The sequence below is a fragment of the Tamandua tetradactyla genome, chromosome 4 (assembly GCF_023851605.1).
Source record: "Tamandua tetradactyla isolate mTamTet1 chromosome 4, mTamTet1.pri, whole genome shotgun sequence".
NCBI lineage: Eukaryota > Metazoa > Chordata > Mammalia > Pilosa > Myrmecophagidae > Tamandua > Tamandua tetradactyla.
The window spans coordinates 90736453-90808541 of record NC_135330.1 but is presented as its reverse complement, the minus strand read 5'-3'; the positions used below and the strand labels follow the sequence as shown (position 1 = coordinate 90808541).

The window sequence follows — 72089 nt, the reverse complement described above, 5'->3', positions numbered from 1 at the left end:
GACAACACAAGATGGCTGAAAAGAAAAGACAGGAGAGAGAGGTCTGGAGGAGGATGCAGAATTATAGGATGTAAAGGGAGAGAAAAGTACATCTGACAAATAAAATCCAAAAGATAAGATCATTGAATTAAGAACTATCTTAACAGTAATAACTTTGAATGTTAATGGATTAAACTCCCAAATCAAAGGCATGGATTGACAGAATGGTTTTAAAAGTATGATCCATGTATTTGCTGTTTACAAGAGTTTCATCTTAGATACAAATATACAAATAGACTGAAAATGAAAGGTTGGAAACAGGTGTTTGACTCAAGTAATAAGCAAAACAAAAAAAGTGCAGTAGCTATACTAATATCAGAAAAATAGATTTTAACTGCAAAATGTCATGAGAGATAAAGGACACAATATATTAATAAAATGTACAATTAAACTAGGAGAAATAAAAATAAAAAATATTTATGCCCCTAAATAAGAATCTTCAAAATACATGAGACAGATCCTGGAAAAACTAAAGGGGTTAAAATAAATAACTCTACCATAATGGTAGGAGATTTCAACACACCTTTTTCTCCAATAGATAAAATATCTAAACAAAGGATCAATAAAGAAACAGACAACTTTAATAATATGATAAATGAACTAGAGCTGACAGGCATATATAGAATATTATAATCCAAAACAGCAGGATATGCATTCTTATAAAGTGCTCATGGAACATTCTCCAAGATAGATCATATTCTGTGGCACAAAACATGGCTTAATAAATTTAAAAGATGAAATTGTAATAAGCACATTCTCTGGCTATAATGCAATGAAGCTGAAAATCAATTAAAAAATGGAGAACCAGAAAAGACACAAATATATGAAGGTTGAACAACATACTCTTAAATAACCTTTTAGTCAAGGAAGAAATTTCAAGAGAAATAAGTAAATTATTGAGAAAAATGAAAATGAGAATATGATATACCAAAACTTATGCTGTGTAATGGAGGCAATTGTGAGAGGGAAATTTACAGCCCTAAATACCTACATTAATAAGGAATAAATATTTAAAACCAATGACCTCACTGAATAAGTGAAGACACTGAAGAAAGAACAGCAGAGTAATCCAAAAGCAAGAAGGAAAGAGATAACACAGGTTAGAGCAGAAATTAATCATATGAAGAATGAAAAACACATACACACAATAGAGAGACCCAATCAAACCAAAAGCTGCTTCTATGAGAAGATTAATAAAATTGACAAAAACTTAAGTAGACTGAAAAAGATGAAAAGAGAGAAGCTGCAAATAAATAAAATCAGAAACTAGGGCAGATGGGGGTTAACAGTAAAACAGGCTCCAAAGAAATAAAAAGTATATACACACAGAGTAGACACTATAGATGAAATGGACAACTTCCTAAAACACATAGAAACCTACATTGACTTGAGAAGAAACAGAAGACCTCAACAAACCAACCACAAGTTGAGTTTGAAACCATCATCAAAAATCTACCAACAGAGTAGTTCATGGTGGCCCAGTAAGCAGAGTTCTCACCTGCCATGCTGGAGACCCAGGTTTAATTCACAATGCCTCCTCATGCAAAAACAAAACAAAACAAAACAAAATCCACCACCAAAGAAAAACACAGGACTGTATGGCTTCGCAGGCAAATTTTACCAAGTGTCCCAAATAGGACTAACATTCTTCCTGCTCAAACTCCTCTGAAGAATTGAAGAAGAGGGAACACTACCTGATTCATTCTATGAAGCCAAAATTATCCTAATACTAAAACCACATAAAGATATTACAAGAAAATAAAACTTTAGACCAATTTCTGTAATGAATATACATGTAAAAATCATGGAGAAAGTATTTGCAAATCAAATTCAATAGCATATGAAAATAATTAAACACCATGATGAAGTGGATTTTATTCCAGGTGTGCAATGGTGGTTGAACACAAGAAAATCAATTAATGTAATATACCACATTAACAATCAAAATGGAAAAACTACATGATCATCTCAATTGACACAGAAAAGACATTTGACTAAACTTGGCATCTGTTCTAGTTTTCTAGCTACAAGAATACAATATACCAGAAATGGAATGGCTTTTAAAATGGGGGAATTTAATAAGCTGCAAGTAAACAGTTTTTAGGCCATGGAAATGTCCCAATTAAAGCAACTCTATTGAAATGTCCAATCTAAGGCATCCAGGGAAAGATACCTTGACTCAAGAAGGCCAATGAAGTTCAGGGTTTCTCTCTCAAGTGGAAAGGTGTATATGAACATGGTCAGGGTTTTTCTCTTGGCTGGAAGGGCACATTGTGGACACGGTGTCATCTGCTATCTTCCTCTCCCACTCCCTGGGAGGTGTTTTCTTTCTTTAACTCCAAACTTTGGTGGCCAGTTGAACTCTCTGCTTCATGGTTCTGTGGCATTCTGTCATCCTTCTCTGCACTCTCTGAATCTCCTGCTTTCTCCAAAATGTTTCCTCTTTTATAGGATTCCAATAAAGTAATCAAGACCCACCTAGAATGGGTGGAGACATGTTTCTACCTAATCCAGTCTAATGCTCACTCTTGAGTAAGTCACATCTTCATGGAGATAATCTGATTAAAGTTTCCAACATACAGTGCTGATTAGGGATTAGAAAAAACTGTTGTTTTTACATATGGGATTAAGATTATAACATGTTTTTTCTAGGGTACATACATCCTTTCAAATCAACAACATATTTACATGATTAAAAAAAAACTTCAAAGTGTAGGGATTGAAGGAAAATTCCTCAACAAGATAAAGGGATTATATGAAAATTACACTGCTAAAGTTATACTCCATGGTGAGAGACTGAAAGCTTTCCCTCTAAGATAGATAAGAAGATGGCAATGTCCACTGTCACCACTGTTATTCAACATTCTGCTACAAGTTCTATCTAGGACAATTAGGCAAGAAAAATAAGTAAAAATCAAGAAAATTGGAAAGGAAATGGGAAACTATCACTATTTACAGATGACATGATCCTATATTTGGAAAAACCAGAAAAAATAACAATAAAGCTACTTGTGCTAAAATCACAAGTTCAGCAAAGTGAAAGGATACTAGATCAATGAGCAAAAATCAATGGTGTCTCTCCAGACTAGTAATGAACTATCTAAGCAGGAAACCAAGAAAAATTACATTTACAACAGAAACTAAAAGAATCAACTTAGCCAAGGATGTACAGGACTTATAAATAGAAAACTACAAAATATTGCTAAAAAATGAAGAAAAACTGAATAAATTGACAGTGATTCCATATTCATGGAATGGAAGTCTAAATATCCATGATGTCAATTCTACTCAAATTGATCTACAAATTCAATGCAATCTGAATCAAAATTCCAACAGACTATTCTGTAAAAATGGGAAAGTCAATTGTCAATTTTATTTGAGAGGGTAAGTGATATAGAATATCTAAAAATATCTTGAAAAAGAAAGATGAAGTGAATTTAAAGCAGTATAAAGCCTCAGTGGCCAAAAACAGCATAGTCTGGCATAAATGTAGACATTCTGATCAGTGGAATTGAATGGAGGGTTCACAAATAGAGCCTCAGATCTATGGTCAATTTAGTTTTGACAGGGCTCCCAAGCCCACTCAATTGTGAAAGAATAATATCTTCAATAAATGGTGTTGAGAGGACTGTATATTCATAACTAAAAGAACAACTTAGGACCCCTATCTCACACAGTACACAAAACCTAACTCAAAATGGGTCAGGGTCAGCATCCTCAGGAAGCTAAGCATGGAGCTGCCTTAAGACTTAGCCATCTTGCTACTTGGTTACACCTGGTAGAATTGAAAGTGGCAATGTGAACAGACATCTGCCTACCAATGTTCATAGCAGTATTATTCAGTTGCAAAAAGACAGAAACAACCCAGGTGTCCATAACAGATCAATGGAAAAGCAAAATGTGGTATAATACTTTCTATGGAATATTATTAAGTGGTAAGAGGGAGTAAAGTCCTGAAGTATGCAACAGCATGGATGAAACTGGAGGACATTATGTTAAGTGAAATGTCAGACACAAAAATACAAATGTTGTTTGCTCCCACTGATATGAACTAAATGTAATATGTAAACTCAAAAATGTAAAATATAGAATATTGGTTACCAGGACATAGAATGAGGCTAAAGAATGGGGAGTAATGCTTAATATATTCATAAAATTTAATTAGGTTGTATTTAAATATTGGAAATGGGAAGAGGTGACATCAGCATGTTATTGTGAGAATAATTAACAGTGCTGAATGTAGTGTGAATGGGGTGGAAAAGGGAAGTTCAAGTCATATATTTCACCAGAAGGAAAGTTGGAGGTTAAAACATAGGAATGCATAACATAGTGAATCTTGTGGTAGACAATGTCCATGATTAAGTATAAAAATATAAGAAAATTATTTTAATGAACTAGAACAAATATATGGCAGTAATAGAAGAAGTAAATAATGGAATGATTATGAGAAAAAAATGTAACTATTGCAAAATATGGATTATATTTAACAGTAATATTTTAATGCACTTTATCCACAGTGATAAATATACTATACCAATATTATAGGTCAATAATAAGGAGGGATAAACAGAGTGGGAAAATTTGGGCTTTCTTTTTTTATTTTCAATTATTTTCTAGAGTAACTAAAACATTCTGAAATTCTGATTATAGGGTTGTATCCTCAATTATGTTATGAGCCAGTGAGCCAGGGATTGTGTACTTCAGATGGTTTGTATGGTTTATGAATATATCTTAATAAAACTACATTAAACTAAAAGATGAAGATGTTCAACAACTCTCAAGCAAGTTCATACAAAGGAGCCCCTACCTAGATGGATATTTATTCAAAATACTGGAAAATGATGATGAAGAGAAAACTTTGGGGAAATGTAATATAGACAAGAGAACAATGATGAAAATGATGGTTGACTTCATTTCAAAAAAAAGATAAATAGAAGAAAGTGGAAAAACAATTTTACAGGGCTTTAAAAAAATGGGAAAGAATTAAAAAACAACCAAAAACTTATATTTAGTAAAACTATTCCTCAAGGGAGATCTCATCCAGTAAGAAAGCTGTATTACTTTGTTGCCAGCAGACTTACACTATGAAAAATAACAAAGGAAGTTTTTCAATGCTATAGCAGAATGATATAAATGGAAACGTGCAGCCACAGGAAGGAATGAACTACAGTGGGCAAGGCACATTTTGTATAAAAATAAAATTCTATTATTTTAAATTTATATTTTCTTAAACAAAGAAGTAACTGTTTCAAGCAAAAATAAATCTCCAATATAGGGAAGGTTTGTAGGGTATGTAGAACTAAAATATATGACAAAAATAACACAAAGGGTAGGAGGTGAGATGCACTTATACTATCATATGTGAAGTGTAACACATGAAATATGAAGCAGAAAATTAAAAAACATAAAAACACAGTGATAACTTAAAAATATATAGTTTAATCCTTAGAGAAACTATCAAACTTTTCAAAATTAACACAGTTAAAAAGCAATACAGGAAGTAAATAGCACATTGACAAAATCATATTTTAACTCAAAATATATTGGGAAAAGTGGAATCAAAGAGGAGCAGCAGAAGAAAAGGGAACTGAAAGAATAAATAGAAAATTGTTGGATTTATACCAACATACCAATATCAAAAAACCAAATACATCAATAATTGCATTAAATGTAAATAGCCCATTAATTCACATTCCTAGATTTCCAGAATACAAAACAAAACAAAACAAAAAAAACAGCTATATGTGCTGTCTGGAAGTCATGTACTTTAAAACTGCAGAAATAAAAGAAGACAAACAGGACCTACTAGTTAGTGCAAGATCTTAGAGCCATAAATTATTTTCTCATTTCCATCCACCCTGTCATACCTAACATTTACACCCTCCTCAATAAAATCCCAAGCCACATATGTGGTATTCAGTTTTTTTTAAATAATTTATTTTACTTTTTTACATAACTTTTTACCTAAATTCTGTTTCTATTTGCACCTTCTAAAACTCAAATTTCCTTCCAAAAGTTCTTTACCTTAAGTTTATCCTCACCCCACCTCACCTCAGCTAAGCATTTCCTTAGTCATTCAGGAAGAACAAGATTTCTCACTTTTAAAGAACAAAGTATTTTCCTTAACCCCAGGAGAGCACTCTCTGTCACCCAAGAAAATCCAAGCCTACTCTCAGTGTCACACTCTAAGGCTGGAACATAAGAAAAGCAAGGATAAGAGGGCAACAATGGAGTGGCAAATGTAAAAGGCATTAAAAATCCCTCTCAATAGTCTAATTTAATAACTCTAATGCAAAACTGCAAAGACTGTTCTAAGCTTTGCCTTTTTTCAGTATCCTAATATAGTAGACACATACATAAAAATAATATGGCCCTAACAGATTTAATAAAACTGTAAAAACAAAATTTGTTCATAGATTAAATCATTAATTTTAAGGAGAATAATATAATACCTATATGTTCCATTAATTATTGCTTAAAACTGTACATTTTTGTTTCAAAATGTATTAACTAAGATGCTTTAAATGTTTAGCATTATTCTGACAAGTTTTATTTTTATGGCAATTGTATGTTGTAAAATGTTTGCTTGAAGATGGTTCCCCCAATTATTTTGTCAATTTATCTATAAGGGGTATAATAATATGTTTTATAGAAAGGAAAAAGAAGGTAGTTTTTCCTAAGATAAAATGAATGGTCGTTACAGGAAAAGGAAAATGTAAGACAGAACCTGAATAGATTTGGAAAGTTGCAGAAGGTTCAGGGTAAAGGAAATTATGGTCAAAGTTGGAAAAAAATTAATAGGTTTAAAAAATACTAATGAAAACTACAATTTAGCTTTCTGTTAAGTGACAAAGTTCTGTTGAATTATTAATCTGTTTCTAGTTTAAAAGTTTTTCTTAGGAAGTCAGTGTAAAGAGCAAAGGGTCTGAGTTTTGTCAGAATAATTTCTTGTACTTTCTGTTAACATTAGCATGTCCTTAGTTGTTCAGGAAGAACAAGATTTCTCATTTTTAAAGAACTAAGTCTTTTCCTTAATCATAATTAAATAAAAAACAAAATATTGTTTCAAACCTGACAATCTTTAACATTTTGCTGTTTCAAACCTGACAATCTTTAACATTTTGCTTTTTCAAGTTCAAACCCTAAAAGATATTTTTTGTTACAAGCAGTTTCAAATTTTTTTCCATCTTATACAATATTAAGTGCTAAAAATAAAGTTCATTTAAATATTATAAACTGCATAAAAATGTTCAGTGCTATAAAAATTGAGAACTTTTCTAACTTTCTATGAGCTATAATCTAATCTAAAATATTACACAACAGTATATGGCTTTTATTTATGGTTTAAATTTTTCTAAAAAATATTGTGTGTCATAAAAACAGCCAAATGTCCTTGTCAATTGCACTATTTCATTTTTTTTTTTTTTTTTTTTAAAGGAAAGACAGAGAGAAGGAAGGAAGGATAGAAGGAAGGAAGGAAGGAAGAAAGGGAAACATCTTTTTTTTAAACATTTTCTTGTTTTATTGTATTCTGTTTCTCCGTTTTTGTTACATGGGCTGGGGCCGGGAATCGAACCGAGGTCCTCCGGCATAGCAGGCAAGCACTTTGCCCGCTGAGCCACCGCGGCCCGCCCTTCATTTTAATATTTTTCTAAATGTATTTATAGTAAGCTACAACTATCAGAAATTCATCTTCAACATAGAGACTTTTTAAAGGAATTAAAGTAAGTATATAAATTCCATTCTACCTGTTAACTAGCATGACAGCAGTAAAGATGTAAAAACATAAATGAATTTCTGTTTTAATTAAAATATTTATAAGTTTATTAAGGTCAATGGTAAAAACTCTACAATAATTTTATTCATGAAAGAAAGTTTTCCATTTTGGTACCCATTAACTATTTATGTTTAATCCCCTGGTCTTCTTTCCTGCTTCTTCTAAGTTTTTCTGTCTTCCTTAATTAAGTTGCTGCAATAAGGGCATTCCACAAGCAAGATGACTGTTGGTTATGCAAATATTTTCCAGCTCCAAGTAACTCTAGCCTCCCATGAAATATTCTTCCACTGTTTCCAATTAATTGGACTGAATAATAACTGTTAATCACACATGTCCTCAAGGTAACAAATACCTAATTCTTATCGTCTCTGTAACTATGCCTTTTCTGTTCTGTATGTTATTTCTCCTGTCAGAGCCCATCTAAACAGCAACTGCCCATGCATGATATCTGTTTGGAACAGTTAAGTCTGGAGTCTACAGGTGGCATCCTGGGCACCAAAACTCCTCTAACATCACTGCACGCCAGCTCATAGGATAAATGCCCACATTGAAGTGCAACAAAAACATCATAATACGACAAAATAAATGAACAGGAGGGCAGGGAAGTTCTAAGCAAGACGGAGCACACTTGCCTCCCCCAAATGCTATAACTATCTCATCTCTCAACATCAAATGCTGTAAACCTGTAACCTATTGTTCCTGTGCTCAGGGACTTATGCAGAAGAGGTGGTGGGAAGATTTTAAGACATGTGGAAGTGGGGGGAGATTGTAATGCAAAGTTTTCACATTTCCTAACATCCCACATATCTTCCAACATCGTCAGCAATTATACACATTCCTACATATATTCCTCCATTCTGTAAAAACAGAAAAAAAAATTCAATCCTCAACTGCCCCTTAAGATTAAGGGAATTTAACTCTTTCAGGAGGGATTAAAACAGGATAGAATAGGACAACTGCAGTGCCCTGGTTTCCTATTCAGCTCTAAAAGTGTTAATAGATATCTGCAGGTCCCCAATTTCTTTTCAAGTTCTAAAACAGTTCATAAACAATGCAAGCCCCTAGATTTTTTTGTTTTGTTTTGTCTTTGCATTTGTTATCTAGCACCAAAATAATTAATGCTAACCTCAAACTTTAAGCTGCGAACTCTATGGGACAAAAACTTTCCCTAATGCCCTGAAACCTCTCCAAACCATAAAAGCTTGTAAAATCATGGGTCTGAAGTGAACTCTTAGTTAATAATAGAAACCCTGGGATTGTAAAGATTGTTAAACATATGTCCAAAGACAAATTTTCCATCTGAGAGGGCTGGCCAGAGACATCAATTGTCATCTCTTCTTGAAACAATGCTAATTCTATAAGCACCAGTTAATACAAACATGTAAGCCCATAGTGTTCAAAGGTCACTATGGAAACTTGTAATCAACAAAACCTTCTTATAAAACAAGCTAAACCTCTCCACTCAGTATGTGTTTCTCCCTTGAACTGGTCTACCCTAATCTTTTTAACATGGACTTTCCCTCTCTCTCTTTAAGACACTTAATCCTATTTTCCCACTAATCTTTAAATTCTTTTACTGAAGAGACCATTGAAACTTGAACAGGGCTCATTTGGCACTATTGCCAGCAGGGCACCAGTTACACTGTCAAGTTTGTTTATTTGGGTTGCAGTGGGGATTTACTTGTGAATTGACCAGATTTCCAAGGATGCTTTCTGGATTTCCTGTATTATTATTACTTAAAGAATCAGCATAATCATGAGCTTTTTCAACTAAAATTTTTCCTTCTCCTGAGGATAACAGCTCATTTAATAAGGATTGTATATCAGCACAATTAGGATTATGCATGGGAAAAAATTAAATTAAATGAGTTTTCCATTTTCCTGGGATCCTCTTGATAACTGGAAATCCAGCTTTTCTGATTCTATAGAGCTGAGGTGGCTAAAGGGGTATGCATGAAGATGTATCCCCTAGGATGGCCCTGGCCATCTATTCCAGCTGGCACTTGTTGAAGAGGGAACTGTCCTTTATTTTGCCCTCCCAAAGTTGCAATGCCCTGACTGTAGCAGGCAGCCCCTGTTTGTCCAAGCCACTTCTTCTCACAGCAGGCAGGCCCCAGTTTACTCAGGCCATTTCCCCTTTGAGAAGTCTCCGTCACCCCAGGAATGGTTGAAGCTGCAAGTAGACAGGATATTCACTCTGGGAACATTTGAAACTACACATGAGCAAGATAAGAAAAATTCCTGTAGAGGCCCTTCCCTTCTGTACTTAGGCAGGTAGCCAAGTGCTTCTTTTAAAACCTTGTGACAACCTCTGTTCAGGGCTTAGACTCAACTGAGCCCTATGGCCATAGATGAATAAAACCTACTTCCTGGAACTTCAGAGCCTGGACCCTGGTTTGTTCTGTTTCCACATAATGTTCCTGGAAGCTGGCAGCCTTGTTCTTGGTTTTATGCAACGTTTCCAGGGGCTCATCTGGGCTCGAGAGGCTGGTGATATCCTCACCTCCCTCACCCATGGTGGCTGTGGTGCTCAGACAGGAGACTCAGTGGAAACCAGTTCTGGCAATTGAGGCTCTTCCTATCTTTCAGCCCGTTGGGGCACCTGTCATTGCTAGAGTAGGTACAGATCTGGGACATTTTCAGGAAACATGTTCCTGGGAGCACCACCTGTCTGACTGGTAAGCACCCAGGTGAATCAGTTTCACCCCACTCATAAAATGCTAGGGGAGCCTGGGTGGACGGGGAGCCTGTTTACCTCCCAAGACTCTCCCAGTAACAGTCTCCCATTTGAAGGAACAGGAGAAACGGGTGTCTTCAGGTCATGTTGACTATCTGAGCACTGGTCTCTGTCCAAATGACCAGGGGAGACAGAAGTCTTCAGGTTCAATTCCAGGAAGGGCAGTGTGAGAGGGGTGTTAAGAGTGTGTGCATGTGATCATGTGCATGAGAGGAATTCCTGGCCACAGGAGCTGAGCACTGGGCTACAATTGAGTTTGGACCCTGTGGTTCTTGCAACCCTGTTAAGGGTCAGGCCAGACTGAATGAAGTGATGATTTATTCAAAACTTTTTTGTTGTTTGTCTGTAAGCTCTCTCTCTAATTGTTGGCACCACCAATATGGGAGGGGAAGTCAGTAAGATACTGTTGCAAGGCATGATGTCCAACTTAAGGAAGGTTTTTTTGACAACTGGGGAGTCAAGCTGACACCCAGCTGCCTTAGGAAACTATGAATTAGAGTGGACCACTTCTTGGGAAGATAAAAAGAAATTCTCTTGTATTACAGCTTATCATAACTCTGTCTTACAAATTAAAATTTTCACATTTCAGAGTGAGAGAAGAATATCTGTGTAAGGGTTTTAAAATTTATCACTTTAAGCAAACTAGCCTGTAACAGCATTGATATGAGATTTTGCTACATATAATAACAATTGCATAGTCTACCAAGGAAGTGAAAACACTACCCTATTACACAACCATTAAAAGTATAAGACACTTGGGCGGGCCGCGGTGGCTCAGCGGGCAAAGTGCTTGCCTGCTATGCCGGAGGACCTCGGTTCGATTCCCGGCCCCAGCCCATGTAACAAAAAGCGGAGAAACAAAATACAATAAAAAACAAGAAAATGTTTAAAGATGTTTCCCTTTCTTCCTTCCTTCCTTCCTTCTATCCTTCCTTCCTTCTCTCTGTCTTTCCTTTAAAAAAAAAAAAAAAGTATAAGACACTATATATATGCATCATTTCATCCATGTAGGCATTTGGAAATTGGTGTACCTACTATATGCAAGGTACTTCTTAAACATTAATAAGAAAACAAAGATTAATAAGCCATCATTCCCACCTTAAGGAAACTAGAGCCTAGTAAGGAAACGATAAATTTGTAGAGTCTGTGCTGTACAACTGATGTTGCCATTGTATGACCTTGGTAAGAACAGTTGAAATGTGAATTGTGTGCTCTATCTAGGAGGACTGGCTACCCTCCTGGAAGGAGGTGCACTTTAATAAAAATGTATAGATCCCAGGAAGCTCTTCTTGGTCACTACCAGTTCCCAGAGGACCAAGTTGGGCCTAGTCACACAGCTAATTGGAATTTGACTACTATTAGTGAAAAATATCATAAAAAGAGGAAAGAAAAAACTGCATGCAAGCAGTTAGAGAAAGAAAGAGGAGAAACTTAGAAGAAAAAGTAGAAGAGAGAAAAGTCTTGAGAAAGGAGAGCATCTCATCAGAATCTTATGCTCTGCTATGGATCTTAACTAAGGAGACTCTAAATGCTGTCTCCAAGATTGCTGTGGATTTTTACTAATGAGAGTTGAAATACTGCTTCTGAAACGCACCAGCACTTCTCTTCAGGTGTTGGTGCCACCTTATCTGGTGATATAACTATGCTATATTTTTGAAAACTCTTTTAATTGCTACCTCTTAATTATTTTCTTTAATTACTTTCCTAATAAAATCTGTTCTTATATCACTGAAGTCTGCATTGTCTGTGAATCCAAACTTATAAATTAAGTGGTCACAAATATCACATTGCCTTTCATGTGACAAAATTCACTCTGTGAGCAGGATTCACATTTCAGCATGGGTTCATCATGGTAAAGGTCAGGAAGACAAGCTTTAGAAAATTTGTGCAGGAAATATGGACTGTGTTCTTTTAAATATTGTGGTGCTTTATTAGGACCATCTTGATAAATTTGAAGTTGCCAGTTTCTTGCCCTTTTGGTATACAGAATGTTTTGGATTTGAATGTTTTGTGTCCCCGGTTTGTACTTTATAATGCTATAAGACATTTGGAAATTTTTAAGTCAGTAACCATTCTTCAAAATTTACTTGAAATAAATTAATAATCAGCCATACACTTTGGATATAGATTAGAAGAAAATGTCATTTTTGAAAAAGTCCTCTGAACTCAAGGTAAAGAAACAAGAAATCCCAGGATGGAATGATTTAACTTACTCCTCACTTGCAAAGGAATGAGCAAAATGCACAGGGCCCTGTGGAGATTGGGGGAATGGAATTAAACTGGGATAACCTATTCAGGTTACTCTGTGTCTAGGGAAATATTGCATTAGAAAAAGGGAAAGAAAGTATTGGAGTGTGTAGAAAAGGATGGGCTTTGTTAATAGAATATAGAAAATGTGTGAACAGAGAGATTGAGCAATCTCTGAAAAAAAAAGAATTATGAAAAGGAATTGGCAGGATTACAGGAAAAATTGTCCATGCTGCAGAATCAAAATTCTTTTTTGGAGAATCAAATTTTTAATTACCAGTGAGCAGCTGAGAGGGCCACAGTCCATATGGCCCAATATAAATATAAAAAGAGATGAGGTAAAGTGAACGAAGGGAAAGTACGTACAGTACTAGCCACTGCCACTGCTGATTGGGACCCTGATAACTGGAGTGGTAATATGTGGATGAGGCAGATGATGAAAAAGATGGGGATATTTTAGATAAGAAAGTTTGTCAAAAAATATAAATATCCTCCAGGAATAGTAGCTTACCCAATATGAAGCCAAAAAAGAAGAGAAATGGGGCAGTTTACTATCAAAACAACTAAAAGTAAAAGAAATAACTGACATTCTTAGGTGTTTTACTCAGAAAACTGGTGGGCCATTAATTACCTGGATGGTCAGAATTTCTGATACTGGAGGTGAAGGACCAGTGCTATGCTATACTGATTGCATAAAACTTGTAGGAATTAGGACCAATCCTTATATACAGACTGCTTTTTGGGAGTTTAGTCAGCAGACTGGAGAAAGTTCTAAATTGCTGGCATTGGCTGCACATGGGTATAATGAACAATACCCTATTGATACAATGTGACCACAAAATTGTACCAACCCTGGTACAATTTGTGAGATGCTATGCAAAAATTAAAAAAGAAAGCTATAAAGTCAGCAGTTGTTATAAAGTCAGCAGTATTAGGAGAAGCCAACACATACCATCTACTCCCTGTCAATGCTTCACAAAGAAATTCTGTCACTAAATCAGCACCTACAGTATATAAACACTTGATAATAATTTATTATTAGGAAAAACAGGCAATCCACTTAACAATGTTTTAAATAAAATGGCAGAGCTGGAAAACATGGGGGACTGTAATACAGTGGTGGAAAAACCTAAAGATATGATGGGAAATGGTTCTCCAGAACCAGTAACAGGACATCCCACAGAGACATATTCCAAGCTCTGCTGAAAGCCTGGGTCAACCAAATATGTACTGATGTTTTGTCAAATGAGATAAAGAGAATGTATTAAAAAATGTAAACCAAGTTATAATCATAAAGTGAATAGTGCTCCTACTCCTGGCAAGGCAGAAGACCTGCATCCAGCTCTCTTGTCACTTCTCTACCTTCATTTAGTCCCTTTCTTCCAGACAAAGGGATTAAGTCAAACCCCATTATCTTTGATTCCACATTTGTGGCTCCCTTTGGTTTTATGTTTCATATTTTGAATTGGGGAAGCTGCTTAATATTAAAAAACTCCTTGCTTGCAAGTTTTATCCCTACAGTTTTTTTGGAAGTCTTGATATGTGCCATTAATTCTTATTAAAAATCATATATTGATATTTCAAATATGCATTGACTAAAGCATTTTAAGCATTGAACATTATTCTGAGAAATTCAATTTTGATGGTAATTGTATAGGGTGAAATGTTTTCTTGAAGTAGTAACTTAAGCATGAAGGATCTAAAGGATGTGTTTTTATTAAAAGGAAAAAGACAATAGTTTTGTCTTAAGATAAAAATAAATGGCTGTTACAAAATGAGGAAAATGCAAGACAAAGCATGAACAAATATAGCAAGTTGCCAAAGGTTTGTGGAAAAAGAAATCATGGTCAAAATTAAGAAAAGTTTTAGGTGAGCTAAAAAGGAGGGTGTTGGAAGTAGGACCTGAGCCCTTTAACATCTACACTCCCTTACATGAGTTTGAGCCAGAGGACTTGGTATGGGTAAAAAATTGAGAAAAAGAAAAAAGGCTCCCTCCAGCCTTAATGGAGAAGTTCTTACCATGTTATTTTAGTAACCCCAACAGCTGTCAGAGTCACAGAGATCATCCCATGGATTCATCATTCATGCTCAAAAGGGCCACTGCAGACAATCCCTGGGAGTGTACCCCTCATCCTGAATACCTGATGTGCACCATTCTCCAGAAGCCACTGCACACTTTTCCATCACAGCTGAAATCAGCTGGCCAGCCTGCGGTCGAGGTCTGAATGACTGTTACTGCCCTGCCCTAGCTCACCAGAACTGGCTAGTCAATGTATGGCCAAAGCCTGAGGACACCTCCAAGACCTGCTTCAGTCACTCCAGAAGCTGACTGATATATGCCTGGCTGAAGACTGAGGAATCAATGCATGGACACCCCAGCCTGGAGGGTCTGTGGACCAATGGCCTTTTCTTGCTGTTTGTATTTGTCTTTCATTTAGCAGTTTTAGCCCTCCTGGAAATAGATCATCTGGAGTTCTTTCCGAAAACCAAATTTACTCTAATTTGGTGGAAATTCTCTTACCAGGTAAATTCCCACTTCCTAGCCACTGCCCAGAGTGTGTTTCTCTATTCCTTCCCTGAAGCTAATTGTACATTCAGGTGGTGGCACTCCCCATAGCCAGAACCATGCACCTCAGTTCTCTGTTCCTGCTCAGTATGGTCATAAGCCCTTCCAAGGGGCATAATGCATGCCCGTTGTGGTAGTTAGATGCAGGTGTCAACTTGGCCAGGTGTAGGTACCCAGTTCTGTTGCTGTGGATATGAGCCGATCGTACATGAACCTCATCTGTTGCCCATTACATCTACAGTTGGCTAGGAGGTGTGCCTGCTACAAAGAATGATGTTTGATTTAATTGGCTTGTGCTTAAATGCGAGAGCTCAATGTAGCACAGCCCAAGAAGCTCAGCATACCTCATCTCAGCACTCACAGCTCATTTCAGGTCTTTAGAGAAGCAGAAAGAAATCACCCTGGGGAAAGTTGTTGGAAGACAGGGGCCTGGAAAGAAGGCCAGCAGAGATCACCCTGTGCCTTCCCAAGTAAGAAAGAACCTCAGCTGAAAGTTAGCTGCCTTTCCTCTGAAGAACTAATGAAATAAATCCCCTTTTATTAAAAGCCAGTCTGTCTCTGGTGTGTTGCATTTCAACAGCTAGCAAACTAGAACACCATGCATGCCTCAAGGCCACCTATGTGGGGAAAAAGGCAAAAACTACCATAATTTTCTATAACCAGTATTCATGTCAGGGCAGTTCTCAGATCTGCATTATTCTGTATTCACACTAAAGGAAGGTCCCCAAGTATGCTATAATCCCACCTCACGAGGTTCAGTAGTTCTGTTTTTGCTGTTTTACTCTAGAGTGTCAAGGCTATCTTCATAACCCCTAAAAAGGAAAACAGTTCCCAAGTCCACCTGACCTTCACACATGCACACTTTTACTCCCCACTGAATCTGATACCTTTGCCAATGCAGTCCTCCTGGTCATGCAATGTGTATGAGATTAGTGGGAGCTCTTGGCTGTGCTGAGGTGAAGGCCTCCTGGGAGTTGATGCCATACAGTTTGTTTATCGCCCAAAGCTGTGAGTTGGTCCCTCACTGAAGAAAATAAAAAACCCTGATTTGCCATAACATGAGACCAGAGCTTGGGCCCCACCAGCAGGTAAGGGAATCCCAAGGCAGGTGCTGGGCATGGAGGCTAGGGGGCATATACTGTCAAGGACACAGATCAGACCCTCTCAGGGGGCATTTCTCATCCCTCAATTGCACACCTCACATCATCCAAAGACAGGTAAGTCTCCTCAGGAAAGGAACAACCTAAGACAGGCACAGTCACAAAGGGGCCATCAGGAGAAAACTTGGGGCCAACAGAGGTGGGGCACGGATGCTCAGCCCCCCCCAACTTTGCAGGGGCCTAAACCCTGCATGGCTACCTTGTTTCCCACACCCAGCTCAGATTGGGACAGTCCAACAGCTGTGACAAAAAGAGAATGAGATACAGGGGATGCTATTGCCCAATGGTGTGGGCAGGCATCAAAAGGGGGAATGTAGCAGGCAATCTCTGTTTGCCCAAGCCATTTCCTCTCACAGCAGTCAGGACCCTGTTTACTCATGCCATTTCCCCTTTGAGAAGTCTCCCTCACCTCAGGAATGGTTGAAACTGCATGTAGACAGGATACTTGTTCCGGGAACATTTGAAACTGCACATAGGCAGGTTAAGAAAAATTCCTGTAGAGACCCCTCCCCTACTGTACATCAGCAGGTAGCCAAACACTTTCCTTAAAACCCTGTAACAACTGTTGTTGGGGGCGCAGACTTTCAGAGCCTACTCAGGTGAGCCCTGTGGCCATAGATGAATAAAACCTACTACCTGAAACTTCCGAGCCTTGATCCCAGTTTTCCCTGTTTCTGTGTAATGTTCCTGGAGTCTTGCAGCCTTGTCTTGGTTTTGTGCAAAAGTCTACAGGCCTTATCTCTCCATATATGAGGTGGGAAGGCCATTGCAGGGGCATTCATAGGCATCAGAGGATAATCCTTAACCTTTTCCCAAGGAGTCACAGGAAGAAGAAGAGGAAGATGTGTCAAAGTCAAAGATGCAGGTGAGAAGGAAAAAGGGAGTGTAGAAATGGCAGACTAATGGGAGAATGAGGGGAAGTGCAGGAGACACAAGGAACTTCACAGTGGCTTTAGCTCTTAATTATTGGGTCAGGGGGCCCAGGTGTTATTCATACTGGGGCCTAGAAAACTTGGCCACCACTTTTTCAATCTGGAGTTCAAAAGCCTTAATCATCTGTGGGCTGGGAATCTCAGCCAGCATTTTTCTAACCAGGGGACTGGCATGTGTCTTTATCTCCTCTCGTCCTTAATGCTCAGGATCTCTACAGAAGAGGGCAGGGGCTTGGATGGTAGGTAAAACACCATGCCAAATTTTTTTTCCTTACACCTTTTCATTCTGAGCTACAACATAAAGCCTTGCACATATAGAATTCCATTCCATTTGTTCATTCTCTTACAAAGTAACTCTAGCTTCAAAATAGTATTATAGTCTGTTAAACCCTGACATAGCCACTTTGGGCCATCTTCTATTTCATACTGAGGCCAAATTACTTCACATGACAGTTTCATGCTTTTCTCTGTCATGGGCTTGTACCCAAATTTCTCCCACTTTTCAGGAATGCAATTTAAAAGATTATTGTTCTTATTTTCCTAAGATTTCCATTGTGGTTGTTTCTCATTGTTTTGTTTTGTTTTCTTTTCTTTTTTAAGTACTCTTTAGACAACTTTTGGGACAAAATAAAAAACAAACAGAAAAACTAAAAAAAATCAAGATCTGAAGCTAAAATCTAGGTACCAAATTTCAATTCGTTTTCCTATGGCAAGAACTATATACTCCAAAAAGAGCTTTGGCAGGAACTTTGTGCTACTGAACACCCATATAACCAAATCCAAACATAGGCACGAAATTTAGTGACTTTACCTTTATACACAGGGCTGCTTCCTTCCAAAAAAATGGATTTCCAAGTACAATTTCCTGCTTACAGCTTTGGCAGGAACTTATGTGTCACTGAATACCAAATCAAACCAGGTCCATACAAACATACAGGTCATCTGCACTCACACATCAGACAAGATTCTTTCCATAGTCAGCCACTGCTGATGTCTCAGAGGCCCCTGGCCAAAGACTCTATTCCAGCCCTTGGAGAAACGTTTTTTAGTCATTGGGGTAGGACTCTTGAACATCTTTCATCAGGGTCCAGACATCCACCAAGCAGCATGTCATTCAGACATGTTGGTTACCAAATGGTAGATGATTCCCCACTCCCAAATCTGGGTTTAAAGTTTGGCACAGATAATGTGTGACACACCAAAAGGACTGAAGAAGAAAAAAATATTTATTTACACCAGTGGGAGAGAAGGGGAACCTTCCCAAATGTCTCTCCCTGTAATGATCTTTCAGTTGACTTTTATACACATTAGAGACTAAGAAAGATATTTTTCTTGGGTGAAAGGTCACCTAAGGGTCTGGAGAATTTCTTTAGTTCCTTATTTCATTTGTTTCCTACTTCCTTTAGGATTTACATCTTCTGTGAAACCTGTGCATGGTACTTCCAAGTCTGTGACAGTAGATGAAATCCTATTCATATCTGGGTGATCTAGGGCAGTAGATGAAATCTTATTCAAACATTGATCTTAAAGAAATATTTAACATAGTTATCAGTGCAATCATATATAACTTATTTAAGATAACAAGATTTAAAGTATATTACTAAATAATAATTTCATAACACTAATTTATTCTATACTTCCACACAATAGTATATCAAATAAAAATGAAGAAGAACCTGAATAACAATTTTCCAAGTCCTTTGCACAATTCTAAAAGGTAAACTGATTAATGGAAGTTTGGTTAAGTGTGTCAAATATACTATAAGTGTTTAAGTGATCTTCAAAAAGATAGAAAATATAATCTATAATTATCAACAGGAGGTACAAATAAAGAGGAATTTTGGCAAAAACATGGTTTAATCATTGTAAGAAAAAGGGATCAAAAGCATAGGATAAGTTTTTAAAAACACGATATAAGTTTAAAATTATTTAACTTATACTTTTATGTAAGGTAGAAGCTATTCTTAAATATCAATGCTCACAATAAAATATTAAACTCACTAATTAAACAACCTCATTGAGCATAAATGTTAATGTACAGAACTATGTAAAATAGGCACTGATAATACAAAACAACAAAAATGCTGCTCTTATTTATCAATATTAGAGAAAACAGACTTTTGTACTTTCATCATTGTAAAAGATAGGATGGAAACTACAAAATAATAAAAGGAATGATACAATCTACTCATTTCAAAGGACCTAAAAATACAACCTTAATGAATAAAGAAAACTAAAATTAGGAGGCATAATTGAGAAATCCACAACAATCCTGAGATGTTTTACATCTCCCTCTATATTTATACATATGAAATAATAAAACACATGTAAAGATACTTTTGAGCTCCATTGGCATCCATGACTTGTATTTCTCAAGAGCAAATACCCAATTAGAGTAGGGGCTGGCCATGAAGTAGGTGGCTATGATAATTGTTCAGCAGGAAATGTCCTACTGGAAAGCCTAGAGATTAAAATTAGAGATGCCCCACATCAATTCTGTTTCACTGTTATCTCCCAAATCAGCACAAGGAAACCAGTCTTGGAAACTGGCCCAGTTTGCATAAGAAAAAGGTTGATGAAAGGCTGCAGAACTGAAGGCAACTCACAAAGCAGGTTTAGCCAAAACTATTGAATGTTAGTAATATTCACCAAAATAAGAGGGTTACTTTAGGACAATATGTAGATTTTAAATAACATTGTTTTCATTTCATTCTCTTAGCCACCATTACTGGATCAATGGAGTTATATTCTGGGACTTATAAAGAAATGATGGATATAAAATTTGGAAAAAACAGAAATTTCCATTCATTTTAACATAAATTACTTTTACCCATATCATTTAAAAAAATACTTGAGTGTTCTGAACTTCCAGGTGAGTGGTAGAGTTTTTACTAAGCTATCCTACTGAAAAAGATTGTATTGATGCAGGGACTTAAAAATTGACTCTAGAATAAAGAAACCAAAACAAACTGATGAAAACTTGATATATGACAGAGTTCTAATTAAAAACTTTATAAGAATAGTATGGATTCTTAAATGGAATATTATTTTCCATAAGGAAATAGAATTAGAATTTGTTTTGAACCATTTATAATTCCAGAAACAATAAAAATTCAAACTTTTAAAATATTGAGAAAAAAGGAGAATATTGTAGTATAGGAAATATTTCTAGAAAAATTTTAAAAAGAACAACAATAAAGAGAATACTGATAAATTTGAACTATGATAAAATGAGACTTCTGCACCACCAATTATATTATACACAAAAATCAATGCAGAAAAGGTTGAAGATATTTGTATTGCATAGAACCTTGAAAGATTACTACCTAGTTCAGAATGCATATAAGGACAATAAGGTCATTGTAATTAACAGCACCAAATTATGCATTTGATTGTGGTTGAAAGGGAAAGTTTAGAGTCATATATGTCCCTAGAAAGAGATACAGAGGATAAAGTTCAGGGCTATATAACACAGTGAATGCTGTAATAGGTGACTGTGATTAATTGTATAAATACAAAAATGTTTTTCATGAACAAGAAGAAAGGTACATTCCTATTAAAATGAGTTAATAAGAGAGAGTTATAAGGGGAAAAATGCACATTTTGCAAACTATAGACCATATTTTAAATCAATAGTTTATTACTGTTTCATCAATAGTAACACATGTACAGAACCAATGCTAGGGGTCAATAATGGGGCCTGTGGCTAAAGGGAATGGGTATTCTTTTGAGTAATGAATATTCTAAGATTGATTGTGTTGATGAATGCACAACTACGTGATGATATCAGCTATTTTTTGAACAGTTTGAATGTTTTTTTGTATTATGAGAATATATCCCAATAACACTGATAAAAAGGCTTTTGAGGAGTCCATTGTACGGAAAATGTAAATCCAAATATGTTTTTGGAGAAATAATCTGAGATATACTGAAAAGATCGTCCTTGGTATAAAATCTATAGAAAAGAAAGAAAAACATCAGCTGTGACTGACAGACTTCTGAAAACTAGTTTGGAAAGTATTAAACACTATAAAATGTAATGTTACCGTTGCATGGTATGTCATAATTCTTTCTTTCATAACTTTGGACCAGTATGACTACGAAAGATGGGATCAACTTTTCTTTATTGTTTCATAAAGCAATGGCAGTCCTTTTAGTTTGTCTTTGAATTTCTATCTGTGTGTGTGTTTTAATTTGCTAAGATGACCCTGTAAAATCTGACAAATAGTTTGACACTGTTCCAAATTGCATAAATGAATTCAGAAAGGCAAAAATGTCTCAATGACAGAAATTATTTGGTAATTAAGAAACTGACTAAAAGGTCAAATAATAAATGTGTACTACCTGCCAGAGTCCAATAAAATGCCTGCCTTATTTAGTAAACAATTTCTTTTGAAAAAATCCCCTTAGTGCTCTTTTGCCATCTTTGCTCCTCAGGCTATAGATGAAAGGATTTAACATAGGACTCACAAAAATATGAAGACAGCTACAATTTTCCCTGTGGCACAGATGACTTCAAATGCATGCATAGCAGAGTTCCATAAAAGATGGTGACAGACATCAGATGGGACCCACAGGTGGAGAAGGCTTTCTGTCTCCCTTCAGCTGACTGGATGCCCAGGATGGGTGTGAAGATGAAAATATAAGAGATAAGGATGGTGGTGAGAGAACAGGTGAAGTTGAAACCAGCACCAACAAGCATGGGAGTTTCTTTGGAACAGGTGTCTGAGCAGGTGAGTACTAATAGAGGTGGGTCTGCACAGTAGAAGGGGTTGATCTGATTGGGTCAACAGAAGGACAGACGCAGCATCAGGATGGTCTGGAAAAGACCATTTGCAAAACAATGACTATAGGAAGCAGTGACCAGAGAGAGGCAGGTGCATTTGGACATCTTACTCCCATATAACAAAGGTTTACAGATAGCCATAGAGCAGTCATAAGCCATGACTGTCAGCATATAATAATCTGCAATCACCAGGGTAATGAAAGAGTGGAATTGTAAAACGCAATCAATTATCTCAGAAGGACCAAATCCCTACAGTTCAATTATTTCCAGCAGAAAATCATTCTCACTATAATACCCATTAATTTTTATTCTTCAGAGAATCTACAATTCATTGAGGACATGATTTTCACCCATTGTTTTCTCTTGGATAAGAAATTAACTAACATCTGAGGAGTGACAGTGGTGGAATAACAGACATCTACAAAGGACAGGTGACTGAAGAAGTACATTGGAGTGTCAAGTTTGAGCCACTTTTCTGATTAACAAAATCATGGTTATGTTGCCAATCACTGTGATAAGGTAGATCACTAGGAATGCCAGAAAAAGGAAAGGTTATAAACCAGCTCAATATCTCAGTCCCAGGGGAATAAATTCAGTCATGGGTGTGTAGTTTTCCTTTAACATTGTATTTTCTTGGCTTCTAATCTAATCTAAAGAAAAGATAATAAAATTTCTTAACATATTGTTATTTATACATTGCAACCATCATGTTATCTGACACTCCTTCTTCTTCTGCAAACATGTAATTATATGTGCCATGAAGAAATAGCCTATTAATCCAGTGATTTATATTTAAACCATCTATATTCATATGGTGCTCCTATGCATAAAGGTAATCTTACTCTTTTTTTAATGACACCTTTTCTGGATCTCTGATGCTTGACTATTTAAAATTTCCTTGGACATGTAGATAAAGCATTGCATTTCTTTAAATTACAGTCCTTTGTTTTACAGTATATGCTTTGATGGCATATCTAAATTACGAATCTTGAAAATACCTCTGTTGTGCCTGACTAAATGGACTTGGGCATTAATGGAACTGATATATGGTTTCTGTGCAAAGCTGAAGGAACTTGGGCATAAATGAAGCTGAAATATGTTGCTGGTGTTATAGAACTGGGATCTCCATTCCTAGACCTGAACATTTTCCATCTTTTCCCTCATGGTGTTTGCCCATGTTCCCCATTCTAGTCTACCTCAGTCAACCCTCTCATCACCAAATCTTACTTAACTTTCAATCCACAGCTCAAGACCGCCTTAATTTTCTGAGTTTTTGTGCCTGAGGAACATGAACTGGGACTTGGGGATCAAAGTAAATCTTATTGTTTTTGTGTACAGAGCACAGATGTATACCCAGTCTATAAACAATTCATGTATATTTATGTGCATGTCTCTCTATATATCTATCTATGGAGATATCTATAGATATTTATAGATATATAGATATCTATAGATAGAAGCAATTGTCACAGGAAAAGCAAGAGTGATTAAGCAAAAATAGCATATAAAATATTTCCCTTTAGGTGCTAAGATGAACAATGATAAACAGAAAAAGGTTAGGAAGGATTGCCCTGGTCATAATGTCTTGTTATAGCTTAACCTCAGCCTGACTTCTTGCAAATTAAAAAAAAAACACTATAACATGAATTTAACTTGTTTCTTAAGACATGTGTAAAGGTGGTAGTCACATAATAATGATATTAATCCTACATTTGCATCGGTACTTAAAATACCACAAAGTACATCTCCTTGACATTAAACCAGATGAAAGTGGACATTGGGACCACCATGGAAAAATGAACATTCTCTTTCAGTGCACACAGCCAGGTATGACAATGTGACACTCATGTTTTAAGAGGGGTAAGTTTGATGTAGTCATTTTGGAATATATTACGTAAATCTATCACCCCAAATTTCTTCTCCATTGTACTACCTTATTCTGTACATGCAGACTCCGGGTCTCTTGACTAAGATAATATAATGCAAGAGAGGTTATATAAGTAAAAAAATTGTAATTACTTTGTTTTATTTTTTTAAGCTCATAAGTTCAAGATCACATGAATGGTATCATACTATTTATCAAATGGACAAATGCTCATTTGGTGTGAGAATGAAGTTATACCAAATTTATTGAACTTCAGTTCATGATTCCTCTTTCAGTCTACTGTCTACACCTCATAATTTTTATAAAATGCTACCTTGCTCACTTCACTCATTTTGAAATAACCCAAAGACCGGCAGTTATCCTTGGTATTTTAGTGTTTCTATTTATTGAAATATTAATCAAGAAGTAAAATAATTACTATCCCCATTTATTCATTCTTGATTGTAAGATAATGAGGTAAGGCAAGCAAATGAGCTTTCCAGACAAGTTTACTGAACACTCTGGGTAAAACCTTCATTTAAAGAAGCAGAGCAGGGCATCCTGTATGTTTTGATTAAGGACACCTCAACGCAAAGCATTTGTATGTGGACAAATGGCTGTATGTGTTCCAGACATTGTACCCCAAACTTTCACCTTCAACTTGGAGCTCTTTCATGTAAGTGCTTGTTGCCACTGCTCAGTACCACAAAGAGTCTAGGAGAGCAGTCTTCAGTTTAACAAAAATGGTATCTCTTTTATGTGTAGCTATGTTTCAAGTTGAGAGGAAAACAGGGATTCAGAGAAAGCATCTTCCTGAAATAAATTCCTGGTGGAAATCCCATCTGCTCTGGTTTCTAGCTGTATGGCATTGAACAAATTATTAATCCTTTTGTCTCAGTTTCTTCACTGATAAAGTGTAGTTCATACTAGGAATTCCCTTCATTTTTTGGTGTTAGTACAGGTCAAACAGTTTAAATATGCATGCCATGTGGTAAGAACTTACTAAGTTGTAGCTAACATTTTACTTAGTGACAGTGTCAGGTCTAGCCAAGAACGAAATTCAATATCAAAGTGTGAGTGCCCTAGAATCAAAATTTTGTCTCATCAACAACTGTGCTCTCAGCAGTACCTAGAACAATGTATTCCTAATTATACTCAGTAAATTATCATGGATAGAATGGTTGTTCTCTTTGCTCTATTTCACTTTCCATTATGTAAATGTCACACTAATGTATATTTATAAATAACTGTACTTTGGAAAACAGCATAATGACCTGCTCATTTTACAGAGGCATTTATTAATTCATCAGAATATTAATTTCAGGCTTCCACATTTCCTCACTAATGATGCATTTCTGGATCCTATAACTAAAATACATCTAATACTTCTTGAGAAAAGAGTGGAATTTCCCAGAGATATCAGGGATATGAAGAACATGAAGTGTTTATAATCAAATTATCTCAGAAGGACCAAATCCCTACAGTTCAATTATTTCCAGCAGAAAGTCATTCTCACTATAATACCCATTAATTTTTATTCTTCAGAGAATCTACAATTCATTGAGGACATGATTTTCACCCATTGTCCAATATCATCTGGAAGTGAAATCTCATAAGAATTGTGAAGCAATAGCATTAATTACTTTAATTTACACTTAAATAACTTGATATTTTTTGACTGGGGAAATATTAAGTACTTTGATTTATAACATGTTAGAAAGTATGGTGTAAAATACAAAGAGAAAGTTTTGGATTCTGAAATTCCATTGGGAAATAAATTAATTTTTGGTGAACACTGAGTAGCTGTTTTCTGATTCTGAGATATGTACCATATCCTTTTGGTGCATTTATTTGTACCATATCCTTTTTTTTTTTTTTTTTGCATGGGCAGGCTCTGGGAATCGAACCCAGGTCTTGGGCACAGCAGGTGAGAATTCTGCCTGCAGAGCCACCATTGCACCACTCTGTACCATATCCTTTTAGTTAAAGTAATTATTCATGGTTGAGTTGTAGAAAATAGAGGTGTTTTGGTGATTTTCCCTTTGCCTTTCTTAATTTGAGAATGTTTATTCTCTGCCTTGCTTTGTGAACCTGGAGTTGAAACCTATGAGAAACAAAAATAGGGCTCTTTGGTGACTGGTTTGCAACTGAGTTTAATAGTGAGGGGAACAAACTTAATGTGAGAAGTAGAAAGTAAAAAGGAAGAGATCAATGTCTTTCTCCTTTTTTTCTGGCAACGTGAAGAATTTGCTAATTGACTTCATTCCTCCAAGAAAAACTCATGCCCATGTTCATGTTAAGTGTGAAGGTTGTAAAGGAACTTCTCCATAATTTCAGCTTTCATGGGGTTCTAGAGAAGTATCCTCTCCCTTTGCCTATTCAGTCCCTGGTGGAAATTGCACTCCATATTTAGCCTCAAGGTGCTTCAACTTCACTGATTTCCTTAACCTTTGCCCCATTCTCCATCTTTTCATTAAATCATTTTCAACCAAACCAAAGGAGTAGAGCTTTGTTCCATGCTATGCTCCAGACCCGGGATAAAGTGATACACACTAGTTCCTCCAGATCTTCCTGTCTCTAGATATCCTCACTCCTGTAAATTTTCCACATAGTCACTACAAGATCTGTGTAGAAATCTGGTGTCCATGAAGCCACTAGTTACATCAAGAAGGTAAAAAATCCATATACCATGAAAAAGAAACCATGCTGGGATGGCAAAATCACCTCATGATTCAAGTCCATTCAAATGATCCTTTCTTAATATTTACTATGACCCAGAGAAAAATCTGAGTTGTGTTGATAAATTTCATAGAAATTTCCTGCTCTCATACAGCTAACTTTTTAATAGGAGAGGACAGACAATCAACATATAAATAGATACAACTGCAGGAAGTGATAAGCCATATGAGGAAAATACAGCATAATTTATAAGTTGAGAATAATTTGGAATGGAGCTCATTACACACCTCACCAGGTAGAACCTTTCTGGGAGGTTTTACTAGAACAGAGATGTAAATGATGTGAGAAGGGAGTCACTCAATGTTTTGGGGAAAGCACATTCTAGGCAGAAGGAATAAGAGGTGAAATGGCTTTGAGCAGGAATGTGCTGAACATGTTCAAGGAAAAGCTGAAAGATCAACATGGCAGGAACAGAAGGACTGAAGGAGAAAGTACAAGAAAAAGAGTTTGGAGAGCTAGATGGGAAGATATCACAGGCACTGATAGGCAATTGTAAAATACAGGTCTTTGATTTTACCCCAAGTACAGGTTATGGAAAGAAATGGACCATTTTAAGTGATCAGTGACATGATGTTTTGTGTTTATATGAGATCATTGTTTGGTGTTGGCCAGATAGAGATTTTCAACTGTGAAAGAGCAAAAACATGACAGTAGCTTAGGCAAGAGATGATATTATATTAAGCCTCTTTGGTAGCACAGAAAGTGTTGACTAGTGCTTTTCCAATTCATTATTTAATATTTTGATGGTAGAGGTGAGAGGACCTCTTGATAGGTGGGATGTAAAATATATAGGAAAGGAGATGAGATGAATGGGAATATTGTGTGAGAAAAGGAAAGTTGTGAGAGAAAAGAAAAAATAATTGAAGAAATAATCCAGATTTTCAGTAATTAATATAGTATGAATTTGCTGAGGATGGACATAAAGAGATTGAAGAGATTCATTGCTACTGGAGAGAAAGTAAGAAATGGAAAAGAAACGAAATAAGCATGAATGCTTATAGAAACAAGAACTGAGATGTATGGCTCTCCTGAGTGAATTTTTTGGGGAAAAAAAGAGCTTTGTATTTCACTCACAAATACCCTTAACTCTTTTCATTCACTGTTTAAATTGACAATTTTTTTATTAATTGTAATATTATAGAGTTCTCCAAAAATCAAAATAATCTCAATTTTGCTTCCTATTTAGCAAAAAAGTAATGATTGGAGCAGAGTAGTACCTTCTATATTTAAAGTGCATGTGCTCCATGGTTTGGCAAAGATCCCTGACTTCCTCTCAATATTTTACCCCCCACCAACTTCATAACTTTAAATGCTTTTAATTTTACCACAGTGTGTGAGATGCACTAAGTTTCCAGTTACAAAGAATAAAAACCAAACATGGAGAAAGTGCTCACTTGTACCTAGAGAAGTCTAGCAAGATAACATAACTGTAAGGGATGATTTTGGTGCCACCTCACCATCATCAGATGAAGTAAAGAGGGCAAGGAATCATGCATATGTGAAGGTAAAATGTCCTGGCTGTTAATTGGTATAATTGCATCTTTTAACAGTGTGGATTTATAAGCTAGGGGAAAGAACTGTCTTTTTCCCCTGAAACTGCATGGTCCTAATGGCAATATTTTTTTTTGTATATTGGTCATTGTAAACAGATGATAATAGCAATGATGATGCTAAAATTGGTAATAATAACGTAAGTATTGTTTTTGCAAGTAAGGTAAAAGAAATATAAAACAAGAATAAAGAAAATAAATGAATTGTAAACACTTACCCTGAAGCAAACATTGCTAACCTGAAATGAAACATCATAGATATATATTCATCTGTATGTGTGTGTGTGTGTGTATAATCTTAATAATGTATTGTGTATTGTTTGGTATTTATTTTTGCCTAACAATACAATAGGAATGTTTTTCTGTCATATCAGTCTTCTACATACATTTCATAATGTACAGACTCCTATACATTATGTAGCTAGAAATTAATTCAATTTAGTTAATAATATATCATTATTAAATACTTCAAGTGTTTGCAATTATTTTGTCATTGTAACTACATCAAAGATGACAAGAAAACATTCATAAGAATGCATGATTGTTTCTTGAAGATGATTGCATATTGATATAGCTTTCACAATGTGATTGTGTGATTGTGAAAACCTTGTGTCTGATGTTCTTTTTATCTACCATATGGACATATGGTTAAAAATTAAACAAATAATAAGAAGAATGAAAGTTTAAATTAATCGAGTAGATTGAAATATTAGCAGTCAATGAAAGGGAGTGGTAAGGGGTATGGTATGTATGAGTTTTTCTTTTTTCTTTCATTTTCTGGAGAAATGCAAACATTCAAAAAAGTGATCATGGTGATGAATGCACAACTATGTGATGATAGTGTAAGCCATTGATTGCAATCATGTCAAGAATGTTTGTTTGTCAAGAATGTTTGTATATCAAGAATGTATGTTTGTTCATTGCTTACAATAAAAATTTAAAAAAATAAAAAGAATGAATGATTACCAAAACTATTGTATTTTTATTGGGACATTTAGGGGAACTAATTTCTATATCAGCATAATAAGTTTTCAGGAAATGCAAGTTAAAAACACCATTAGATGCATGTAAATGAAAACTAGAAAAACTAACATTGAAAGGAAATATATTACAGAGTGTTTTAAAGAATGTGAAGTGAATAAACTCATATATTGCTGCTGAGAAGTGGAAATGTTTCAATCATTTTGCAAAAGACTAAGTTTCTTATAATATTAAACCTGCTTTTTGTGTATGATCTAATAGTTCCACTTCTAGGTGTTCAGCCAATAAATAAAACTAAAGCTCCATACCAAGACATTGAGAGCTTTTCTTTTTCAGAAAATCTTAAAACAATCCAAATTCTCACAACAGATGAATGGAAAATGCATTGTAGTATATCTTAAAGTGAAATCCCCTTAGCAATAGAAAAATTAAAATTAATGATCCCATGCAACAATAGATGTTTCTCCAAAGCATTTGGGTAAGCTAAAGAAGCTAGAAAAAGAGAGGAATATATATTATGTTTCCATATATATATATAGTGCTAAAACAGAAAAACATAAAATAGTCAGTAGAGCAAATCTGTAATTACTAGGTCCTAGGTTTACATGGAACAGTCTATTTGTACAGGGATAAAAAGAAACTTGATCACAGTGGGACATTGAAGAATCTGATCTATATCTGAATTGTGGTGATGGTTTCATGGATGTATATATTTGTGAAAACATAATGCATAGTGAAAATTGATACACTTTATCACATGTAAAATATTTTAATAAAATCAAATTTTAAAATTATAGCGTGGTGTTGTTATTCCAAATCAAGCAAGAATATTAAGTTCAAAAAGCTGTCACTCACACAAAGTATATCTCTCAAACTTTAGAAATAAGAATCAAATTAATACATGACACATTGTTGGTAAAGGACATTGCCTCACCAGGGAGCAGTAGTTTATGAACAAGTGAATGTGTCCAATATGTGTTTGCTTCAGTTCACATAAGAGGAATATACTCTGAACATAGTCCCTAGTCAAATTGATTGTTTCTTTTCTTTATGCTTTTCCCACGACTTGTAAGCACTGAGAAACTCCAGAGTTTCTCCAACTCCAGAGTGGTTTTGCTTTAAATTAAATTCATACATTGCATGGATTCTAAATATAATTTTTATTTATATTTCAATATTTATGAAGTCTGGATCTGCCTTATAAGCACCATTCACCAAGCATACATCATATCTTAGCTGTCATTTGGGGGCGTGTACATCAGTATTTACAGAATGATATTAAATGGATGGATTGCTTGAAAGATCACAAAAAGTACCCTAACACACATAAAGAAAAAAAAGAAAATATGAATAACTCTCTATCAATTAAAAAGAGAGTTTACAGTAAAAATTCTCACACAGAAACCCTAGGCCCTTATGATTTCACTAGTAAATTTAAACAAATGTTTAAGATGGAAATATCACTGTATTCATCAAACTCTTGCAGAAATTGCATGAAGTTAAGTTACTACTCAACTCATTTTATGATGTAGCAGGCAGGCCTCCCCCTCTTTCTGATTTAGCTGTGCTGTCTGTGGAAAATCCCAAACGCCCTCCCCTAGTCTTCAGGAACTGGTGAAAATGCACATAGGCAAGATAAGATATTCCTGGGGTGGGGGCCCCTCAACAGTCTATAGGCCCTGGGCCATTCTCAACTCCATCAATTGTTTACCTTGTCTTTAACATGTCATACAGTCTATAAGCCCTGGGCCATTCTCAAATTAAATCCACCAATTGTTTACCTTGTCTTTAACATATTGTACAGTCTATAAAAGCTAAGGTTGCCTTTTATTCGGGGCTCAGACTTTTGAGGTGACTCAGCTGGGCCCCATGCACATGAGCTAATAAATAACTTGCTTCACAAAACTGTGGTCCCTTAATCTCAGCCTAATCTAGTATTACGGAATGTTCATGGAGGCCTTTGGCCTCATTCCTGGTTTTTGTGCTACATTTCTCGGGGCTCATCTGGGATCTAAGAGGGGGAAACATTCTTGCCTTCCTCGCCCACGGAGGCAGCGGCCCCCAGACTGGAGACCCAATGGAATCCAATGCTGGCACCGGGATCTTCATATCTTGGATTCCTGACCTCCCTGGCTGGGGCATTGTCACCACCAGAGTGGCAATGAATCCAGGATTCTTTCAGGAACCAAGTACTAGGAACACCACCCATCTGACTGGTAAGCACTCAAGTGTGTCAGGTATTCAGCCCATTCATAGAAGGTCAGAGGCCTGAGTGGAAGGGGGGCCTGATGAACCCCCAAGACTCTCCGAGTACTGGTCTCCATCTGGAGGACCAAGGGAAATGAGAGTCTTCAGATTCAGTTTTGGGAAGGGTGGTGTGGGAGGAGTGTTGATTGAATGTGTGTGACTGAGTGAATGAATAGAAATCCTGGGCCACAGGAGCCTAACACCAGGCCACAAGTGAGTTCAGATTCTGCGAGTCCATGACGATCCTCATATGGTTAAATGTGGGCACCCCCGAAAGGGGGGCTGGCTGGGGGGTTATACTGGACCACCAAAGCTAAGAGTCACCCAACGTCCTCACTAGGGGAGCGGCCAGACCAAATGAAGCGCTGAGTTGTCTAAAATCCCTTTTTTGTTTGTCTGTGCACCCTTCCCCCTATCTGTTGGTTCTGCCAATATGGGGGGGGATCTACTAAGACAGTCTTGTGGTGTATGATGTCCAACTTTAAGGAGGATTTTACTAATGATTGAGGAGTCAAGCTGACCCCTGGTCAACTCAGGAAATTCTGTAGGCTAGAATGGCCCACTCTGGGATAGACTGGCCACCAGAGGGAACTTTTGACTTAGAGAAAGTACAAGCAGTTTAAAATATAGTGTCAGGGATGCCTGGACTCCCAGATCAGTTTCCCTACATCTCCACCTGGCTGGAGGATGCAAAGAAGAAGCCAGAGTGGATAAAGACTTGCTTTGATGGATATTGCCAGGCGCTTCTCACCCAGGCATTGGAGGGATCCCACAAGAAGCCCGGTAATAAGTCCAAAGTTCCAGTTTTATCCAGACCACCAGAAGAAGAAGAAGAAACCCCCCTGCCTTAGTTTGTACCACTGATTACCCATGGCCCAGCCAAGCTTCTCTGTGGCAACCCCCGACCCTGCCAGGAGCCCAGAGGCATCTCCTGAGGCTCCGCTGAGCCCAGCCACCCCTGGACCCCCTGAGCCATGGCAGTTGTGGCCCCGGCCAGCTGTAGCTGCTCCACCCACAGCCACAACCTTAATGCCTCTGAGAGAGACTCAAGGCCCTCCTTATGTTGATACCCAGGGAGATTTTCAGGAAGGGAAAAGAAACTTCATATATATCCCCTTCACTTCTACTGACTTGTTAAACTGGAAGTATCACATGCCTTCCTACACTGAGAGGCCCCAGATAATGATTGACCTGTTCCAGTCCATTATTCAGACCCACAAGCCCACTTGACTTGACTGAAATCAGCTACTTATAACTCTTCTCAGCATTGAGATGTGTTCAACATTTGGTAGGGGTGGTGCAGAAACACCTGGAAAACGCCCCTGATGGCACCCTAGACACAGCCCAATATGCCACCAGCAGTTATCCAGGAGAGGACTCAGAGTGGGACCCAAACACTGATGCAGGGTTACAGACTCTCCAAAGGTTTCACAAGGCCCTACTCCAGGGCCTCTGGAAAGGCAGCCGAAAGGCCACCAACATAACCATAATCAAAGAGGTCTTGCAGAAGGCAGATGAGTCTCCGAGCGAATTTCTTGAGTGCCTGATGGAATCCTTCTGCCAATATACACCATTTGACCCTGAAGTTCCAGAGAGCCAAATGCTAATCAATGCTGCTTTTGTATGGCAGGCAACCCCTGACATTTGGTATAAGCTCCAAAAGCTAGATGGGTTTGCAGGTATGAACACAAGTCAACTAATAGAGGTAGCCACAAAGGTATTTGTCAATTGAGACCAGGTAGAAGCTAAAGAAAGGAAGCAAGAATTCAGAGAAAAAACTCAAATAATTGCTACTGCCTTTGAGAAGTGGAATCAGGGGCTTTGATTGAGAAAAATGCGGCAAGCCTGAGCACCCTTAGGATGGAATCAATGTGTTTATTGCAAAGAAGAGGGGCACTGGAAGAACGAGTGTCCCAATAAAACCACCTCACTAGCAGGTAGAAGGAGGCAGAACATTAGCCTCAGACCTCGTCTGCACCCCAAAACCATTGCCGTGGCTGTGATGAACTCTCTGATTAGGACAGACCAGGTTCCATATCTTTAGGTCCCCAGGAACCCATGGTCAAAGTTAAATTAGGGGACCAAACAATGAACTTCATGGTGGATACTGGTGCTGTGCACTCTGTAGTGACTCAGCCTCTGGGGAATATTTGCCCATCTTCTGGCCGAATGATAGATGTTGTGGGTGCCACAGGTATAACATGAAGAGGTCATTTCTAAAAGCCAGAGTGTGCAGCTTTGGGAGCCACTCTGTGTCCCACCAGTTTCTCTATATGCCTGACTGCCTGCTGCCATTGTTGGGGCAAGACCTCCTCAGAAAGCTGCATGCCCAAATTACCTTCGACCCTGGAGGAAAAGCCTCACTGAAAATTAATGACCCACAGAAAATCCTGTCTTTAACTACACCTACACAAGAAGAGTGGTAGCTGCATGAGAAGCCCAAAAAAGGGAGAGGAAATCTCCCCTAAACTACCATTCCCAGACATACTGAGTGTCTGGGAAGAGCATAAGCCACCAGGTTTAGCCAAAAACTGCCCTCCAGTAATAATTACTTTGAAACCCATGACTCACCCCGTGGCAGTATGACAGTATCCAATCCCTCAAAATGCTCTCGAAGGGATTCAAAGCAACTTGGTGCAGTTAGAAGCACACCAAATTATCCGATCATGCAACTCTCCATGGAACACTCCACTGCTGCCCATGAGGAAAGCTCAAACTGAGGAACTCTGCCCCCTCTAGGACCTGCGAGCAGTTAATTCAGGCATAGAAATGATCCACCCTGTGGTTCCAAATCCATACACCCTCCTCAGCCTGGTCCCAGGGAAAGTTAATTGGTTCTCTTGTTTGGATTTAAAAGATGCCTTCTTTTGCATATGAATAGCCCCAGTTAATCAGGAGATATTTGCCTTTGAATGGGAAAGGCCCTCTGAGGGAAACAAAAGGCAATACACCTGGACCCAGGTGCCTCAAGGGTTTGAGAATTCTCCCACTATTTTTGGGCAAGCACTGGGAAAAGACTTACAATCATTCCAAGCCAGAAATTATAAGTGTACTGTCCTGAAGTATGTAGATGACTGCCTGTTCACCACTGAGTCTCTGAATGACTGTAATCAAGGGACAGAGCATCTCCTCTGTCACCTAGATCAGGCGGGTTACTGTGTGTCTCATAAAAAGGCCCAATTCTGCCAGCATTAGGTCAAATACTTAGGTTTTTACTTGCAACAGGGAACCTGAAGCCTGGAGCCATAGTGCAAGCAGGTAATTTGAACAATCCGCACACCAACCTCCTGAAAACAAATTAGAGAATTTTTAGGAGCCACCAGGTTCTGCAGAGTCTGGATTCCAAACTATGTGTCTTAGCCAAGCCCCTCTATGAAGCCACAAAGGGGGGTGATCGGGACCCATTCCAATGGGGAACTGAGCAGGAGTACGTTTTCCAATGTCTAAAAACATTGGTTATGCAAGCCCTAAGTTTAGGCCTCCCAGACTTAAAAAAGCCATTCACCCTGTTTGTCCATGAGCAGGAAGAAATGGCCATTGGGGTTTTAACCAAAACCCTTGGATCATGGAAAAGGCCTGTTGCCTATCTCTCCAGACAGATAGACAATGTAGTACTTGGGTGGCCCTCTCCGCTGAGAGCTGTTTCAGCCACTGCCCTTCTGGTCCATGAAGCCGGGAAGCTCACATTCGGGCAGAAGCTAACTGTGCTGGTCCCCCATTCAGTCACCAGCCTCATGGAAAAAAAAGGGCATCTTTGGCTATCAAACATAAGGCTCACCAAGTATCAGCCTACATTATGTGAAACCCCAAACTTACAGCTTGGAGTTTGTCAGACCTTCAATCTGGCTACCCTGCTGCCCGTGGGGCCAGGAGCCCCAGAACATGACTGCGTGGAAACTTCAGATGAAGTCTACTCCAGCTGACCTGACCTTAAAGTCCAACCATTAAAACATCCTGACATCGAACTGTTCACTGATGGGAGCAGTATGATAAAAGATGGAGTGCGTTATTCAGGATATGTCATCATTTCTTTAGCAGATGTTTTAGAGGCAGAAGCCCTGCTTGCAGGAACATCAGCCCAGAAAGCTGAGCTCATAGCACTCACTCGGGGTCTAAAATTAGCAGCAGGACAGGAGGCTAATATTTATACTGACTCAAAGTATGCATTCACAACCTTACATGTACACAGGGCATTATACAAAGAGCAGGGACTAATGACAGCTGGAGGAAAGCATGCTAAATATGGACCAGAAATTCTAGCTCTGTTGGAAGTTGTATGGGCCCCCACCACTGTAGCAGTTATTCATTGCTATGGTCATCAAAAAGGCGACTACTTAACAGCAAGAGGCAACTGAAAAGAAGATTCAGCTGCCAAGTATGCCACACTAGGATACCTAATGCTTCCCGCAAAGGACAAACTTCTTGTCGCCCCTCTCATCCCCCATCCATTGTGGTGCTGGAAGAAAACACCAACTTACTCAAGGCTGTAAAGCAGCTGGTTATGCAAGGAAGGGAAAATGAGTCATGAGGGATGGTGGATATTACATGATGGATGCATTGTAATTCCTGAAAACTTAGCATGGCCTTTCATATGGCATGTCCATCACCAGACTCACTTCAGGGACAAAGATCTTACTGCCAGCCTGAGTGCTCACCTCTACATACCTAGGCTTCCTTTCTGGGTGAAACTAGCATGAAAAAATGCATTACCTGTCAAAAAAACAATGCCAAGCAGCCCAGCACAAAACTGGGGAGTCTGAACAACCAGCTGGCTGGCCTCAGCCCATTTGAAAATCTACAGGTGGACTTCACAGAGCTGCTGTGGGCCCAGGGATATCAGTACCTTCTGGTATTTGTCTGTACCTACTCAGGATGGGTAGAAGCATATCCCACACATTCAGAAACTACACAAGAAGTGGCATGAGCCCTCCTGAAGGAAATTATGCCTCGGTATGGGATGCCACTTACCATTGGCTCTATAACGGCCCTGCTTTTGTGGCTGAAGCCCTTTAAATGCTGGCAAAAGCTTTACAGATAACATGGAAGCTCCTCACTGCTTACTGGCCACAAAGCAGTGCAAAAATGGAGTGGATGAATCGAACTCTAAAGGAACAATTAAGGAAGATATGCCAGGAGGCAAAACTTACCTGGGTACAGGAGGTCCCTATAGCTTTATTTAGAATCAGGTCCACCCCAATTAAAAAAATGGGATTCTCTCCCTTTGAGTTAATATATGGAAGGCCACCACCCCTTACTAGGGTTCTACAGGGAATCCTCAGAGAAATTGGAAATCTAAACCTGAATCAACACCTAGTGCAGCTGGGATGGGTCCTGAATGAGTTAAAAGGGAAAACACTGGAGGCAATGTCTGAACCTCTCAGCATCTACCCTCCTATTCATGAATTTGAGCTGGAGGATTTAGTGTGGGTCAAAACTGGAGAAAAGGCTCCCTCTAGCCTCAATGGAGAGGCCCTTATTCTGTTGTCTTAGCTACCCCTACAGCTGTCAAAGTCACAGAGATCATTCTATGGATCCACCACTCCCAGGTCAAGAGAGCCATGGCAGATGACCCCTGGGATTGTACTCCTGTCCTGGACACCCGACCCACGTCATTCTCCAAAAGCCATTGTGTCCCTCTCCTGCACAACTGGAATCGGCTGACCCATGCATGGCCAAAGCTTGAGACTGTCAAGCCCTGCTTCAGCCACCCCCAGAAGCTGACTGATCTACGCATGGCCTAAGCTTGAGGAGCTGCAAACCTGTCTGAGTATCCAGTCCCTCCCCTCATAAGTACTCCTAAGCTTTCAGCACACTCCCTAAACTCCCTGGTGTTTCCCTAGCCACAGCCCCTAGTATTCCTTATAGACTAGACTAATTGTTGGCTTCTGCTCCCAGTTGGGCTCCTTGTTTAATTAGTAGTATTGGTTTAGCAGCGGTAGCCTCTCACCCAGCAGCAACTGTTATAAAGGGATGTGTATCTTCATAGGGAAAAAGTGCTGTTTCTTTATAAACCAGTATGGAATAAGTGCTGCTAAATTTTGGGAACATAGAAAGTGGGTCTGAAACCGGGACAGAAAATACACAAACAAAAACTGGACTAACTGGATCCTGCCTCTAGCCAGTCCCCTATTTACCATATTAATCACTTAAGGTTCCTGTGTAACCAGACCCCTCATCAAATTCATTGAAAAGAGTCACAGCGTGAATCCTCCTAATAAAAAGGCATGAACCATTAAATATAAGGTGATGCTATAACCCCTCCCTATTAAGTCAGGGTAAGCATCAAAGGGGGGAAATGTAGCAGGCAGGCCTCCCCCTCTTTCTGATTTAGCTGTGCTGTCTGTGGAAAATCCCAAAACACCCTCTCCTAGTCTTCAAGAACTGGTGAAAACGCACATAGGCAAGATAAGATATTCCTAGGGTGGGGGCCCCTCAACATTCTATAGGCCCTGGGCCATTCTCAACTCTGCCAATTGTTTACCTTGTCTTTAACATATTGTACAGTCTATAAAAGCTAAGGTTGCCTTTTGTTCAGGGTTCATATTTTTGAGGTGACTTGGCTGGGCCCCATACGCATGAGCTAATAAATCACTTGCTTCCTGACACTACAGTCCCTTAGTCTCAGCCTGCTCTAGTTTTTCAGAACGTTCCTGGAGGCCTGTGACCTCAATCCTGGTTTTCACGCTACAATGAAACCAACATAATCCTATTCTAAAATACCTGACAAAGTCATTTTCTTTTAAAAGAAAATTGCAGAGTAGTTATACCTCAAACATAAATGAAAAATTGTAGTCACTTTTCAACAAATCTAATCCATCAATAGATAGAAAGGATAACACACCATTATAAATTGATTTAATCTGAGCAATGTAAGACAGCTTTAATATATTTCACCATATTAACAGAATAAAGGAGACCACTATAGACCATTTTATAAAGAAATGAAACTTTTTTTCAAAACTGAGTACCCCTAGGGGGTGCAAGCATAGTTTAGTGGTAGAATTCTCACCCACCATGTAAAGACAATCAACAAATGGGGTTGCAAAAACAGAATATTCACATGAGAAAAGAATGAAATGTGACCCCACCATACAGCATACATAAAAAATTCAATTCCCCATTAATGATGAAAATTCTCAGCAAAGTAAGAAAAGAAAATAACTTGCTCAATTGGATAAGACACCTATGAAAAATCTACAGCTAATGTAATACTACCAGTGATGCATTAAAAATGCTCCCTTACCCCCAGATGGGGACCAGGCATGGATATCTTCACTCTAATCAAAATTGTACTATCAATCTAAGCCAGCACAAGACAGAAGTAAAAAGATTGAAAACTCATTAATCTTGGAAGGAAGTAAAACTGTCCCACATTCTACTTGTTTGCTGAGCTCCAGCTGCACTCTTCTCCTTGGATGCGATGAGGAACACTGTATACTCATCACAAACTCCCTTTGTTGCCTTAACTAGTTTAAGAGACTCTTGGTGCTTGTCAGAAAATAAAAGCCTTCCTAATACAGTTAGGTTCAGCTTAATATATATTTATATATAGAGATATTTTATGCTTTTCCTTCTCTAATGGTGGATTGATAGGCTTTATGGTCCTGGAAAGAAATTTAAGAAATAATCTGATTTTGAGGGAATAAAATGAGATTAAGGGATTTAGAAAGAATAATAACCTTCTATTTACCTTTTAAATATCATTTAACACTGATCCTGAAAGCTTATTTAGGGTTTGTGAAAAGGTCAGAGCAATTTTAATTCCTCTCCCAGACTATATCCTCCCTCTGTGACACACAAAAAGTCATATCTCCCAGGCTCCAAACTCAGGAAGGAAAGAATTTATATTACTTAACCAAGCATAATCACGAATAAAATCAATATTCAAATAAACATAGGGCTCTATTTGTTAAGGCCTATTGTTTATTCAAATCCTCTATTTCCTTCAAGTTTCATCCTTTCTCTCACATAATCTTATTCTATGTTTTCCAAAAGAAAGTGATAGAGAAAATGTCCTCCAAAGGCTGTAGGGACAGAGGGAGGAGGTAGGTTCCTGTGACTCATCTCCAGATCCACAAACTCATGTCTAACTCCCCTGTCTTTTCCAATTGCTACCCCTCACCACTATAAAAGCACTTTCTTCAGATACATGGAATATATGTCTGTGAGTGAGGGCCTTGATTTAAATGCTGCTGCCTATTCCCTGGACCATAGAATTTTAGCTGAGACATATCAATAGAGAGCAGAAAATTTCAACTGCAAAGATTTGAGTGAAAAGTTTAGAATTATGGTTTATTGGAAAAGGGGGTATTACCATCTTAGTAACTATTTCTCCTGAGACTATTTTTCAAGGTCTGCTTTACATCTTTGTTTCACAAACTGTATATCAATGGATTAAGCACCGGACTTACAAAAGTGTAGAAGACAGCTATTACTTTGGATTCCTCAACAGTCTTGTCTGTTGGTGGCCTTATATACATGCAGAAGAGTGTCCCATAAAATAAGGTGACAGCCATCATGTGAGAACCACAGGTAGAGAATGCCTTGTGCCTTTCTTCAGATGATTTTATCCTCAGTATGGCAGCAATAATAAAGGCATAGGGCACCAGGATGACGATGAGGGAACTAGAGAGGTTGAAGCCAGCTGATATGAGCATGGCATGTTCCTTGACATAAGTATCAAAGCAAGAAAGCTTAATGAGGGGTGGGTCAGCACATTAGAAGTGGTTGATGATGTTGGAGCTACAGAGCTCAAGTGGAAGGTCAAGATGGCCTGAAAGAGACCATCTGAGAAGCTGTAGCCATAAGGAAATGTGGCCAGGCAGAGGCAGACTCTCCTGGACATTGTCACACTGTAGTGCAGTGGGTTGCATATGGCCACATAGTGGTCATAGGCCATGGATGCCAACATGTAGATCTCAGTAGGGAGGAGTGTGATGAAGACATGACACTGGGTAAAGTAGCCAGCATAGGAAATGGTCTTCTCAGATAATAAATTTCTCAGCATCTGTGGAGTTGCATTGGAGGTGTAGCACAAGTCCATGAAGGCTAAGTTAATGAGAAAGAAGTACATGGGTGTGTGAAGGCGAGACTCCATTCTGATTAACATTATCATGCCCAGATTACCTAAGACAGTGACAAGGTAAACAACCAGAAACAGCACAAAGAAGAGAGGCTGGAGTTCTGGGTGATCTGAAAGCCCCAGAAGAATGAATTCTGTTACTGCACTGTCATTTTTAATGAACATTTCCTGAGAGTCCATGATTTCTCTGGAAACAATTGCTAATAAAGACATATGGGTACAATGCACATCAAGGATAATTGAAAGCATTTTACCTAAACCTGTCCATGCCATCCAAAATTATCTTTTTTTTTGTATATTACATAAAGATATTTCATTCCTCTACTAATTTGTTATTTCATTTCCTTTGTATGAAATTACTTGAAAATTTTTATCTGAATATCTATATCTATGTGTCAGCTGTACTTAGAATGACAGCTATCCCTATATCTATACCCTATGTTTGCCTGCATGATCCATCCTTACAAGTGACCTACATTTCCATTATTTCCTTGGAATTGTCTTTGCCTTTCAGAGTCAACTTATTGAGCAAGGCCAGTTTCTCAGCCTCCTCATTTTTGAAACATTTCTCATTTTTCCTCTGGACATGAGACTATTTTTTTTTCTATTTCTATGCTCTAGCACACTCTCTTCCCCTCTCCCTCTCTCTGAAAAAAATAGAAAGAATAATCAGTGCTTATCCAAAAGAATTAATGACTATATTTTACTCCTTTTTTCTCCCTGTTGAATTTTTCATGATTTCATGTACTTGGGAGTATAAAAGGGTTTGTGAAACTTAGTGTACAAAGGAACTGCATGGGAAGATTTTTTCAAGCAAATTCACAGGGAGTTTATTTCTGAAAGTCTTATGTGGGATACTGAGAGCTTCATATTTAATAAACTATGCAGAGGATTCCAATGTAAGTGCTCCCTGGAGAGAAAAGTCAAAGTGGTTCAATGAATGTATTTTAAATAAAAGAAGAAATCATATTTAAATTAAATGAGGTCTCAAGTTGTATTTTGAGAATGGTCAATAGCAATGATTTAATAGCAAAGAATACAAATTATTCGCTTGTATCTATCAAGGAGTATTTACAGTTCTTCAGACATTTAAGCTCTCCTTACATCAAATACCAACACTAACCCTATTTTCTTCTCTCAAAATGTTTTTATTTTTGCCTTTTCTCTTATAAGTAAAGTCTATTCCAATGTTTCCCAATTTTCATCTCCTTCAAAAATGAATCCACAAAACATATATACTATAAGGTTTAGAAAGCTAGTAATGAGGCCTTTATTTGACTGTATTACTCCACTCCTCAAGAGAATAAGTACTTAATGAATATTTGTTTAATAAATGCATAATACTTATTTTTAATATATAGTGATCATGAATTACTTCAGTGGTTTAGTTTCTAAGTGCATTGCATGCAATAACATATTAAATTACACAAAACACTACATGGTATATAATTTTATTATCTACAATTTACCAGTGACAAAAATGAAATAGAGAAATATCAGGTAATCAAGACAAGGATATGATGTTAGTGGACATAATAGCTGAGATAACCACTCAAAGTTATCCTATTTCAGAACAACTTTTAACACATGCTGCTGTAATGTATTGACATCTGTTCTAGTTTGCTATCTGCTGGAATGCAACACACCAGAGATGGATTGGCTTTTAATAAAAGGGGATTTATTTTGTTAGTTCTTCAGAGGAAAGGCAGCTAACTTTCCACTGAGGTTCTTTCTTACGTGGAAGGCACAGGATGGTCTCTGCTGGTCTTCTCTCCAGGCCCCTGGGTTCCAACAACTTTCCCTGGGGTGATTTCTTTCTCCATCTCCAAGGGCCCAGGCTGAGCTGCAAGTGCTGAGATGAGGAATGCCAAGCTGCTAGGCTGTGCTACATTGCGTTCTCTCATTTAAGCACCAGCCAATTAAGTCAAAGGTCACTCATTGCAGCAGACACGCCTCCTAGCTGACTGCAGATGTAATTGGCAACAGATGAGGTTCACATACCGTTGGCTTATGTCCACAGCAACAAGACTAGGTATGCTCACCTGGCCAAGTTGACAACTGAATCTAACTAACACACCTCCCTAGGCAAGTTTTCTAGGAAACGACTTTTCCAGGAAATACCATATATACACACAGAATGACTTGAGAAAGGAAATGATAAGAAACAGCTGAGACAAGGACATAATGGCATCTTTGAATATTTTACCATTAAAAAAACATTGAGTCACTCATTTTCCCCTTAACCATAGGCATATTTCTACTATGTGGCTTACTGGTATACTCATAGACATCTCTTCGCTATCTGACCCATAGCCTGTGATCACTCATTGTCTAACATCAGGAAACCCGAGACTTAAAGCAATAATAAAGCTTTCATTAGGGGTCAGTTAGGGGCCAGAATTACAATATTATTTTTGCAGTTGAACTGTTTATTGACTATGAGCAAATCACACCATTTCTTGGCTTTTAAGTGGTCATAATAATGCATCCTCCATCCCTTTCAAGTCTTTGTGGATATCAAACTGAATATTCATAATGCAAATATTTATTAATTTTCAAGATATGCTTTTGGACACTGTTGATACATAAATGAACAAAAGCTTTTAAAATTTCTCCCTTCTAGAACATCATTAGAGTGGAGAAAGACAAATAATATTGCAAGTAAGTAAGTACATGAATAATTTTTTAATTGGCAGTAAGTGTTATGGAAAAAAATGGAAATGAGGTTTGGGGAGAAGGGTATTTTTGAAATTTTAAACAGGAACCTCCAGAAGACTTCACTTAACAAGAAATATTTTTAAGCAACAAAATGAAGGACGAAGTGAATAAGCATTAAGAATTTCTTGGATAAGTCTTCTGGAAGAATAAACAGAAGGTATAAAGATACCACAAGTAAACATTCTATGGAAACTTCTCGTGACATGTGCATATGTGCTTGTCTGTGTATTCATGAAGAAAAGTATGGAAAATTCTATCTGAGAGTTTCCCTAAAATGAAAACATTTCTCCTCATTGAAAGACTGATTCTCATATTCTTATACTTTCCTAGCAAGAATATCAACTGGGTAAAAGGTCAGTTGCAGTTCTCTTGAAGAACTGTCAAGCAGTAAATATCATGAAAATAGCATATATTCCTGTGACAGTAACAAGGTGGAATGAGGAGGTATTTTCATATTCCATTGTACAAATGAGAATCCAGAAAGAGAATAAGGAGTGCCAGCCAAAACAGAGAAAAATGGGGAGAAAATACTCAAGACATGGGAATTTAAGATTTTTGTTTTTAAAGTCTCGATAAGAAATGGGATTTGAGTGATTCATTGATAGCAGAACACATTTATTACATGGGGGTGAAAGACTGCCTTTGGGATCTGCAAGAATTTTGACTCATAAGCTCAGTGACTTATGTGGAATCCAGATAGATCTAATAGACATAAAGGAGAAGCCCTGAACATTGGAAAAATATAAAGAAATTGCTAAGAATAAGGTATATTTACAGAGAGAGATAATTGCAGCAGGTCTGGATGACTGTGTCAAGGTAGAATAAAAGGTTAATGTTTTCTGAACAAAGAACTTACAGTTTTCCTGGTGCTAATTAAGGAGAGACCTAGTCCATTTGTGTAGGCTGACAAAAAGCCAGCTGGACAAGAAAAACTGTGATTTATAGAATCTGAAACTGACACCTGCTACATAATCTCTATAGTCCAGTGCAAAATTATAATGCAAGTGACCCTTATTGAAAATTTAGTAATAATTTTTGGAGCCTTAACCAACTTTCTGAGCACAAGGGCCCAGGGTAACTACACAACTCTCATGTCCATGAAGAAGGTGTGTCTAGTCCCTGAGGCTGACAATGCGAATGTAGGAGCAAAAGGAGAACCCATACTCTCCTATAAACAAACAGATAAGAGAAGAGACAGAGGTAGTGTTTCAGCCCAAGTAAGCATGTCATCTCAAAGGACTAGCAATCCAAATACATTTCCTAGAATATTTAGTAACATGCTAATTAGAAAGTGCTATTTTTGTAAACAGCAACAACAAAAAACTAACAAAATATTTAAACAATTCATTGTAAGAAATGTATTTAAACTTTCTTTCTTTTATTTTTACCATGAACTCTTTGCAACATCCAATGAAATTATGGATTCTCAACAAGGATAAATTCACACGCATAAATTTTAGAAGAAGGTAAGAGCCTCCAGATGGGATGAACCAAATATAAGAACTCCTTCTTCAACCACACTCTTAAAAAATGCACTTATGTGTGAGGGGAGTGAGTGGAGTGGAGAGTTTGCTTTACTCGGTTCCTTTGCCACCAAGTGATAGTTCTGTAGAATATTTTCCAAAAAAATGAAAGCACATTCTGATAAGGATTTTCACAGTCAAATTAGTAAAGCATCTGACTTTATTATAGAGGAACTAGAGAAACTAACGGTTCACCAAAAATAAATCTGTCCAAGAGGACTACAGGAGGTAAAAATCACTTTGTTAATTTACACTTGCAAAAGTTGGATTTTGTAGTATGTTTGTAATTAACAGTGAAGATATGATAACCTTTAAAGAAGGAATCTTATAGTGATTTAAAATCCTTGTCAATGTCACTATCTCATTTACTGGAAATGGGTAGATGCAGTACAGAAATAAGTAGACTAAAATAAATTACTGTTCTGCTTAAGGGATATAAACAGCTCTATTTATAGAGAATGACAGATAAACCATAGCTGACTCCTCTTATAATCTGATTTCAATATTCTCCTTTAAGTGAAGGAGAATAGATGGAGCTATTTCCATCTCCTTCTCATTGTCCCTTCTTTCCTCTTCTTCTAATGGTAATTTAGAGATATTCTAAAAGATTATGAAATAGAAGAAATGATTAAACAAGGGATAAGGTTCCCCAGAGCCTCTGGAAGAAAAGAAAGAATGCACAGATAATGTTTCAGGATGACATATGAGCATCACAGTCAGCAGAAAACTTGTGTGAATTTTGACCTATGCAGCCCTGAGCTGTGTCAGCCTTCACTGGTGGTGGACACTGTCAGCATGTTAGTGAAGAAGTCCTTCTGATCAGATGCCCATGGCCAGTGACTCACTATAGGGTCAACTCTCTGATCTTTCTGTCTGTGCTCAGAGAATTCCTTTAAGAGAACAATTGTTCTGACTGGAAGTAATAGTCTATATTTACATCTACCACCTAGTAACTCTCTGAATATATTTGGGTAGCATTTAGATCATTGGCAAAATTGACAAAATAAATGAACCATTTTCTATTATAGTGGTCCTGTTTTATTACTTTGAAAGCCTAAGGAGACAATAATTTTGTAGTAGAATGACAGAATTTAATGAAAACAAAGCCAATTAGTGATAGTGACTCTGCCTCCAAAAGTAAAAAAAAAACTCCTGATAGCACCAAGGTATGTGATTGCTTTGGTCTTTGTTATCTCAGTTGTAAAATGTGAAATAAGGCTGTCCTAGGGAATAAAATAGCTAATTCATTTAAATATGTCTAGGATAATGTATGCCCCAAATTAATGTTTTTAGAAATAGTTAATACACAGAATGACCTCTCTCTTCTTTATCCCCAGCCACTGAGAGAAGGGCAAGTTTTGATTCAGAGACAAATCTCCACATTCCTTTGCCCTACTGATTTTTCAAAGTCAGAGAAAACCTAATTTCTAAAGAGAGTAAAAGCATGTGGTCCATAAGCCTTAGCACAAGACTAAAAATAGAAATAGGTAAAAACACAAAGACTTACTTTGGATTCATATTTGTATCTATTCTCTCAACCTCTGATTAAGGAATTTTCCCCATGTCTCTGTAAGCTATAAAAGGTATTTGAATTTATTCAAAAGACTCATTTCTTAAAGCAAATCTCAGAAGGGCTGAGGAGTAGCAGAGATGAATTTGCATCATGAATCACCTCTCTTGGGTTCAATTGAAGCATTCTGGGATTGGGGAGTTAATCATATGCCTCAGTGTATTACTGTAATTTCAAATATACCAGCATTTATTCTAAAGTTCTGTGGAAGGCACACAAACAAGTTCTATCTTGAAACTGTGTTTAATGTTTTCTTTTATTTTATACCATAGCATTATCCACTTCTAAAGTTCAAAGCTCTTAGCAATACCCTTTCTGGCCTAGATGCTTTGAACAGAGTCATCCATAGGCAGGATTGTGAAACTGTAATTTCACTGAAAACACTGATGATAATTTCCTGTCAGGTGCTTTCACATAGGGGCTTTAGTCATATCCTCAACATCATCCTGTGAGGTAGGTACTCCATCCTTAACATTCCACTTAAGTAACAGATGGTCAACTAAAAGAATAGTGACCAGTAAACTCATCCAGAGCTGCATATCCAGTAAGTGTTGGGGTCAGGTTTGAATCCCAACTTTCACACATTGAGTAGGATATGTTCTCAATTGCAGGCAGTCCTTATTCTTCTTCTTCTTTCATCATCACATTGTTTCCTTCCTTTCTTTAATATTTATAAAATGATTCCTTTCTCAGCTTCCCTCCAATCAGTTGTTTTCCATAGTAACAAAGTTTTCCATCGAGTTCTTCTAAAGGAAAACTTCTCTGCATCTGCAGAACTGAACTTGGCCTCCACCTCCATTCCCCAGGCTTCTACAGCACTCTGCCTTTACCCCTGTAAAAGTAAGTGCACACTTTGCTTTAATTCTAAGTGTATGTGTTTGCTTCTTCCATCAGACCTCCTTATGTGCGAAAAACTGAGAGCTTTGCATCTAGCATATATTTTGTTAGAAAATAATTAATCATCAAACATTTATGAATAAATTAAAGCATGTGTAATGTTCACCTAATGCAGCAAATATATACCAAACCTTGGTCTTTCCCTCTCAGGTATCATTGTGTTTTACTGAACTAGGTTCTTTATCCTCAAAAAATGAAATTCTGTAAGAAGAAACTACAAGAAAGTGAACAGAATGGTGTTAATTAATTATAGGTAATGGGAATTCAATACTTAATATGCTCCAGATTTTGGGTTTAGTATTTTAAAATAATCAGCTCACTTCATACTCACAGAACTACATGAGGGGTTTAGTACTATTATCTCCATTTTACCAATGAGAAACTGAAATAAAGGAAGTATAAATAACATGTCCTGATATGTACAAAGGGTAAATTGTGAGGCTGGGATTCTAACAGGCCAGGAGATATTCCTTGAAATCAAGTTTTTGATTGTTTAGCATACTAATGTGATAAATTCATATATTCTCTAAGTAAGGAGGCATGCAACCAACCATCCATCCATCCATCTTCCATTCATTCAATAACTTTTGAATTTCACAAATGTTTAGGGGACATCTGCCTTATGCCACTGTGCTGTTGCTATCAGGAGAATAAGAGTGATCCCAAAGGTAGTTTGAGTTCTCAAAGAATTGCTGCCTCATTAGATGAAAGATGAGTTATGCATATTTTAAGTCTATCAGAGTTTTAGATTGTGAGTTTCAGAAGATCATATTGGAAAGTGATGCAGAATAGAGCTTACACTCTACCAGAATGAAAAGGGCATAATGGTGGTTTACTAACTTAACAAATATTCATTATTAAATTAACAGATATTCAATATTCTAAGTTTCATGATAAATGCTGGCTTTACAAAGATGACTCAGGGAGCAGAAAGTCTGGAAAATGATACAATCATGTTAGAATTATAATATTGAAAAATCATACAAATTAAAAGTACATGGAATTTAGAGAACATGTAGTAAGAAGATATGGCTGATTCAGAGAGATCACCACAGGATGCACTGAAATAGTAAGGAGAAATATACAAAATAACTGAGACAAAACTGAATGGGAAAATTATCAAAATAAGAAAAATTTTAAAGCAACCAAGAAAAATACACATTTTTCCCTACAAAGTGATAATGAATAGCCTGGTAGTACTGTCATAATTTACAACAAACTAAGGGAAGTCAGAAAATAAAATAACACTTTCTACCAGAAATTAAGATCTGTCAATCTAGATATCAATACTGAAATGAACTCTTAAGTATAAAATTTGAAAGGAAATATTTTTTCAGAATATACAAACAGAATTTATCTCAGACAAACCCTTACTAAAAAACTTTAGGGTATATATCATACAGAAGAAATATAAACCCAAATGGAAAAGAGAGAGATGCACAAAGGGCAGTGAGAGAGTCATTGAATCATTGATAAAAGTGGGTAAATTTAGAAGAATGTTGACCTTAATAAATATTTAATCATATATAAAGTACATGAAATAATAATCTTTAAACCATATGTTAAGAAATACTTTAATATCAATGATTTGTTTCTACTTTGACACATTTGAGAGGAAACCAGGGTAAAACTACTCTTACTTCTTTGCATTATTCCATCCCCAAAAAGGGTAACATTAATCAAAGTGCATGTAAGTCAAACAGGTATAATAAATATTAAGGGAATCTACTAAAAAATAGAAAGCAGAATGTATAATTATCAGCAAGAGGTAGAAAGAAAAAAATTATTAAAAAATGGTCTAATTATGTAAGGAAAGGCTTAAAAATCATAGGATACATTTTAGTAGCACAATATATGCTGATGGAAAGGAAACCTAAGAGTCAATGTTCACAATAAAATATGAAACTCACTGTTCTAGTTTGCTAGCTGCCAGAATGCAATATACCACAAACAGAATGGCTTTTAGAAAGGGGACTTTATTAAGTCACTGGTTTCTAAGGCTGAGAAAATGTCCCAATTAAAACAAATCTATAGAAATGTCCAATCAAAGGTATCCATCCAGGGAAAGATACCTTGGTTCAGGAAGGCCAGTGAAGTTCAGGGTTTCTCTCTCAAGTGAGAAGGCACATGGCAATCATGGCATTATCTGCTAGCTTCTTCTCCTGGCTTACTGCTTCATGAAGCTCCCTGGGAGACATTTTTCTTCTTCATCTCCAAAGTCGCTAGTTGGTGGACTCTGCTTCTCACAGTTATGTCATTCTGCTCTGCTCTCTTGGAATTTCTTTCCTTTTCTAAAATGTTTCCTCTTTTATAGGACTCCAGAAACTTATTAAGACCCACTCAAATGGGTGGAGACATGTCATCATCTAATCCAGCTTAACAACCACTCTTGATTAAATCACGTCTCCAGGGAGATGATCTGATTACAGTTTCAAACACACAGTATTGAATAGGGATTATTATGCCTTTATGAAATGGGATTTAGATTAAACTATGGCTTTTCTAGGGGACATATATCATTTCAAACCAGCACACTCACTAATTAAACAAACTCAGTAAGCATGAAAGCACAAGGATAGACCTACAGATAATAGGCTCCAACTACACAATACAACATAAGTTGCTACTCAGATATCAATGTCACAGAACAGAGAGTTTTACATTTTAATCACTATGAAAGATAAGATGGAAATTACAAAATGAGAGACAGAAAAATACAAATTAATTATTTCAAAGGATCTAAAAGAAAGATACAAGTGGAAATAAACAAATCCATGATCATCAGGGGTATGTTTACATAATTCTCACAGAATTTATATATGAAACAATAAAAGCATGATCTGAAAAATCAACCAGATTTCCCTAAAAAAACTCTGCTTAACTCAGGTCCATAAGTTCTGAAAATACTTTAAGCACCATTGGATTCCACAACTTGTATGTCTCAGGAAGAAATGCCAAATTGGAACAGCAGGTGGCCATGAACTGAGTGGCTATGAAAACAGTCCATGAGGAAATATATTACCTAGAAAGCCTAGTGATATAAAAAATAGCTTCCCTTTATCACTTGTGTTTTCACAGTAAATGCCCCAATCAGAATATGGATGCTTCAGGTTTGGGAGCTGACCCAGTTTAGGTATGAAAAAGGATGATGAAAGCATGTAAAATTGGTGACAAATTACAAACCATATAAATCCATGTTTATTGAACAGTTGTAATGTTGACCAAAATAAGAGAATTACTTTAGGACTGTTCTAGTTTGCTAGCTGCCAGAATGAACATACCTGAAACAGAGTGGCTTTTAAAAAGGCGAATTTAATCAGATGCTAGCTTACAGTTCTAAGGACAAGAAAATGTCCCAATTAAAAAAGTCTATAGATATGTCCAATCTAAGGCATCCAGGGAAAAATACCTTGGTTCAAGAAGGCTGATGAAGTTCTCTCTTAAGTGGAAAGACACATGGCAAGTGCAGTCAGAGTTTCTTTCTCATCTGGAAAGGCACATGGTGAACATGATAAGGGTTCCTCTCTCATCTGGAAGGACACATGATGAACATGGCATCATCTGCTAACTTCTTCTCTCCTGGCTTCTGTTTTCATGAAGCTCCCCAGGAGGCATTTTCCTTCTTTATCTCCAAAGGTCTCTGGCTCATGGACTCTCTGCTTCGTAGTGCTGCAGCATTCTCTGCTCTCTCCAAATCTCTAATTCTCTAAAATGTTTCCTCTTTTATAGGACTCCAATAAACCAATCAAGACCTACCCAAATGGGTGGAGACATGTCATCACCTAATCCAGTTTAGCAGCCACACTTAACTAAGTCACATCATCCAAGGAGATGATCCAATCACAGTTTCAAACAAACAGTATTGACTAGGGACTACTCCACCTTTATGAAATGAGATTTTAACCAAACATGACTTTTCTAGGGGGCATACTTCCTTTCAAACCAGCACAAGGACTCTATGCAGATTGCAAATGACACTTTTCTTTTCATTCTCTTAGCCAATACCACTGGGTCAAATGAGGCAAAGAAAAAGACCTAAAAAAGAGATTCACAGCATAAATCCAAATAATCAATAAAATATGGAAAGCTTACATAATCAAATATGTACATACCTATATACACTTAAATGAGTGTATACATATAGATATATATAAAACATAAAAATGGAATATATATTTTTAAAGGAAAAGATACTGAAAGAGTGGAGAAGAGGAATCACACTGGTGGGGACACATGTAGGATAAAAAGAAAATCACCTGAAGGCTTTGGCATTTCAAAATCCTTATGATTATACAGTGAGGATGAAATGAATGATTTCCTAGAGTCACCAGAACAACTCACACTGACTCAAGAAGAATTAGAAGACCTCAGCAAACCAATCATGAATAAGAAATTGAAACAGGCTTCAAAAAACCCCAGTGAAGAAAATCCCAGAACCAGATAGCTTCACTGATAAATTCTACCAACCATTACAAGAAGAATTATCACCAATCCCACCAAATTCTTCTGAATACTCAAAGAGAGAACACTGCCTAACTCAGTATATGAAGTCAACATCACCCTAATATCAAAAAGCCTGATATTGTACAAAAAAAGAAAATTGCAGAACAATCTCTCTAAAGAATATAGATACAAAGATATTCAACAAAATACTTGCAAATCAAAGCAACTGCACATTAAACGATTACACACCACAACTGAGTGGGTTTTATCCTATGTATGAAGAAGTGGTTCAACCCAAGAAAATAAATTAATATAATACACCACACTTACAAATTGAAGTAGAAAAATAACATGACCTTCTTGATTGATGCAGAAAAGGCATTTGAAAAGTTCCAGCTTCCTTTCTTGATAAAAACAATTGAAAAGGTAGGAATAAAATTAAATTCCTCAGCATGATAAAGGACTTAGATGAACAACTCACAGCTAACATCAAAATCAATGGGGAAAAACTGAAAGCTTTCTCTCTAAGATGGGGAACAAGGCAATGATGTCCACTATCACCGCTGATATTCATATATGTGCTACAGTTCTAGCTAGAGCAATTTGGCAAGAAAAGGAAAAGCCAGGCAACTTGGAAAGAAAGAAATAAAACACTAACTCTTTGCCGACAAAATGATCCTATATTTAGAAAGTCCTGGAATGTCTACAACAAAACTACTGTCAGCAAAATAGATGCAAGATCGACATGCAAAAATCCATGGTGTCTCTGTAGAATCATAATGAGCTATCAGAGGAGGAAATCAGGAAAAAATCCATTGATACTAACAACTAAATGAATTAAATAGCAAGCAATAAACTTAGAGTGGTAATGTCTCTACATTCAGAAAGCTACAAAATATTGCTAGAAGAAATCAAAGCAGAGCTAGAAACTGAAAGGACACTCTACCTTCAGGGATTGGAAAGCTAGATGTCATTAAATTGTCAGTTCTACCTGAATTGATCTACAGATTCAGTATAATACTAATCAAAATTCCAACAGCCTACTTTGCATAAATGGAAAAGCCAATAATCAAATTGAATTGGAAGGATAGGGGGCCTTGAATAGCCAAAAACACCTTGAAAAAAGAAGAAAGTTGGAGAACATGTGATTTCTGACTAAAGCATATTAAAAAGCTACAGTGGCCAAAAGAGCATGGTACTGACCCACTCCCTGGTGGGGGTTGTTTATGTTGGTTCTGGGGTCTTCAGCATTTTTCATGGTTCTAGTCCTGAATCTGTCCAAAGTAGAGGTAGTGAGCTTGAGATTCTTGCTGGTGTACAAACTGAGTACAAACTGGTGGTGGTTGAAGCAGGTGGTGTTGGGAAAATTGTGCTGAAAAATCCAGAACTACTTTGTATATGAGTACAATCTCACCATATAAGATTCTTAATAAAAATAGGTGGTTATAGATGGTGAAAACTGTCTGTTGGATATACTAGATACAGATGGACAAAAGGGGTACAGTGCCATGAGGGACCAATACATGAAGATAGGTGAAGACATCCTTCATGTGTTTGCCATAAAAAATAGCATGCCATTTGCAAATATTAACCTCTACAGGGAGAAAATTAAGTGATTTAAAGATTCAGATGATGTGCCTATGGTACTGGTAGGAAACAAATGTGATTTGCTAACAAAGACAGTTGACACAAAACAAGCCCATGAGCTGGCCGAGAGTTATGGCATTCTATTCATGGACTCCTCAGCCAAGACAAGACAGGTTGTTAAAGATGCCTTATATACACCGGCTAGAGAAATGTGAATACTGGATGACAAAACCCAACAGTAGTGATGATGGAATTCAAGGTTGTATGCAGTTGCCATGTGTGGGGATGTAACAAGATCCTCATAAATTTCTATCATCAGAAATGAGCCACTTTCAACTTACTCTTATGCCTGGTTCTGACTTCTCTGTGGAAGAAATATTCCTGTTGCTATCTTCTGTCTCACCGAGATGCTCCTAAACTTCCTCAACTCTCAGTAAATCAATACATTATTCCTTATTTGAGAAATTTTCAGAATAACTAGCTCTTCACTTGGTTGTCTGACCAGAGAAATGCACTGCTTGTTACTCCCCAGTATTTTTCTTCCCTGAGTGTCCTTTCCCCTATCCCACCCCCACCCTCTGCCACCCCAGGTTTTTCATCTGAAAAGCCATTCATGCTCTGAAACATAGAATCAAACTGTACACATGAAATTTTGCTGAAAACAGTATCTTGAGCTTTAAAGTAGCAACTGTTGGGGACTTTTTTTTCCTTTTCCCTTTTAATTTGGTTTCTGGAAAACTGTGATAAATTACTCTTTTGCAGGAATATAATTAATGTTACTGTTTGGTTGGATTGTAGTGTTTTTTGCTATATTCCCTAAAGTGATACCTGCTCTGTATTTATGATTTTTTTAATTCTAGCCTAGTCTCAACTTTTGTGCAATTAAATCCAACTTTCATAATAAAGTGTCTTTATCCAAATCCAACTTTCATAATAAAGTGTCTTTATCCAAAAAGACTTTGTTACAGTGGACTTTCACTACCATATTTCAGTGGAGACAATGTTTCAAAAACCATTATGAAAATGAATGCTGAGATATAAATATATATCAGTCTGTCCTTTGAGGTAAAGTTACATCTATATGGTAGCAGATGCCATTTCTTGCATGTAATAAGTTGGTCTTCCAGAGGCCTGCTTTTGGGTTCTCCAAACAGAAAGTTGAAACTGGAAATAATTATGAATAATTTCACTTAATTTTTATCTAATCTCCACATTTTTTGCAGACTACCTATATAAAGTATGCTATTTGTTTCTTCTGGCTTACTTATAAACATACATTCAGTGAAGTTCCACTTCTTTTCATATCTGGGTCATTACAAGAGCTCTATATTTACAGTTGTTCAGATATTGTAAAAAAGTTGGGTGCAGTTTTGTTTAAGGCTGTGAGCAATTATTTTCAAGTCTCAAGTGCAATATATTAACAGTCTTGATAATAATTAACAGTTAATATGGGCAAACTCATTTTCACTGCATATCATGGTATTTTGATGATGAATATATCTATTGTCTTCAATCCCCTTCTCATTTGAACCTGTGCCTCTCGCCCCACATTGTTGGGTATTTGATGAATTATTTCATTTGGGTAAAGTATGGTACTAATGAACCAAGAACAGTTTCAAAACTTGCAAAAGTCTGTTAGCATGACAGAGAGAGGAATTCTTCCACATTAGTGTATTGCATCAGTAATTCCAGCTAGTAGCTTTACCAGATGCATATAAAACCTGCAAACCCTGCAAGGAAAGAGATAAGTTAGTACAAATCTTTCACCATGACTTGGTGTACAAGGAGGGTCAATTTAGAGTGCTTTATGAATAAAGTATTTAGATATTTTTAAAGTCATGTAGAAACTCTAAATTATCCCAACAGTCTTTCTCATTAAATATTTTTCAGAATGATGCTTCAAATCAAAACTTAAAAATGCTTCTTTATACATGTTACCTGATAGATTTAAAACAGAAGTTTGATTATTCTATACATACCAGAAAACCAAAGTTGATGAATTTGTTCAAGATAAATAGTCTTTGAATTGAAATTGGTGTTAAGAAAGGAATAGAAATTATAAAATAGGTCTGAATAACTTTTGATAAGAGAATAATTCCAAGTGACCCCTCACTGTTCTGTCTTCTACTTCTAAATACTTACTGAATTTCTCCTTCTTCTAGTATGAGTCTTCATTTGTAAAGCAAACTCTGTATTCCCTTGGAAGGAATTCAGAAGAAGGGAAGAAACATACTGTGCCCAGAACATAATAATTTCAGAGAGTTGTACTCCTTAGTGCTGAAGCTGGGAAATTTCACAGCACTGTTTCCACCTGTAAACAGAAGCTCTCCACTTTGTATCTGCTCTGCATTGTCTGATGTTTTCCTGAGCTTTCATTGAGGCTTATCACCTCAACCAATCTTCTTTTTCAAAGTGTCTATATGACTATATAGCTTGACTCTTTTCCTAAAAAGTCTATTAATTGTAATCTTAAATTAAGGAGAAGGAGATACTAATCTCAGGCTCATGTGCCCATATATCCTTATAGTTTTCCCAAGTATATTCTAAGCACTGAGATATCTAAACAGGGCCAAATTCAGAATTGAAAATATCCCCGTCCTAATTTTCTAGCTGCTGGGATGCAACACACCAGAGAAGGATTGGCTTTTAATAAAAGGGGATGTATGTTGTTAGTTCTTCAGAGGAAAGGCAGCTAACTTTCAACTGAGGTTATTTCTTATGTGGGAAGGCTCAGAGTGATCTCTGCTGGTCTTCTCTCCAGACCTCTGAGCTCGAACAACTTTTCCCAGGGTGATTCCTTTCTGCATATCCAAAGGCCTGGGCTGAGCTCCAAGGGCTGAGATGAGGTATGCTGAGCTGCTTGGACTGTGCTATGTTGAGGTGTCTCATTTAAACACCAGGCAATTAAGTCAAACATCATTCATTGCAGCAGGCACACCTCCTAGCCAACTGCAGATGTAAACAACAACATATGAGGTTCACATGCCATTGGCTCTTGTCCACAGCAACAGAACTAGATGCCTTCCCCTGGCCAAGTTAACAACTGAATCCAACTACCACATCCCCTTATTATCATCTTAAGAAGTCAAACTTAGGTGTGAGTTTTGGCATGATAGAGTGACAAAACTATAGTTTAAAAATCTGAATAACTTGTTAGTACAGTATAAAATTGTGCTTCTTTGAATATGTTTGTGATTACTGTAAATAAATGTTAGATTACCTCAAAATCTGAAAATATTTTCCCCAAGTTAAGTGCCTGGTCACCTGTCATAAATTATGTTTTCCTTTATGTATGTTGTGTGTGTGTGTTTGCTTAAGGTTGTAAGTGGAAGAGTAAAAATAAAATGTCCTGTTTATCTAAAGACTACCATGACTAATCTATTAATGAATTTGTTAAATGCTGTTTTACTCAAAACTTACTGTAGAATGTTACTTGGCAATAAAATACCCTACTTATTGCAATTAACATTTTAGAAGTGTAATAGATAAAATTAATCACAGCTTTATTTTAGTGGGTCTTATAGTCTTTTAATATCCTTTAAACTACTGTGGACTTTTTGTCTTGACTTGAAAGCAAAGACAGAGAAACACTTGAAAGAAATATTTTGTTTGTGTTTTTTTCCATTCCAGAATTTGTGAGCAAATCATATTTTGCTTCACATGTACAGTCATAATCACATTAGTAGGCAGCTACAACTGAAAAATAGTGTGTTCTGCTGCTACTTGTAATTCAACTTTGCTGATAAAGTACAGGAAGCAGGATAATTAATTATGGAAATTATTTTATTTGGGTGGTTGCTATAAACAAGGGGCTATAATTATTGCACATGACTTTTCATCCTTGTTAAGTTTCTTTAAGCAGTCTAACATACCACAAAATCAGTTTAAGATTTTTTTCTATAACAATTGTTCTCAAAGTGTTCTCATATACAGAGTAGTTTCAGATATGTTTGAAAATATAACATGATTTTTTAAAGCCTAAGAAGCAATTATATGAACTCTATTCTGAAGGAGGTGGAGGCTCTCATTGGAAGTTGTATGACTTATGTTTCTGTGCTATCAAATATAAGTAAATCTATCAATTGTACCATTCTGTTGTTTAAATGGGAATTATTGGTCTCCTTGGCCCTAAATAAAAGGGCTGATATTTTAGGTTGACCATTTTATTCTAAATTAATTCATTCTGATTTTTTAAAATATGATGGAATATTTTACTTGTTAAATGAATTTTTTAAAAACTGGACATTTTTTGTTTACTGGTGAAAAAAGAGCATAAAGGTAGACATAATAATCAATGGAATTGAATTGAGAGTTCAGAAATACAACTCAGGTCTGTGGTCACTTGATTTTTGATGGGGCTCCCAAATCTACTCAACTGGGACAGAGGCATATATTCAATAAGTGATGTTAGAATAAATGATGTTCATATCCAAAAGAATGAATGAGGTATGCTACTTCACCACATATACAAAAATAACTCAAAATGGATTTCAGATTTAAATATAAGAGACATTACCATAAAACTCCTTGAAGAAAAGTATGGAAATAGTTACAATATCTAGTGATAGGTGGTGATTTCTTAGACCTTACTCCCAGAGCACAGGCAATGAAGAAAAAAATAGAGAAATGGGATGTTTTCAAAACTGAATACTTCTGCACTTCAAAGGGCTTTTCTAAAAATGTGAAAAGGCAGTCTACTCCATGGGAGAATATGTTTGGAAACCACATATCTGACAATGTTTTGATATCCAGAATATATAAGTAATTCCTATAACTCAAAATGAAAAGATAAACAACCCAAGTTAAAAATGAGTAAAATACATGAACAGACATTTTTCTAAGGAGGAAATACAAATGGTTTAAAAGTATATGAGGGGCAGGCCAGGGTGGCTTAGCAGCCAGAGTTCTCACCCGCCATGTTGGAGACCCAGTTTCGATTCCCGGTGCCTGCTCAGGCTAAAAAAAGTGTATATGAAAAGATGCTCAGCTTCAGTAGCAATTAGGAAAATGCAAATCAAAACCAAGTTGCCATTCCACACCTTCTACTTTGGCCACCATAAACAAACAACTCTACAAGTGTTGGTGTGGATATAGAGAAATAGGAAAACTTATTCATTGCTATTGGGAATATTAAGTGTTCCAGCTGCTGGGGAAGACAGTTTGGCTATTCTTAAGGTGTCAAGAACTGAACTACAATATGAAGTGTCAATTTTGCTACTAGGTATATATCCAAAAGAAATGAAAGCAGAAATGTGAAGAGACATTTGCACAGCAATGTTCATGAAGGCTGCATTTACAATTGCTGAAAGATGGAAACAACCCAAGTATCCATATAACTGACCAATGGGTAAACAAAATATGGCGTATACATATGATCAGTTATTATTTAGAAGTAAGAAAAATGAAGTTGTGACACATGTGAAAACATATATGAAGTCTGAGGACATTATGTTGAGTGAAATAAGTTTGACACAAAAGGACCATTATTGCATGATTGTACAAAGAACTAATTATGATAAGTAAACTCATATAATTAAAATCTAGAATATAGGTTAACAGGACATAGAATGAGAGTAGAGAATGGGGAGCGGATGCTTAATCTGTATAGAATTTTCAACAAGGTTGAATATAAGTGTTTGGAAATGGGTACCAGTGATGATAATATGCTATGGTGAGTGTAATTAAAAGCATTGAATCACGTGTGTGACTATTTTTTCATGTTTGTCTGTGTTTGAAAGGGGAAATTTAGTCATGTATCTCACTAGAAGGAAATCTAGAGGATGAGACATGGGGCTATATAAGACTGAATCCTGTGGTAGAGATTGACTATGATTAATATTATAAATATAAAATATTCTGTCATAAACTAGAACAAATGTACAGCCATAGTATAATAGAGTAGTATATGGGAAAATATTAACAAACTATGGATTATAGTTAACAGTAATATTTAATATTTTTCACCAATAGCAGCACATGTACCACACCAATGCTAGGGATCAATAATTTGGGAGGTAGATGAGGGCTTTTTTTGAGTAATTAAAATATTCTGAAATCAATTGTGGTGATTAATGCACAACTACAAAATGGTACAGGAGCTGTTAATTGCACACTTTGGATGGATTGTACGTTATGAGTATATATCTTAGTAAAAATGCTTTAAAATGGCTTATGAGTAGTCACAATACAGGAAGTATCATTCTAATGATAGAGAATCATCATTAGAGAAATAATCTCAGATATACCCCCAAATAAATAATTTCTATAAAAAATGAAAACACACCTACTGTGGTTGGCAGAATTCTAGAGAATAGAGTGGAAATCATTAAGCATTATTAAATATAATAAGTTGCCATTACCATAGCATTTCCTAATTCTTGTTCATAACTTTGCACAAGTATGACCACTAAAGATGGAGTCATCTGTTGTTTTTTGGTTATATAGAGCAGTGACTGTACCTGCTGGGTTGTCTTTGAAATTCTATGAGCTTATGTGTGTGTAAGTGTTCTAATTTCCTGAGATGACACCATAAACTTCACAAAAAATGCAAAAAATGTTACACATTGTTCCAGCTTTTGTAAGTGAATTAAGAAAGGCAAAATTACTCAATGACAGAAAATGACTTGGTAATTTGAGATGTTCCCTAACAAGTCAGATAATGAAGTTATGTTATGAACCTGCACCCAAAATGCAGGGTTTTTGCCTGCCTTATTTGGCAAAAAATTTCTTTGGAATAACTTCCCTTAGTACTATTTTAACATCTTTGTTCCTCAGGCTATAGATGAAAGAATTTAACATAGGGCTTTTAAAAGTATTTTAAAAAGCTACAATTTTCCCCTGTTGTACGGATGTCTCAGAAGGGGGCCGCAAATACATGCGGATGTACATTAGATTTCCATGAAATATAGTGACAGACATCACATGGGACCCACAGGTGGAGAAGGCTTTGCACCTCCCCTCAGCAGAGTGGATGCCCAGTATGGCTGTGAAGATGAAAGTATAAAAGATGAAGATGATGGTGAGAGAACAGGTGAGGTTGAACCCTGCACCAACAAGCATGGCAGTTCTTTGGCACAGGTGTCTAAGCAGGCGAGAACTAATAGAGGTGGGTCTGCACAGTAAAAGTGGTTGATCTCATTGGGTCTACAGAAGGACAGATGCAGCATCAGGATGGTCTGGACAAGATCATTTGCAAAGCCATAAATAAAGGGTGCAGTGTCCAGAGAGAAGCAGGTGCATTTGGACATCTTACTCCCATAAAACAAAGGCTTACAGATGGCCATGTAGTGGTCATAAGCCATGACCGTCAGCATATAATAATCTCTGATCATCAGGGTGATGAAAAAGTGGAATTGTATAAAACAACCAATGAAGGAAATGTTTTTTCTCTTGGATAAGAGATTAGCATCTGAGGAGTGACAGTGGTGAAACAACAGACATCTACAAAGGACAGGTGACTGAGGAAGAAATACACTGGGGTGTCAAATTTTGAGTCACTTCTGATTAACAAAATCATGGTCATGTTGCCAATTACTGTGATAAGATAGATCACTAGGAATACCACAAAAAGGAGAGGTTGCAAATCAGCTCTATCAGTCTCAGGAAAATAAACTCAGTTTCAGGTGTGTTGTTTTTCTTTAATGTTATATTTTCTTGGCTTCTAACGAAGTCTAAAGAAAAGGAAATAATATTTACTGGCATGTTGTCATTTACCTATTACCTCCATCATGTCCTCTGATACTCCTTCTTCTATCAATCATGTAATTATATGTGACATAAAGAAAAAGACTAGGAAGTATGTGATGTGTAATTTAAACATCTAAACTGATGTAGAGCTCTTCACATATAAAGTCACTTACCCTTTTCTAGTCGCACCATTTCTTGAACTCTTTATGATATTGGTCCATTTACAATTTCCTTGGATGTAAGGATGAAAACAGTTCTTTTCTTTGAGATTACAACACTTTGTTTTGCACAATACCGCTTGATGGGATTTTAAAGTATTAGATACACATTTGTATTAGTGTCTAAATGAACGGATTTGGGTATAAATGAAACTGATATAAGATGCATAGTCTTATAGAACTTGGATCTCCTTTCCTGCATCCTGAATATGTTCAAGTGTTTCCTCACTTTGCAATGTGGATCTATCTTCCCTGTCTATTTTATTTTGGTTTACTCTCTTAGCAACAAATCCTACTCAATTTTTAGGTTGCAGTTCAAATATCCTCAGTTTTGTTATATTTTGTGTGTGTGCCTGATGGTCAAAAATTGGTACTTAGGGATAAAAAAATCTCTTTTTATGTATGAAGAGCAGACATATAACAGTCTATAAACAAATACACTTATATATGTGCATGTTTTTCTATGTATATATTGCTATCTCTCCAAATATATCTGTAAAGATATCTAAATATTTAGAGATAGATATAATTTTCATGGGGGAGTAGTGATTACAGAAAAAAATGTATATAAAGGCTCTCTTTTGAGACTAGAAGGGAAAAAATTTTGTGAAACATTGGCCCAGGTCATAATGACTTGTAACTCTACCTCAGGTTGGCTTCTTATACATTAATAAAAACACTATAATATGAATTCAATTTGTTATTTAAAACATCAAAATGCCATAGACAAATAAAAGTGATTTTAGCAAATAATTGAGAGTGTACTAAAGATGTCCTGAAGTGTATCTCCAGACATGTAGCCAGGATGAAAGTAAGCAGAGCGATAACCATGAAAAATCTACAACCCCCTTCAGTGGCATGTAAAGTTATGCTCACTTTTAAGTATCGATTCAGTGGCAAGTTTGGAAACAGGTCACTTTGTAAGATACGTTGTAAATTCATCACCCAAATTTTATTGTCCGTTGAATCACCCCATTCTGTTCATGAGGTTTTTGGACCTATTGACTAAGATAACATGATGAAAGACATGCTAAATAGGTCAATAGATTTGTAATTATTTTGCATTTTATTTTGTAAGCTCGCAAGTACAAATTGAAGTTTATCATAATAATTGTGAAATACATAAATAGACATTTGGTGACAGAATAAGGCATAGAAAATGTATTTGGCTTCAGTTCACAATTCCTCTTTCTGTTCTACTGTCTATGTTTCATGATTTATATAAAATACCACTTTGCTCACTTCACTTAGACTATCATAACACAAAGAGGGGAGATGTCCTTGGTATTTTTGTCTCTGTTCATTGAAATATTAATCAACACTTACAATAATAATTATCCCCATTTATTCATTCTTGATTGTGAGAAAATTAAAGATAATAACTATCCCCATTCATTCGTTCTTAATTGTGAGAAAATTAGGTAAGATGAGCAAATGAACTTTCCAGATAATTTAATTGAGCCCTTTATGATGGCAACTTTCATTTAAAGGAGCAGAACACAGCATCCTTTAAGGTTTAATTAAGGAAACCTCAGAGAGAAACATTTATAGGTGGACATAAGTGGCTCTGTGGTGTCCCAAACTTTGTCCTCCAAACTTTCACCTTCAACTTGGGCTCTTTTATGTAGGTGCTCATTGCCCATATTCAGTTACATTACAATTTAGAAGAATAGTCTTCAGCTTTAACAAGGGTGGTGTTTCCTTTACATCGAGTCATGATTCAAGTTGAAGGAAAAAAATTTTGGAGAAGGCAGCTTCCTGAAATAAATTTTAGTTAACTTTCATCAGATAGATAGATAGATGATTAATCCAAAAGTGGCCAATTCATCATGAAGTGGTTATAGCATGCTGATATTTATTTTTAAAATGCCTTGATATTTCTGAAGAAACCAGACAGATTTATTGAAGTCCATTCCCTTATTTTTGTTCATGAATCAACATAAAATAAGAATGCTTAATTATTCAGAATCAAAAGGGTGTAACAGTTCCTGAGAAATATTCTGGAGCTAGAATTCCTGGGTGGAAATCCCAGCTCCTCTAGTTTCTAGCTGTGAGCTTCTAACACATTGTTAATCTATTTGCCTTAGTTTCTTCATCCATATAATGCAGTGAAAAATAGCAACTACCTCCATGCAAGTAAATTAATTTCGACAAAGCACTATCAATAGGAATGCCATATGGTAAGGCATAAGTTGCAGCTGCTACTGTTATTTAGTGACAGGGTCAGGTCTACATTAGAATAAGATTCAACATCAAAAGGGTGACCTCCTTAAGGTCAAGGATTTTGTATAATCTCTAGCTGCAGCCTCAGTAGCACTCAGTACTGTTTTCCAAATCATAGGTGATAAATAGTTGTGGGTGGAATAAATGTTCTCGTTGGTTTAGTTCCCTTTCTATTATGTAATGTCATTCTACTGTGAAATTGTACATAACCATGCTCTGAGACTAGAGTATAATTAGTTTCTCATGTTATAGAGGCATTTAGTAGTCCATCAGAATATAGATTTCAGGCTTTTGTTTCACATATACTCATTAAAGATTTATTTGTAGGTTCTAAAATCTAAAATTTGTCCAATCATACCTGAGAAAGGAGAATGATTTCCCAGAGGAGTCGCAGATATGAAGAACCTAAAATGTTTATAACTAAATTATCACATAGGGTCCAAGTCCTTAGGGTTCAATTATTTCTAGTAAAAAGTCACTCTCACTATGAACACCCACTACCTTTTATTATTCTGAGAATCCTAACCTCATAGAAGACATGATTTTTACCCATTCTAATCATCAGGGAATTAAATCTCCTAAGAATGGTGATATAATAGGATTGATTAATTATTTTAATTAACACAGAATCACTTTGATATTTTTTAACTCGGGAATCATTAAGTACTTTGGTTTATAACATTTAAGGAAGAATAGTGTATGGTATAAAGAGAAAGTTTCAAATTCTGAAAAGCCATTGGAAAATCAACTAATTTTTGGTGAACTTGGACTAGCTATGTATTGATTCTGAAACTCTTATCAAATCCTTTTTCAATGCAGTCTTATTGAGAGATATTCACACACCATATAATCCATCCAAAGTATATCATCAATGGCTCACAGAATCATCATATAGCTATATATTCATCACATGATCAACATTAGAACAATACTCATTATTACAAAGATTTGTAAATAAAATAAAAACAAAAATATCCCATACCTCTTATTCCCCTATTATTTATTTATTTAGTGTGTCTTAATTTTATTACTCACCTGCCCATATATTGAATAAAGGAGTGTCAGTCACAAGGTTTTCACAATCACAAGGTCACATAATCAAAGCTATATAGTTACACAATCATCTTCAAGAATCATGTCTACTGAATTATATGTGTAAGAATAACCTCCAAAGTGACCTATTAACTCTATTTGAAATCTCTAAGCCACTGAGACTTTATTTTTTTCCACATTTGTTCCCCTTTTGGTCAAGGGGATTCTAAATCCCATTCTGCCAGGGCCTGGCATATCCCTTGGATTCATGTGCCACATTGTCAGTGAGGCATGTACCACTGGAAGTCAAGTCCCATATGGGGGAAGGGTAGTGAGCTTATTTGCAGAGTTGGTTTAAGGAAAGAAGTCACATTTACACAACAAAAGGTGTTCTCTGGAGGTGGCACTTAGGCAGAAGTATAGTAGGCTTAGTTTCTCTTTGGCAAGGATTAAGTTTCATAAGCATAAATCCCAACATCATGGGCATGAATTAATAAATTGTTATCCCTAATGCTTGTGAGAATATTAGGAATCCCAGAGATGGGGAATGTAAATATTTCCACATTTTTTCCCCAGTTCCTCAAGAGGACTTTGCAAATACTTTTTTTATCTTTTGTCCAGTATACTCTGGGATGTATCAGAGTATTACATTAAAATTATACAGAATAACAATAGCTCATTTCTTATTCTAGGGTTCATGTAAATATGTTATTTAAATCAAATGAACATACAGGTTTTATTAAATAGATGCTACAGAAAATAAAACTTTGCACCAAATAAATAACTCTTCCTTTGGTTTCACTTAGAAGTTTAAGTCTGAAAATACTGTCAATAGCATACTATATCCTTTAGTCTGGTTTACCTTAGGCCTAACCAGATCAACTTCATTCATATATCTAATTGATCTGATCTTTTTTAAAGTTTTTTTAACCCTTGTGGATTGAGGTGATGCTGACTTTCAGAGCTGAAGAACTGAGGCAATCTCAGATGTCACACAGTGTGCTGGTTTAAAAAGATGTATAGATCCTATAAAAGCCATGTTTTAATCAAAATGCCATTTCATAAAGGTAGAATAATCACTGTTCAGTACTGCATGTTTGAAACTGTAATTAGATCATCTCCCTGGATGACATGATTTAGTAGATTGGTTGTTAAACTGGATTAGGTGATGACGTGTCTCCACCCATTTAGGTGGGTCTTGATAAGTTTCTGAAGTCCTACAAAAGAGGAAACATTTTGGAAAATGGAGATTCGGAGGGAGCAGAGAATGTTGTAACTCCTTGAAGCAGCATCTACCAGCCAGCAACCTTTGGAGTTGAAGAAGGAAAATGCCTCCTGGGGAGCTTCATGAAACAGGAAGCCAGGAGAGAAAGCTAGCAGATGATGCCATGTACACCATGTGCCCTTCCAATTGAGAGAGAAGCCCTGACTCTGTTCACCATGTGCCTTCTCACTTGAGAGAGAAACCCTGAACTTCATCAGCCTTCCTGAACCAAGGTATCTTTCCTTGGATACATTTGCTTGGACATTTCTATAGACTTGTAATTGGGACATTATTTCCACTTTAGAACTGTAAACTAGCAACACTTTAAATTCCCCTTCTTAAAAGGCATTCTGTTTCTGGTATATTGCATTCTGGCAGCTAGCAAACTAGAACACACAGATACTGAGAGTTCCAGGGAACTACCAGGTTACACACAAAGACCTCAGCAACTCTGAATTTAAAAATAACAGTTAAAACTCAGGAATAGATGTGACTGCTATGAAAGCTTATAGTCTAGGAACTTTACAAGGAACCTCCTTGAACATTCTGAACTCCATGATCTTCTACTGTCCAATCTCTGCTCACATTCTATCCCCTGAAAACCTATGTGCTCAAATTCAGTTGTCAGTGTTTGCTCATTATACTTAGTTTATATTAGTGAGGCCTTAACATATTTGTCTTTTTGTTCCTGGCTTATTTCATTCAGCATGATGTCTTCAAGGTTCATTCACCTATTTGTATTCCTCACAACTTCATTCCTTCATTCAGCCACTCAATATTCATTGATATATATATATATACACCATAGTTTGTCCTATCTTTCATCCATCAATGTACTCTTAGACCACCTCCATCTATTACAAATCATGAATAATGCAGACATGAACACCAGTGTGCAAACGTCTATTTGTTTCCTTGCTTTCAGGTCTTCCTAGTATATACCACATAATGGGATTGCAGGATCATATGGCAATCCTATACTTAGCCTCCTGTGGAAGCAACACACTTTCTTCAAGAGGGCAACACTCTTCTACTTCCCTACCAATGGTGAATAAGTGTCCATCTCCATATATCTTTTCTAGTACTTGTAAGCTTCTGCTTATTTTTAAACAGTTTTGTTCACACACCATACAATCCATCCAAAGTGAACAATCAACAGTTTCCAGTATAATCACACAGTTATGGATTCACCACCACAGTCTATATGAAAACATTTCCATTTCTTCTACAAAGAAAGAAGAGGAAAATAAAACATAAAGTGAAAAAGTATGAATGCCATACCCCTCCTTTATATTCCCCCTTAGTAACATTTAGCTTTTTATATTGTTTTGCTGCAATTAATGGAAGACTATTATGTTACTGTTAACCAAAGTTCACAGTTTGCATTGATTGCATTTTCCCTGTACTGTCTCATTTCAGCATCTTGCAATGGTGATATTCACCTGTTATCTCTCATGTAAAAACTTTCTTATATTTGTACAGTTAATCACCATCATTGTCCACTCAAGATTTTACTACGTTTTACATTCCCAGGTTGTATTCTCTTTCTTTTCTTCTGGTGTCATACGAACCCCTAGTCTTCCTCTTTCAGCCATACTTACACTCAGCTTTTTTGTTATATTTGCAATGTTGTACTAGAACTGGACAATATTGTGCCATCCATTTCTGGATCTTTACAATGAATCCTGTTGAACAATCTGTATTTCCTCACCATCAAATGCCCAGTCTCTATGCTCTTTCTATCTACTGATAACCTGCTATTTTAACTTTAACTAACAGAGCTTACTCATTATAGTTTATTCATATTAGTGAGACCATACTTTAGTATTTGACCTTTCATTTCTTGGTAATTTTGCTCAATGTAATATCCTCAAGTTTCAGTCAAATTGTTACATGAGTCGTATCTATATGCCACAGATTGTTTATCCACTCATCTGTTGATAGACATTTGGGCTATTTTAATCTCTTGTCAATAGTGAATGATGCTGCTATAAACACCAGTGCACAAATGTCAACTCATGTCCCTGCTTTCAGTTCCTCTGAGTATACACCTAGCAATGGGGTTGCTGGATCATATGACAATAATATACTTACATACTTGTGGAAATGCCAAATTGCCTTTTAGAGCAGTTGCACCATTTTATATCACCATTATTAGTGAATAAGTGTACCCCTTTCTCTACATCATCTCCAGGACTTGTAGTTTCTTTTGTTTTTTTTTTTGATAATTTTCATTCTAGTAGGTGTGAAACAGTATCTCATTTTGATTTTAATTTGCATTCCCTAATAGCTAATGAAGTAAAGCATCTTTTCATTTGTGTTTGAGCCATTTGTATTTCCTCTTTGGAAAAGTCACCTGTCCATGTTTTTCTGGCCCCCCCTTTTTTTAACTGGGTTGTTTGTCTTTATGTTGTTGAGTTGTGGAGTCTCTTTACATCTCCTGGATATTAAGCACTTATTCATTAGGTACTTTCCAAATGTTGTCCCAATTTGATCAGTTGCCTTTTACTTTCTAAGAAAGTCCTTTGATCTGCAGAAGCATTCAGTTTAGCAAAGAGCCCATTTATCTATTTCTTTCATTGTCTGTGCTTTGGGTGTAAGTTCTAGGAAACCACCTCCTATCACAAGATCCATAAGATATTTCCTTACATAGTGTTCTAAAAGTTTATTGTCTTTGCTCTAATGTTTAGGTTTTTGATGCATTTTGAGTTAATTTTTGCATAAGGTGTGAGATTAGGGTCCTCTTTCATTCTTTTGGATATGTAAATCCTTTTCTCCAACCACCATTTATTAAAGTGTCTGTTCTTTTCCAGTTGAGTCAACCTGACTGCCTTATGAAACATCAATTGTCCTTACAGGAGATGGTCTATTTATGAACATGCAATTCAATTCCACTGGTCAATATATCTATCATTATGCCATTGCCATGCTGTTTTGACCCATGTAACTCTGTAATATGCTTTGAAGTCAGGTAGTGTGAGACCTCCCACTTCACTTTAATTTCTTAACATCTTTTTAACTAATTCAGCTCCCTGGCCTTCCAAATGCATTTGATTTTTTGCCTTTTCTATATCTGCAAATTAAGTTGTGATTTTAATTGGAATTGGACTGAATCTATAAATCAGTTTAGGTAAAATTGACACTTCAACTACATTTAGACTTCCAATCCAAGAACACAATATATCCTTCCATTTATTTAGGTGTTCTTTGATCTCTTTCTTTTTTTTCAGTACTAAATTCATGTGCATATTTTTTAACGTGTAACACTTGCACCTACATTTCTTTTATAATTGAAATCTTTTGGCCACTGATACCTTATTTTTATTGCTTATTACAATAATTTTCCTATCATCAGAATTGACTTTTTTCTCTTTTTGTGAAAAATAGCATAAATACAAAAATGCAATAAATGTCAGAGCACATCATAACAATTAACTGTAGAACCAGGTTCAGAGTTTGGTATGGGTTACAATTCCAAAATGTTAAGTGTTTACTTCCAGCTGCTATAAGATACTGGAGACTAAAAGAATATCAATATAATGATTGGGCAATCATAATTATTTGTCAAACCCTACCTTCTCTGCATAACTCCAGCATCATCTTTAATCTGCCTCCCACCCTATAGGGGTATTTGGGCTATGCCCATTCTGACTTTTTCATGTTGAAAGGGGCTGTTGATAATATGGGATAGAGAGATGGAAATAGTTGATGTTCTGGAGAGGCTGGCTCCTTTGAATTTCAGAATGTATGTTGTTCAGGGACCCATCTGGAGGTTGTCGGTTTCCAGAAAGTTACCTTAGTGCATGGAAGCTTTGTAGAATCTTACATAATGCCCTAGGTATTTCTTGGGATTGACTGGAATGGTTTTGGTTGGGGTTTGGCAGGTTGTGATAGGTAGCAATGTCTAACTGAAGCTCACCTAAGAGTGACCTTTGAGTTCTATTTGAACTCTCTCAGCCACTGATACTTTATTTGATACACTACTTTTGGTTAGGATGACATTGTTGATCCCATGGTGCCAAGGCAAGGCTTATACCTGAGAGTCATCTCCATGCTACCAAAAAGATTTTCACCCTTGGATGTCATGTCCCATATAGGGGGGAGAGCAATGATTTCACTTGTTGAGTTGGGCTTAGAGAGAGAAAGGACACATATGAGTAACAAATGAGGTCCTACAGCAGTAACTCTAAGGCATGCCTGTAGGTAGGATAGGTTTCTCTACATACATAAGTTTCACAAGAGCTAGCCTCAAGATCAAGGGCTTGGACTATTGATGCGGGTATCCCTACTGTTTAACACACTATCAGTAGATTCTCTAATGTTAAAGTTTAATAGTTCCATATTTTTCCCTGTATCCCTCAAGGGATTTTTCCAGTACTTTTTAATTACCTGCTTAATATACTCTAGGATGTATCCATGCATTTTATTAAACTATACAGGATTAACAGCTGTCATTCTTATTCTGGGTTCTCTATGCTGGGATTGTTCAGATGATATATCCAGAACAGCTTGGGTTAGATTATGTGCTACAGAAAATTTAGGTTCTGGATGAAATGAACATTTAATCCTTTGGCCTCAAAGAGTAGATGACATTCTAAAAGATAGACAATGTCTTCCCTACCCCTATGTTCTGAGTTATGTTAATTCCAATCTGATCGACTTTGTCCTTATCTCTAAATACCAGATGTGGTAGTTAGATTCTGTTGTCAACTTGGCCAGGTGAAGATGCCTAGTTCTGTTGCTGCAGACATGAGTCAATGGCACATGAACCTCATTTGTTACTAATTCCATCTGCAGTCATCTAGGAGGCGTGTCTGCTGCAATGAATGATGTTTGATTTAATTGGCTGGTGCTTAAATGAGATAGTGCAACATAGCACAGTCCAAGCAGCTTGACATACCTCATCTCAGCACTCGCAGCTCAGCCCAGGCCTTTGGAGCTGCAGAAAGGAACCACCCTCAGGAAAGTTATTGGAACCCAGAGGCCTGGAGAGAAGGTCAGCAGAGATTACCCTGAGCATTCCCATGTAAGAAAGAACCTTAGATGAAAATTAGCTGCCTTTCCTCTAAAGAACTAATGAAATAAATACCTTTTTATTAAAAGCCAATCCATCTCTGATGTGTTGCATTCCAGGAGCTAGCAAACTAGAACACAAGATTATCTCTCAATATACAGAAATAATAATTAACACTCCAGACTAAATGTGACTGCTATAAGAGATTGCAATCTAGACTACTACTTTCTTATATGGATTTTTTAAATGAAACCATATAATAATTTCTCTTTTGTTTCTAGCTTATTTTGCCTGACCAACTGTTCCACAGATTCATTCCAGTGGTTCATGCTTCAGAAGTTCATTCCTCTTAGTAGCAGCAAATATCCATTCATATATTAACCAACATTCACCAGTCTACTCAGTCAATGCATCCTTCAACCATCTCCCTTCATTAGGAATCCTGTTCAATATCTAAAGTCAATAATGCATCAACACTTTCAATTTTAGATAATCTCATTTTTCCCAAGAGGAAGAAGACCTATAAACACATCTTCACACAATAGAAAATCTGAACTTCTTTTTAATTCTTGTTCTATGCCCCATTATTTGCCCTTGCTGTTGCTACAGTACTGTTGGTGTTTTCCTGTTAAACATAATCCATAGCATGTAATAGCACTTTCCCCCTTTACCCCAAAATTATACACTCTTAATGCCAGATTCATACCTTTGCAGTAGTTCATGCAAGAAATTGTTTCTATTCATAGTGTTAATAAGTGGAACACATGAGTCTATACAACCCCTTTATATGAATATGAAGTTGAATCATATTCAACTTCAATATGGTAATAATACTTGTAGACCCACTAGAGAACCACCTTCATTTCTCTCTGTTCCTTTACATTTGTGTTCAACTTCATTAGCTAGCCATTCCCCAATCTCTAGCTTCTGTGTATCTTTAAGTCCCCTATATTCTGTTTTATAGGCCGCTATAAAATTGGAATCATACAGTATCTATCCTTTTGTGTCTGGCTTATTTCACTCAGCATTTTGTCCTTAAGGTTCATTCATGTTGTCCTGTACTTCAGGACATTATTTCATCTTATGGCTGCATAATATTCCACGTGTAATATACCATATTTAGTTAATTTACCCATATTTTGGGCACTTGGATTATTTCCATCATTTGGTGATTGTGAATAATGCTGCTATGGACATTGGTGTACAA

At 36.7% G+C, this 72089-nt stretch overlaps 4 pseudogenes; 1 reads left to right on the top strand and 3 right to left on the bottom strand.

The window, feature by feature from the left end:
- Positions 1-21829: 21829 nt before the first annotated feature.
- LOC143679157 (olfactory receptor 5M5-like) lies at positions 21830-22868 on the bottom strand (annotated as a pseudogene).
- Positions 22869-39997: 17129 nt separating this feature from the next.
- On the bottom strand, positions 39998-40872 carry LOC143679156 (olfactory receptor 5M11-like; annotated as a pseudogene).
- A 12178-nt stretch (positions 40873-53050) lies between these two features.
- LOC143680366 (GTPase NRas pseudogene) lies at positions 53051-53736 on the top strand (annotated as a pseudogene).
- Positions 53737-60153: 6417 nt separating this feature from the next.
- On the bottom strand, positions 60154-61146 carry LOC143680365 (olfactory receptor 5M11-like; annotated as a pseudogene).
- Positions 61147-72089: the final 10943 nt, after the last annotated feature.